At 26.9% G+C, this 72,089-nt stretch overlaps 3 protein-coding genes across 3 annotated transcripts; 1 reads left to right on the forward strand and 2 right to left on the reverse strand.

The window, feature by feature from the left end:
* The first annotated feature begins 4,446 nt into the window (after positions 1 to 4,446).
* Positions 4,447 to 15,840, forward strand: LOC114126833 (homeobox protein zampogna-like). The gene is made up of 3 exons (XM_027990862.2): positions 4,447 to 5,734; positions 13,863 to 14,050; positions 14,254 to 15,840. Exons 1-3 carry the CDS (start codon positions 5,557 to 5,559, stop codon positions 14,956 to 14,958), a joined length of 1,071 nt encoding a protein of 356 aa, XP_027846663.2. The 5' UTR covers positions 4,447 to 5,556; the 3' UTR covers positions 14,959 to 15,840.
* Positions 15,841 to 23,365: 7,525 nt separating this feature from the next.
* LOC114126803 (eukaryotic translation initiation factor 3 subunit A) lies at positions 23,366 to 33,309 on the reverse strand. The gene is made up of 15 exons (XM_027990820.2): positions 33,135 to 33,309; positions 32,827 to 33,023; positions 32,604 to 32,752; positions 32,350 to 32,500; positions 32,072 to 32,272; positions 31,798 to 32,006; positions 30,834 to 31,005; positions 30,453 to 30,764; positions 29,868 to 30,053; positions 27,321 to 27,458; positions 26,990 to 27,199; positions 26,048 to 26,389; positions 25,767 to 25,981; positions 23,920 to 24,367; positions 23,366 to 23,830 (listed from the first exon to the last, which is right to left on the reverse strand). Exons 1-15 carry the CDS (start codon positions 33,181 to 33,183, stop codon positions 23,765 to 23,767), a joined length of 3,045 nt encoding a protein of 1,014 aa, XP_027846621.1. The 5' UTR covers positions 33,184 to 33,309; the 3' UTR covers positions 23,366 to 23,764.
* A 5,583-nt stretch (positions 33,310 to 38,892) lies between these two features.
* LOC114126826 (septin-2A) lies at positions 38,893 to 43,832 on the reverse strand. Its single transcript, XM_027990853.2, has 10 exons — positions 43,448 to 43,832; positions 42,856 to 43,004; positions 42,435 to 42,602; positions 42,285 to 42,374; positions 42,062 to 42,227; positions 41,822 to 41,972; positions 41,577 to 41,742; positions 41,259 to 41,415; positions 41,110 to 41,191; positions 38,893 to 39,449 (listed from the first exon to the last, which is right to left on the reverse strand). The coding sequence occupies exons 2-10, from the start codon at positions 42,860 to 42,862 to the stop codon at positions 39,306 to 39,308; spliced, it is 1,131 nt and encodes a 376-aa protein (XP_027846654.1). The 5' UTR covers positions 42,863 to 43,004; positions 43,448 to 43,832; the 3' UTR covers positions 38,893 to 39,305.
* Positions 43,833 to 72,089: the final 28,257 nt, after the last annotated feature.

Consider the following 72,089-nt stretch of genomic DNA (forward strand, 5'->3'; position numbering starts at 1 on the left):
CATCCTTGATTTTTTTCCATTTCATTTGAAAAACAGTTTGTATTTCCAAAGAACACTCTTTAAGTAGTACAAAAAAAAAGTCGTTCAGTGTTCACACATATTAAATAATAATTTATAGAGTATATAATTTTAAAAATATCGATCTCTCGAACACAAATTTATCGTTGTCATTTATAGTATAAAAAATAATATTTGCTTGTGTGGTCTTTGATTATATTAAAAGAACAAATGTAGTTATTTATTCTTTGGGTAGGGGAGGGTATGAGCTCTTGGAAAACGTATACGCGTTAAATAAACTATGAGTCATTCGATGGTTAATGAAATACTATAAATGAGTGCATTATGTACGCCCATTAATATTTTATATATTTTATTTTTCACTTACACCTCTCTGCATAGTATAAACAGAAATACTTTATTACAGGTTACAGGGGGTTTTCTCCCTTTGGACTATAAAATAATACTTTTAACGAGGATAAATTTGAGAATGTCACACGTGGCTCTCCCTGTACATGTTATTTTCTGAATAACAGATCGTATATTATGTTATACTGAAGCAGCGATGAAATATATAAATATATATTGGATATGTGTGGTCGGAAGAAGTCATCTCGCGCGTACAACGTATAACAATCAGTCGAACTCTCGGTGCGTTTGTACAATACAGTTCGATGGCAAATTAACTGTGAAACGCTGCGTGGTTTATTATTATTATTATTTTTTTTTCTTATTTCAACCTCAACCAATTAGTGATGATCGAGTAAATCGTTGTCGTTAAAATGGAAGGGTAGTTGAAAAAAAAAAGAGAAATATAAAGATATATTATTGAGAGGGAAGAAGAGGGGAGGCGAACGTGTTCGCGTCGTCATCAGAGGGCCGGGCCCGAAGAGGCGGTTGAGACGGAAATAAATGAAAAATTAGCCGATGAAAAGTTTGTCGAATCATTGAACGTCGGCGGACGAAAGCGGTGACGACGTGGAGAGGGCAAAACCGATTCTTCAGGTCGTCGAATTAATTACGTCATTAGACATGATTGTCACGTTTCCATGAGCGGGCGTTCAAAGGGAATACGATTTCTCGGATTTATATTATCATGTGTGTGTGTGTGTGTGTGCGAGGACGATTACTAGTCGAAGATGGTAGTAACGAGTGGTGGCGAAGGGTTCGGGTGCGAAAGAAACTCGACGATCGAGAAAAATGTTTTTGCCCTCTTCTCCGCGTTTAACTACATTTTTTGCTTTTTTTTTTTTTTTATTTCTATTTTCTCGTTCGTTCCGCTAAACTTTCTTCGATCAAAAGGACTTTAATTAAACGAAATCGAAAAGTTGCCGTTTCTTTTCTCGTGTACCGCCAAATTCGGCCAATAAATTTTCCGCATAATTGCACGTCACCTTGTAATCACGCGCTAGAGCCCAGTTCGCCTGAAACATATATAAAAATATTATGTATATTATATTATTATGCTCTATACTTTTTATTTCCCCCATTCAATTTTATTGATGACTTGAACTACATAATGTTATTACAATGTTCACGAGAGGATCTCAAAAGAAAAATATATATATAATGCCAATTTACCAATTACGCCTACTGCTTCTTGTTAAATACATCGTATGGTCCACTGATAATATATTATATTGTACCATATATATATATTAACACTCGAGTGTTTATTTTTATTTAAGAAGGAATGTCCTAACCCCCCACAAGTGCGTCCGGTTAAAAATGTACAGCTGGCGATTTTTTAGTGTGTTCAAAACACTTTGACTGTTGATCATTGTTGTTTTTTTTTCTTAACCACTGCAATTAGGCACCATCATAAGAGATGTTTAATATATCGATATGTATGTACATCAATTTATTCTCTTAAACACATCTCTAAGAATCCTATAAAGTTTTCAAGTACTTTTTAAGAAATGTATACGTATATATATATTATTATGTATAAATCACATATGGAACATAGCAATTTATCTCATCATTTTTAACTATACTTATTCCATTACCATACACTAAATACTAATAATAATATAGTTAATTAACCATGTACACTATATTTCTATAATATAGTACTAAAATCAATGATCTTCGGAATATTTACAACCGCTTATTCTTATAAGTTATACTTAAATATTACTTATACGTATAATTATTAATTATATCGGTAGCAATAAAAAAATATGTAAATCAATGAATTTGATTGCTTGTATATAGTTCTAATTTTAACAAATTTCAAAAGAAATATTGAATACTTAAGTAGTGATATAGATATTTTTATAGACAAAAAAATCGTTGTAGTAAAAGTACATGGTTTATGTAACTTCAGTGCCTCTATATTATATGTTATGTTTATGCGGGAAATAGTATACTGTTTACGTAAACATATATTCATCGAAACCGTAGAACATAGAAAGTACCCTTCGACTAAATCGTTCTCCTTAATATCAAACGATAAACACACGGTAGTCAAGCAAATGATTTTTATACTATAAATAATATACAAAATGTATTTTATTTATTTATTATTTTAATTGTATGCAACTAAAAAAGTAAAGTATAATACTATAACAGTATAACCATATTATTTTTTGTTAACATTATTGAGTATGAGATTAGGTCTTCATCAACATATTATGTAATTAATGTGAAGTATTAAATGTTATAAGTAATTGTTATAGTTACTTTCAGGTATAACTAATAAAATATTGCTACCTATACCTTCAGTGTTTGTGTTTAGAGTTTTTTCAATCATCAGTGGTAAATAATTTTATTTTTGGTAAAAATTAACATCAATAGTGTAGGTATTTGAATAGGTATTGATTAACATTAGTGATTAAAAAGTTAGTTGGAGGACACAAAATATGATTAATATAAGTAGTATAAAATTCGAAACATTTTATCATTATGACAATATGAATATGTTTTGATTATAAAATGGTGTCAGTATTTATTAACCATTGAGCATAATATTAACAATGATTATTATGAATATTATGTACTTTTAATGACACTTGTAAAATGATTCATTCATTTATCATTTAACCTTAAAAATTTAGTAATAGCTGTAAATGTTATTAATTTGTCTATTTTCGTTAACGGAACATTTTGATATTGCACCTACAAGTATGACGTATAAAATATAAATACCTTTAATATATTTGTGTGTTGAATTAAATCTATACACTGATAAAAAAAAAATCCGGAGTTTAAATAATATACAATTTTATATTTATTAATTAAAAAAAAAATTAAACATAATATTGAATAAATTTGAATTTAATTATTTTATTGAGTACCTATATTAATGTTTATTTTTAATAGGTACGTTATATCTTTATGATCATTATAAAATTATATTTAATATGTACAATCTTTATTGTCTATATTTTATTATTGTAAATTAATAAATTAATATAAAAAAACCGGATTAGTTAATCAGTGTCTTGATAACATTTCAATGATTTTCTTACTATGTGTTTTGTTTTATTTTATTGATATAATTAATATTTGAACACTTATTGTGTGAAGCACGGACTAAGATATACTAAGTAGTCCGTTGTGTGAAGTTTACATAGCATGATATATTATCATTATATACATATATCTATGGATAAAAACGTGATCACTTATTTTTATAATTCGATAATTTCGAGTTGATATTATGAAGCTTACGATTTAATGAAACAATGAATGAAATCTACACGCAATTTGTTTATATTTTAGTGTTATATTGTACTCCTTGTGTGTACAGTACATTGAATTTCTTGCCCTCTAGAGTATAGATAATGTACAATTGTTTTTTGGGAAACGACAATTTTTTTTTTTACATTTTATAATACACTATTTATATTATATCGTTTTTTAGTTACGCATCAGTTGTGTATGAGTAAGTATATTATTAGTTGTATTAGTGCGTATTATGTTATATATAAAAATTAATACATACAATTTATGGTTGGATATTTTTTGAATAATAAGTAATAGCTGACGATATGTATTGGAACTTTACGGTGCATGAGTATATGAAAGAATTCAAAATGCATCAATACTCTATACCTAAAAGTTTTTTAGATTGGAAAAGTAATAATTCGATAATAGAATAGAATAAAATAAAGGTATTATAATATCATAAAATAAATTAATATAATTTATTAAAACAATCTAATAAACTAAACTGTAGCCATTTTGTTAGTCTAAATATTTTTTGTTATAACTTTAAATAATTTTATATCTTGTAATTTTTTGTTAAGTAGATTTAGTGTTCAAATAACATTTAGCACAACACATATATTACAATAATAATATATAATTATAAGATTTTGATTTTTATAAGTTTTATAAGATTGTTAAATTTAAAACACAAAAATATATTCCTATAAACTAATAAACTAATTCAAATCAAGGTTAGGTTATACCTAATTTATTTTTTATGAATATATATACTCTATATATTATAATATATCAGTTTATTAATAATGCAACAAAAACACATACCGTCTAAGATAAATCGTGAAGTTTTGTCGTCATTTATCGTTACATCTCAAACCTTAAAAATCTATAACTACTTTCTATTCATAATATATGGTTTAATCGGTTTATATATTATAATAATAATATAGTCATAGACGTACATGGTACATTTCACAACGTTAAAAAAATAACAACCCTACATAATCTACAAGATCTACATAATTCATATCATAACGAAAAAACACGATATTAGACAGATCAAAAGTATATATTTTATATGTATATAATACTGTTTTATTAATAGTTTACATAAAAACGGTAGCTTTAACGCGGACAGAGCGATTTAATATAAGGCGTACCTAAGTATAACATGATATGTTATACCATAATAATATAACATCGTCTCGTATATCAGCTTGAGACGACGGATTTCGGGTCTGCGACCGATTCGCGTAGTCCACCACTTATACACACATGCACCGTAAGTCGAAACTTTGGGCGGGCGGTTTCGCGGTCGAAGGGCGTCTAGAGCGCGCGTCCCTCGAACGCGTTCGTCATTGGCCCGTTGGCTGGCGGCCGGTCCCTTTCTCGACCCCTCCGCGACAGACAGACCCTTTGCCGGCACACTCTCACGTCGCATTTAAGTACGATATACACACGCGCATATGTACGACACGATATTGTGTTGGATAGTCATCCGTTCATCGCACACCGTTCGCACGACACAACTGTCGAACACGCGGTCGCCGGCACTCCGAACGACATTGCAGCTGTGTACATAATATAAGTTATAAGTCTTACTCCTGCGAACGAATTTTCGACCTAAATTGTAGATTAAGACGACGACCGCGAGAGACTTCACAGATATCGTGCACGAAACAAATTAAGTCGTACTAGTCGTAATCCGTTGGACTCGACGTGATTTTTCGACGGTCGTTTGTTACACGTGCGTTGTTTATATAACACCGAAACCGAGAAACTTTGACGACGGACAGTGCACGCAAATACGATAGTAATATTGCGAATCACTGCAGCAGCATAACAACATCGGTGTACTGCACACAGATACGCGCCTGCTCCGCACGAATGATCGAGGACAAGAATCTCACTCCGTTTTCCATAGCGGACATTCTCAAAAGCGATGACCGAGTGGGCCACGATGGAGATGGAGACGCGGCTGCGGTGGCACCTGCTGCACGTCGAGCCAAAAACTGCGCTGACGGAGCGCTGGACATGACCAACAATAAATGCGCTGTCAAAAAAGGCAAGTCTATATTATAATATAATGATAAGTAGCTATATAGTACCTCTATAATATATGTGTAATATTATCATAATATCTATCGTACTATTATTAATAATTATAATATTATATTTGATTGTTGTGTATAAAATATGTGACCGCTATCGGTGGCACTGAACCTATAACCCAAGAGGGACGATCGCCTCCCCCTCTTTTAGGTGGACGGGAGTCCGTGTGTACATAAAAAACTGTTATTTACGAAAGTTATAATTGTATAATTATGTAGTCATATATGGTGTAAATGGTGGTGGTAACTAGAAATAATATTTTACCCCACTACCCAATTACATTTTCGTTCGGCCTCACTGACCTCTGTTATCAAATGATCTGCGAGACGAGCGAGGGGTTATCTGTAGAAATACGTGACTTAAATTATTTTTATGTAGGTACACATATAATATTTATTTACTTATTCAATTATTCTGAAGAGAATGATAATGTTCTACCCCCCACTACTGAATAAGTCGTGTTGTGGTATTTATAAATATCTTTTAAATTTAGTTGGGATTTATAAAAATCTACTCTAAGATAATATTATTAATAACATAACAATATTATTATTAAAATCAATTCAAATTCATTATTTTTTTTAAATTAATTACATAGGCAGTAGGCACATATCAAGAAATTATTGTTACGTTTTATCTAGCCTATTAATAATAAATTACCATAGTATTTTTAAATGTAGATCAACCTCAATATAAATAATGTCTATGTTTTTAAAGAATCTATAATTAAAAGTTATACATTTTTTTAAGTTAATTTAAATCCACTTATTTTATTTTTATTATGAGTGTACATATCGGCTAGTTTTTAAGATGGGTAAATTACCTATTCACAAAATAAAAATAAAAAAATTAATATTTTTTAACTCAAATAAAAAATTCAAAACTCTTAAATATATTATTCTCTATAATCTTTATAATAAGTGACTATAATAGGATAACTAAAAAACTATACAAAACTAGTCAACATAAATGTGTTTTGTCTATGTACATGTCGGTTTGAGAGAGGAATAATATATTGCACTGACATCCTCATAACTTATAAACTAGACCCGAGTAAATAACTCAGAAAATATTCATTTGAATTTCAATTTAGATGTATCTAACTCTAAAAAAAAAAAATGATCAACAATTTAGTAAAAAAAAATACATCACAAATCTAGGAATTTTAAAATATCTTCTAAGTATATACTTCAAAATTCAATTAATCAAAATTTAAATTAATTCTCAAAAGAAGAAAAATAGGGGTATCTGAGCACGCTCGGTGAATCATTCTACATTATCTTTTATAATATAAAGTATATTATAAAGTTTATGTGATAGGTTAACGTTTTTGATAATTTAAAGTTTAAACATATAGAATAATGTTGAATCACTATAGCTTAACCTGTATAATACTTAGGGTTAATTCTTTTACTGATTAATCATTACTATACTAACACAAAACGATTAGGTTTGATTTATTTATATAGTTGCATGTTGTTCCAGTAACGTATAACTAACTGAATTGTGATCAAATAATATTATAATTTTTTAAGAAATATATTAAAGTATATTTTAATATTTAGATTCAAACAAGTTATTTTTGTTTGCTTCATAAAATCTCATACCTGCAGGATTATTTTAAGATGTCAATTGTATTTGTTCTATTGATTACGATACTGAAAACTTTTCAGTTTCATCGAGTTTGTCATCTCGTAACGAGATACGTAACGTAAACGAGATGGGCTATACAAATCATTTAACAGCCTTTTTCAATAATTATTTCTCGACCTCAGTTAATTTTATTTTTAAATTTTCGGATAATAGTAAAATACTTTTTGAGATAACATTGAATCTAGAACGATAAAATAAGCAAGGATATTTCTAATTTGGCTATTATTTAATAGCTTTAGAAATCGACACTCGACAGTATATTTAAAATATGTAAATTATAGTTTATTATTTTATACTATATTGGTGAGTAATGAGCACATAATTCTACATTAGAAATCTACCCTTTGTCTACCCTTTGTCACAAAAAAAGATGAAAGAAAAACAATTTGTGTCATGTAGGAAGTAATGGGTAATTACGATTTATATAAAAAAAAAAAAAATTATTTAAAAATCCGCATTAATCCAAACAGCAATAAAACATGATATAGAATATTATAGATTTACTTAAATTATTTATTATACTGAAGATCATGATTAATTCCTGATGTTTATTGACACTAAATAATGAAAAATTGATAATACTTGACAAATGGCAAATATAATTAAAATAGAATAATAAAATATATTTTTTTTGCACTAATACAGTAAACAATGTTACACTTGACTTTTCAATTTAACCGAATATATAATCCTATTTTATTTAAAATATTAGTGTATCTATGTGACTATAATTTTAAATCAGGTTACATAAATAAAGTATATAAACATGTCTTTGATAAATTATTAAAAATTCTTAAAGACACTTTTAAGTTATTATTTATTTAATAAGTGATACATTTTTACCTCTTAATTAATTATTTATTCTATATTCTGTTTATATGAAGTCATCATTCGATGACTGATTTTTTATAAAATACATTTTAAATAACAAACACGCATCTTACTTATTTTCTTTTCTATAGTTATGATAGCTCATAATTTAAAATCTCTCTGAATGTAGTCAACTTGTCCTGAATACATTGAAATTTAATTAATGTATTAGAACTCTCATCTCCACACAGCCACTAGCTTGGAGGTGACCAACTCTTTTTAATCGTAAAGAAATACTATGTTATGTAATATTGTTGTAGTTGGATTGAATGAAAATAAATAAATAAATTCTATCTATTCTTAAATAACTATAATTTGATAGGTATGACGTATAATTAGAATAATTTTTTTTAAAGAAAATATAAATTATACTACACATAAGATCAACATTTTTAATTAAACGTATACGTTTAGTATAAATGTGAAATATTGTATACCTAATGATTTCATTGCTATTATACTCACCCTTGTTTAACGTTAACCACGTGATTTTAGTTTAATAGCCCTATTTGGCGTATTTTATTTAATACCCATAATGTTGTTGATTGATTTATTATATTTAATGTATATATTAGAGAATGTATAGTATAACTAATTTATCAGATTATGCGCATTCTTACGGTAGAATTTTAACGTTTTACTAAAGGAGAGGGAAAATTAAAACGTTCGTGCTTTAATATAAACATAATTCTTAATTTAAGAATAAATAAACAGAATTAAAACGTTTGTTAATTTAGTGGTATTCGTAAACATATAGATAAATATGCACCATTAATAATGTGTTTGGTATAAGACATAAGTGTATAAATAGTTTATTTTAATAATAAATCAACACTTTAAAATAAAAGTTCTATGGCCACACTTAACATACGATACTTGAAAATGTTTAGAACAATTATTCACAAAAATATTTTGTACTAACTTCAAATACTTTAGATTATTCATGTTATATGGCAGGTATAGTATGTAGAGTAGATACTTATTAGGTAATTATCAAAAATCATTATGGCAAATCTCTATTGCACTTTCATAAAATGCTACCTATATTATGCAGTAATAATGAATTACAAATAGTGAATTTTTTTTTGATGAAAAAACGCAAATAATGCACGCATATTATACCTTTATATAATGAATTTATATTCTATTTTAGGATTATTTGATAACATATTTATATTTTTTTATTTTTTATTTATATTTATTTAGTAGTATAGAGATGCTAGTCACTAATACGCAAGTGGGTATATTTTAAATTTAGTGTTTATAGTCATTGTATAAACATTTAAACTTAAATTAACACTCATCATTTGATATATTTTAATGACGTATTTTACACTTGAATAAAATATGTTTTTTTTCTAATCGATATGAAATAGGTTTTACAAATTAAAATTGAGACATTTTTTCATTACATTATTATATAAATAAAATATTATATTTTACTTAATAAAAGTTGATTCTGCCTGTTACATATTATAATCGGGAAGAAACATTGTTTTATTTAATTTTTTTTCCTATGATTAATATTATAAAAATTTTAATTTTCCTATATTAGTTATAAATATTACAAAACATCATTCATTCTAATGTATTAAAATATATCCATAATAATATAATATAATTACCATGGATAAATTAGATAAATTATTTCTCGATTTGTATTTAATGTCTTTATATCAGTGGTTTCCAACCTCTTCTATTACATCCCCTTTGTAAGTTTTTAAAAATCTCCCGCCGTCCCCCTCCTATAATCATTTTTCATTTTTTTTCTACATTGTAAAATATAAAATAAATAATTTAATAAAAAAAAATGTACTTCGTAATGACTGCTTGCGCCTCTCCAGCAATGTTTACACGCCCGCCAGATTGGGAAACACTGCTTTATATATCTACTGGATATAACTCATTTGCATTTAGACATTTTATAGGTAGATTGGGTGATCGACTCTGTGTGTGTGTAGATATAATACAACAATATTATATAGTATTCTAAAATATTACATAACATAATACAATTTAATACAATGTGTTATGTATATTTTTATGTACTCGAGATAATATAACGTTTTATTTTAATTACTTCATTGCTTTTAAGCTTCTACGTTACGCGGGGCTGTCAAAAACCATATTAACGGACCCGAGGGGCTTTATAAAGTATACGCATTTTAAAACGATAATAACATAAATATAGAGACGACGGAGCAGCAGCAGCAGCAGCACAAAACAGTAACAGCAGATGATTTAATAATAATATCATACACGGACATGATATATTATAATATATATATATGTATATTAAACAATCTAGAAACGAAAATTAATCATGAGAATGCCACGTAAATCACGATCACTGTTGCTGCTCAGCGGGGGTTGAAGCATCACTCATTACGACACCGTAAACGATTATTTTACACTACGTAATAGTGTGATAATGCGTGTACAATACCGTTCGTTGTGTCCGACCGGATGACCGATGTTCCTGTGTACGATATTATTATAATATAGTAGACAAATAGGTAATATGCTATTATAGTTTATAGTATTCTCTCCCTATCTCTCGTCTACGTCGTATTTCTCTTTTACTATTCGTCCTGCAGATCTGTGGAAACTCTTTCGATCGAATCCGTCCGTCCGCGCGAGAACTCGCGCCCGTGATTATCCACTTGAACGCACGCTCTCACCCCTCGAAGGACGGTCGCAGTGGTTTAGTCAGTATATAATATAATACAGTGATGGCGGTGGCGTGCGGGGTCAATTGATAATATAATATATTATTATTTTATGTCCCGTACGATATAGGTAAACAAACGGTGACGGCTGCGGGAGAGCCCGTTCACAAGACGAGCAAACAAACGGATCACGTATTACGTATTATTATTATATTTATACATACGAACCAGACTGTATATATACGCGCATTTTGTTTGGAAGTCAAGTGCGATGCATTAACAGGAGTCTCTCGGTGAGTGCTCTTCCGACACCCCGCACACTCCAGCCACACCGCCTCCTTAGCACCGCCACCACTGAATAGTATTATATACACGCTTCGGATAATATATATCTGATTACCGTTCACAGTGACAGCTCAAATCAATTAAAAAGAATATTATGTACATATAAATAAGTGATTACGCGCGAGGAAGCACGAGGAATAAGTGACCTCTATGTCGATATATTATAATCACACGCGTTACGTGTTAATTATTATTATTTAACAATTTATTTATATATATTTTTTTTTTGTTTTTGTCAAATCGTCATTAATAAAATAGTTGTTCATAAAATATTAACGGTAGCATTTGACATAGAATTGAGAAATAATTCAAAACGCTATAGGTATTCTATAGGTTTCTGTACAATTAAATTAATTAACAATATACCTTTATTGAATGAATATCTGAACGATTTGGCATAACGCAATATCGGATAATTTTAAATTGCCTATAAATTGCGCCTTCTAAACAGTACAATGTTCATCCGAGCTATTTAGAATACATCACTATCTCGTTCTAATATTATGCTGTTGAGTGGTTCGATAAATAATATTTATAACGTTTTATTTTATAATTTTGTATCGCTATAGATAAATATTAACTAAAATATTAGTGTGTATATTTCTCTTAAACATCTATACGTGTATCGATGTACGACCGCTATATGCAGCAGTGGAAAATATAGTAAGTGAAAAGCGTCGAACACGACGAGAAAACCGATTCCCTTCTGAATGTGTTTATTGTTATTACAGCTACAATTTCACACACATTGTAGGCACTATAACTATTACAATAAAATTACTTACATCGAAACAATTATTAATGAAAAAGAAAAACATTACGCGTAGCATACATAATATATATTTTAAATGTAACTTAATGGTCGTATTATTATTTGGTCTAGTGCGTTAAAAAAAAAAACCCGACTAATATAATAATAGTATTGTAATAGTTTTTGGAGGTGTATGTATTAGGCACCCATACCGTCCATTAGCCGAGCTACATGACACAATGGCGTATTATAACAGAGAAAGAAAAAGAAAAACGGCGCGTGCTGTGCGCGTGTCAAGGTAAAAGCACGGGTTCTGTACAAGTGGTACAAGTGTCACGTCACGTCGTTTACATTACCCATATTATATTATTATTGTCATTTCTTATTTCATACCGGGGAAGCGGCGGCAAAAAAAAAATAGTAAAAACCTTTTAACGCTATTAGCCGACGCTGGGCACGGGCTTGTACGACCGCCGCCGTCGTCGCGACCTTTACCGCAGTTATGATACCTATTATACGTGCATAAGTTGGGTACACAAATCGTTATACTATCATTGTTGTCAAATTGCTGTGTGTAAAGCCAACTCCCGACGAGAGGCCGACGACACTTTTTCGACGTGCCACCCAACAGCCCTCGTCGCAAAAGTTTATACCTAACTATTACAATAGGTACTATAATTTGTAAGAATACGTGCCCAAATACATTATTTACTTGTGACGATATCACATTATGCGTACAGAGTGTTTTGCATCTCAAACGATTACATTTTTTTTACAGCCTATTCATATTCTATAGGTATATAATACCTATTAGATAAAACTATACCCGTTTTATTATATAGGCTCTCCTATAATTACACATAGTGTTGTATTTAATTAACTAATTATTATTTATTATAATATACATTGTCTGACTAGAATTGAAAAAATCATTCTCACTAATACGAGCATACATAATCACATATTACATATTGTATATAATGCGAGTTCTAAAATTATGCTAATAACGAAGAAAAATCATTTATAAAATATCATCATAACACTCGGATACTACTACTATTTTTTTTAAGTCGATCACTGTATTTTCATTGTTTATACTTTATGATGTACAACTAGATGAGTGAATTAATTTTTAATTAACAAAGAATATACTCAACAATAATAATAATTAAGTTTTAATTTAAAAAAAATACTAGATGCTTAAATACTATCCAAAGAAAAAGAAATATATATTTTTTGATTTATTAATTCTGTGATAGTATATTTTATGTATAACTGATCTCTGGTAAACTATTCGAATCAATGAAGTTAGTATTTTTTTTCTATTGAATACGTTTAATACTTTTGTCGTCCTGTTTAGGTTAGATTTTGATGTCAGTATGTTTTAAATAACATTTCCATATTTGGTTTTTGAACTTAAAAAAATGTACAGTTTTGGTTTAAATACGTATTATATTATTTCAAAAGACCATAATGTTATGTCATTTGGATTTGGTCATAAGTTCTAAGTAGCAACAAGACATAAAAATAAATTATATTAATTTATTATTATTTGTAAAGAGTTTAAGCAGATATTTACTCTTTTTAGCAATGTTAGGTATGAGTTAAATATAGTTTAAGTACTTAGGTTTTTGTTAGGTTAAATTATAAGTTTACCTAAATCAATTCCTCCCCCTCTCCTTACCATGAACTACAAATCTTAAGATATGTTAGTTAAGATTAGGAACCATCTATACATTTGATAGTGATTTTTTGAACATAATATATTAATATAAAGTTTATATGTGTTTCAGATGATTTTAAATTCCATGATACTGAATACAGAAGGAGAATCGAACTTTTAGGTAACGGTGATTTTATATTTAATCGGACAGGGGACCATCGAAGCGCACTGTCACGATTTCTACGGACTCACAGCGAGAGGCCACTGCACATACAACAACGTAAAAAACGGTCTAGAGCCGCTTTCTCGCACACCCAGGTCAGTACTACCTACTAAAGTTTCAAACTCCTAAACTTGCTGCTAACTAAATTTTAAATCAATTAAAATTTTTCTTATTATTCTTTTCTTTCGCCCTCTCTACAAACTATTTAATTTTTTTTTGTAAATAGACATTTCAAGTAAAGACAAATTTAGTACAATTATGACCAAATTACTCTAAAAAAGTCTTGTCTCTGTCTAAGGTGTTTGAGTTGGAACGGCGGTTTAACCAGCAGCGTTATCTATCGGGACCGGAACGTGCCGACCTAGCACACTCGTTAAAACTGACCGAGACTCAGGTGAAAATATGGTTCCAGAACAGACGGTACAAGACCAAGCGTAAGCAGCTGCAAATACCGTCCGGCGGCGGTGGTAGTGGTGGTGGTAGTCCACCTGCCAAAAGAGTGGCGGTCAAAGTCTTGGTCCGTGACGACGAGTGTCCCAAAGAGGCCGTACACCAGACGTCGTCCGAGGCCTATCACCGTCAATCGTCCAGACACACGTCTCAGGGTGCAGTGGCAGTGGCTGCTGCAGCGGCGGCGGCGGCAGCGGCGGCGGCCAGTGGCGATTATCGGATGCAGCAACTGTTGCAACAGCAACTGCACCAACATCGAAGCCAAGTACACCAGCAACGCCTCCACCGTGACGATCACGCTTCCGTCACTTACCTACACCCCCAATCGACTTTCGGCAATGGGCTACATCACTTTCCTCCCGGCTCCGTCGCTGCTCCTTACTACTGTTACGAGTACGGCCCGGTGGTGGCAGCATACCTTCAACACGAACCCGGAAGTCGGGTGTCGTCCACTACCACGACTGACGAGCTGCAGGACACATCCGACGCCGGCAGCGAGTGTTCCATAAACGTCATCGACGAGTGTCCCACGTCGACGACGGTCTCCGAATGACGCGCGCCCGTATGGTTATCGACGAACGATTCGCTATAATCATTGTGTCGCGTTTTGGAAGCGAAAACAACCGCCGGAGATGCATTTAGGTTTTCGGCTGCAGGCCAACCAAAATGTTCAATAAAATGGAGATGATTGATTCGATCGCACCCCTAAAAAACAATAACTATCTTCTGCGTGACATATTATAAAAAAAGGTGGAATGTGTTACGTTCGTAACTTTTCACAAACCCGATTTTTTTACGTTTTTTATCCAGTTATCGTCTTATGTCGATCGTTGGTCGATATTGGCTGTAATGTTATTTTTTATATGATATGGTATTGCGAAACATAGAATCAGACTTTTTTCGATATCAATTTGTCTATGATCTTTATTCTTTCAAATACTACACTAGGAAATACATTTTTTTTTGTTAAACAATCTTTCCTATTTTTAACCCTCTTTAATATCTTTAATATACCTTTTACTATAGAACATAATATTATATAATATTCTTTATTCATTTTGAAACTCGTCAATATCTAATTCATTTTTAGTAAATAAACTCTTTTTAAACAATTGTATTGAAATGTTCAATTATGCATACATATAAGACATAATATTATTAATATAATAAAAGACACAGTTGTATGTACCTACATAATGCATACTATGTATTTATCATATTTATTATTATTATTAATTATATATTTGGTCATAGTTACTATAACTATTTACTACAGTGAAAATTCAAAATGCCAGTACCTAATAAAAATATGGAAATTCGATTAAGTATAGCTTTTATTTTGAATATTTATTTAATACAGTTTTTTCTTCAATTTCGATCGTTTTGATAGACATATATAAGCTCCAACAATAGTACCTATTTTTTGTATAAACACCACAAAATAAAAAAAAAATTAGAAAAATAAAATATGTTCTATAATAAAAATAAATGTAATATCATAACGGTATGTGTAATAATAATGAAATATATAGGTTTCTAGTTGCTACATAATATGTTTATATTTCTAGTTTATTATTTTAAACAATAAACTAAAATTTGCAAATATTTCAAATCTATAAACTTATAATAATTATGTACTATAATTAATTATATTTATAACGTTTTCTAACATAAAATATTAAATTTATACAAATTTGTCTTTGAAATTCGATAAGAACTTAAGTAACCATAGATACATTTAGATAATTTATTATTTACATAAATAATTTTAGAAGACAATAGAAAAATTTTCAATAATAAGCTTAGTTCATAGTCTATTGGTGAAATCATATTTTGTTGCTCCGCTCCAATAATTTTATAAACTAATTTCAATTTTGATTATTACACCTTCATTTTATTTGAACATAAACCAATTGCACTCGAAACTTAAAGTTTAGAGTTAGTTCACCTATTCGCTCTTGCATTTAAATTTTTGTACCTTAAGATATGAAAATATTGTTGTTCAATCTTATTGAATTAACATTGAATATACATATTAATCGGTCTGTATACTTACTAAAATGTTTGAAAATTAAAAACTTCTTTATTGATCAATTGGTTACTGGTTACATTGACTGGTTGTATATTTAATAACAGTATCTGGAAATTTATGAAATGTTGTTATAAGTTATAACGCATATTTAAGCATATCGTGAATTTGATCAATAAACGGAAATAAATTTTCGTAATTGATAAGATATTTATTAGCCTAATTATTATTTCGTCAATATTCTTAGGTAATAAAAAGAATAAGCCATTTTTACTTTCTAACGATGTATTATTGCGTATATAAACTAAAATAATTTACAACAATTAATAATTAATTAAAAGTGAAAAAGTATATTTATTATACTGTTTAGATAACTAATAAATTATCATTATTCTATTCCTTACAGTTATTTAAGTTACCAATGTATGGTACTTAGCCAATTGATCTAATTTAAAAAAGCGCAATTGGTTTATTGAGTTTAAATCAAAACGAGTGCAATTGTTACATAAAAGGTAATTTTTACATAATTACATTTTCTTTCCGATGTAAGGAATAAATTAATTGCATGACATTTTAAATGTTTCATAATAATAATTATTATTAATATTATTGTCATACCGATCGCTATAAATACTCAATTTGATTAATAATTCCTATTTAGTATTTTCAATAACTTTTTGTAACCAATTATGGGTTTAAATCTTAATTAACTATAAAACGTTGCAATATTATAAAAAAGCTGTATACTTATGATTTAATTATTGGTGATATAATACAGAATAATCTCGAATATAGATTATATTATTACTTAAGCGATACGTACCTATGTAAATTATTATTGTTCGAATAGTTGTAGTAGATTTACAATAGGCTATTTTAACGAAGTCACTATTTTAATATGGAATCGATTATTACTTACGTAAGTATGCATTACACTAACAATGTGATGAATTTACATAAATATTTATGAACAATATTAATATTAGTTATAACTTACCACCTATAGTAGTCAGTGCGTGTTTGTCCTCTCCAGTCTATTAAACTCGTACATTCGTCATCGGTGAAAATAGATAATCAATTAGGTAATTAAAGTATACGTATTTATCATTCCGTTTAATTTAATTTTTAGATTTAAATATATTAAAATCATAAAATAGAAAAATAAAATTATCAAATATTATCATTATAATACATCACTATAAAAAAATGTCTCGAAATAATATTCTATTTGTATTTGTAAACATTATATTGCACAACATCTAATTCAATTAATAATATTAATTGTTATTTAAGTTCATTTACCAATATTAAAATAAATTGAATATTATTTACTAATATTCGTGTTATTTAGGTACTTAAATAAAACATTTTAATATTTTTAATAGATACTAATATTTTGAAATTTGTTATAATTAGATTACAAAACTATCGTAATTTAGTGGAAAAAAATTAATTATAATAATAAATAAGTCATAAAAAAAATTGAAAATTTATAACATACTCGTATTATAGGTTTTGATTTTTGATGATCTCATTAAACATTTTTCAAATTTTCCTAACGCTTTTCGTGTATAAAAATCGATATTATTCTTTCTAAATGATTCATGAAGAAAATGTTGACTAAAATATAAGAACTACGTGTACGTATGTATAATAATATACTTGTATGTAATTATTTATACTTTATTTCGTGTGACGTTAAAAAGTTTGTTGTTAATATATTCTATGTTTTATTTGTTACACAATATTAGCTCATAGATTTTTATTGTAAAAAATTTGCGTTCCTCGAGAGTACCTATATTTTTATTATAGTTTTTAAGATTTATCTATTACTTCATATTATAATATCATCTTTATCTATAATATAAAAAATGCAATATTCGTATAGCTTATATAGCAGTAATTTGTTAAAAAGATGATTATTATTATAATTATTTGTTTACTTAGTTAAAATATTACCTATACATTTTGTATAAGAATAAATTAACATTTTAGTTTTGTTTATCCTTGTTATATTATAGATTGGCAGTAAATGCATAACTAAAATTGTATAATTGTAGGATTAGATTTATTTAATTAATTTTTATATACATTATGTATTACAATAAATGTATAATATGTCAACTTACATCGAGTATTTTTAAATTATATTAATATAACCTTAGATATAATAGTACATACCTACTATTTAGTTAGATTCTTAGTTTTATTACGAGAGATATTATTCGACATTAAAGTATGCAACATTGAATAAGGTTCAATATAATTTGATAACGTTTCAATACATATACTATTTGTGGTTTACTGAAGATTAACAAACGAATTAGTTCTAATAAAGTTATTACTGTATTTCAAACTGTAAATAGTTTTACAGATCAAATCGTTACCGTATGCTGATTAGTGATTAGCAATCAACCACTCATATAATATAAATGTGATGTGATATACAATAATCATAACACACAATAAATTTATGTGTAATGTAAATTCAAAATGTTGGTAGGTAGTCATAATTTTTTTTATTTATTTTGTCTAACAGCAAACATTTTCTTTACAACTCTAGTTTGTCTTGATGTTGAGTATGTTTTATTGTTTTAGATTTGTTTCACATTGGATCTTTAAATTTTTCTTACTGTGACAGAAGGTGTTCATCAATTTCGAGTCTAATAAGACGTGACTAAACCAACCTTATATTCGTGAATCTTATAAGCAACATAATATTATACTGTAAATTATTATAATAATTAAATGCTAATAATATAATATATTTTTGGAAAAAATTAAATAAACCTATTGTAATACTAAAAGTCAATTAGTAAACGGACACTTTGTGTGGTAAAAATAACGGAGTTGATAAATTGCGTTCCCTAAAAAAGGTCATAGTAATATACCATGTAAATTGCAACTCGTGTACTTTTAAATCATACGTAAATTGTGTCCCATGTGTATTTGAAATGTAGGTAAGTAAATAGTGGCCTGTACGAACCGTAAGAGAACTACGAATAATTACGTATACGTATGTATGATATAAATTCAAGAATACGGTTTTTTAATATACTACTTAAAAATGGCGGTTTACGTACGCTTTGGTCGTTCACTTTTCTTACATTACATTCGAGAATAGACCCCCTGGAATATTTCGATTTCCGATCGACTATACAATTTAAAGATAAGTAATAATATTACCTATAATATTGATTGATGCGATGTGTTGCACAGTAAAAACGTGAAAGTTTTTTTTTGAAATTAAATGATAATAATATTTGTATTGATAGTTTTAAATATCACAAGCATATTATACAGATTTCGTAACCCATAATAAGTCAGCAGAAACTTAACAACAATTTAAAAAAAAAGCCTTAGATGTAATTTACGTATGAATTAAAAATATACACAGACCGTAATTTGCGTATGTATAAAATAATCCCAGGTCACAATTTACGTAAAAAATTTAAAATGGGACGTAATTTACAACGAACCAAAAAATACGTTTTATTAAATGAGATCAGATTATATTGTTCAAAATTGTATCCTAAAAAAATGTGTTAAGCCTGTAGATAAGACGAAAATAAAATTTATTGAATTTCTAAGTTTAAATCTATCCCATAATTCTTCACAGAATCACATCATTTCCAAAAACCAATAATTTCAAGTATTTATAATATGATTTACAAGTATATTATAATGTATATTATAACATTATAACAACTCTTTATTTATTTCTGTTCAAATTTATAAAAAAAAAAACTATAGGATTACCTCTACCTACCTATTTAAATGTGTAATAATAAATTATACAAAATGTATACCTATACATATTACACCTGAAATAGTATAAACTGTCCACTATATTGACAATTGTTTATTATCAAAATAATAATACAAATTATTCGTGGTTTTTATTTTTACCGTATAAAGTAGGTATCCTAGTATATAATAACCAAGTAAAAAAATTTTTTTAATAGGTATACCTATAAAAAGACAAATCATAAAATATATTTAATTTTATACAGTCGTATAACTTAACAAACCATCTCCGCTCAGATCTGTTTTTTTTTTTTTTTTGATACAACGATATATCATTAAATTAAAAACACAACCTATTACTGCAGTGACCTACTCGGCATAATATACTGTAAAGTCAAGCCGTACCCACTTGCCTACCTTTTTCTGAACTGATCAAGAAATAATTTTCAATGTTCAAATTTTAAAATCAATGTCATAACGTATAAAAAGGCAATAACGTACATTACGACCATGAATTCTGTAAGTATTAATACAAAAATTGTTGAAATGTACCTTACTATATCTATTGACGTTACTGATGGCCGGTGTTTTTCATACAATATTCACTGTGGACATTTTTTAATACAGTAATAATAATAATAATTTAATTTAAAAAAAATACATCACAATTATTCTATAATTAATGTGAACGTGGAAATAATATTATAATGTCACAGCTTTATATATTCGTTCCAGACCCGGTTCGAGTGCTCACGAACACACCTAGGCAAACTTAAATTTTGCATTATGTAAAATACTATATCAAATATTTTTTATTTTTATCTATATAATATACAAAATAAATGTTAAACGCCATCTCCCGGGCGTGGGCCCATGTAGTCTACTCCTTGAGCCGGATTCGTTCATAATACTTATGGTCTTATTCGTTTTATCCGTACGTGTAACTGTGGATAATTTTAAATCGTCCGTTGGTTGTTTGTTTGTCGGTTTAACATCGGCAGACGGAAAAAAAATTCAAAAGTTTATTTGCGAGGTGAAGTTGAGTCGTTCAGCACGATAGGTTTGTTTATGTATTACTTTGAAATTACAATTTAAATTTAAATTAGAAATTAGGTACAGTTGTGATCAATGCGCGATGGAACGCATATGAAGACGTATGTTTGTGTTCACCATACGGCGAAGCTGGTACGTAACGAGCTCGAGCACCTCTAACAGCGAGTCGTTCGATTCACTTTATATATAAAATGGTATGACGGTAAACGTAACAAGCGCGAGCGACCATCAGATTTTCTAAGTTTAACGCTGATTCATGGTGTGTACTAGATCGCGCTACTTGCCTAAGCTGTACCGCTTCATCGATCATGTCACATTTCAAAACACAAGTATCCATCCTCTCCCTTAAACACAATAATATATTACTATAACATGAACTTAGAGTTTAGGATCCTTTTAACAGACCGCCGTCAGTTGCGCAAGAGTTATCAATATTGCAAAAAGAGATGTGGCCAATAAACACGAGTATTACAGAACCTTAAGCTTCCTTCCTTTGAAACTTAATCACCACCATTCATGATCCAACCCCGTGCACAACGGCCTCACGGTTATAGCCCATAGACACATTACCGTATCTGTGATCATGAAACATTATACTTATGAATTTTATTTTATTTTACTAATTGTTTTACATATTATTAGTTAATAATATATCTATGGAGCAAAAAAGTATTGACCAAATAAACAATCTTGTCTGTGGCAATTTAAAAAGTTAACAGTTTTAGTTTGTAAGAATAACGTACAGTTTATTTGTTTTACAAAGTGATAATAAAATACACAAAACTAAGTGTTGGGGACTTCTTTTACAACTGAGTCAATGAATTCTATATAATACTGTATCACTGTATTATAGGTCTAAAAATTTAGAACACAATTTTATTATTTGGTGAAAAATAAAATAGTTATTATTTTTAAACCAACAAGCAACAATAATAACACTACAATAGTTATATAGTCGTGCTAGCTAGTGTATAAATTATTTTTAGATACACCTCAGTAATTTCAACTATATTGTAACATTTTCAAATATTATATTTTTTTGTTGACACAAATCAATGTCATAAAACATTTACATTACTTAATTTTGTTTAAAAAAAATACGAAAACTTTTATCAATTAATTCACAAAGAGTTACTTTCTTATAATTATGTTAAGAATAAAATTTTAGAAAAATAGGATATAATTAAATAAATAGTTCAATTATTAAAAAAATTGCTTTATACAAAAAAGTTAGTCATTACTCATCAGTTAGTAAATTTAATATTATATATTTTGAATTGTATTTATTTTATTTTAATTACCTACCTTCTTAAAAGATATATTGAGTACCTATTAACTATTTAAATACAAATCAGTAGTTATATTCATATATTTATTTAAACCATAGCACAGCAACTAACATTGGGTTAAAGGCAACTATGACAATAAGCTTCAATAACATTTAAAAGTTGCAATGAAATCACTAAGAAAAGAGAAAGCTAACAATAAATCCATGATAGCTTAAAATAAAACAATTTATACAGAATATTTGTTGAAAAAATTTTCATCAGAAAATATCAAATAAAATCAAAAATTACGGAAACTCAAATATAAAAGCTATAATATGTCTTTTGTATCCATAGTCATGTGCACGAGGCGAGCCAGCCAAGCTGAGACTTCACCAGAATATTTTAGACATAGTATAATTTCAAATTTGTGTATATAATATTTAATTATAACAATATATTCGCAAAGATCATGAAAATAGTATTTATCGTAATAGTGGAATAAAATTAAACATAATTGTGTACTACTACATACATTTTATTGGTTTATTTATCTAAAAAAACAGTGCAAAAAATATGTACTAAGACTATAGGCCATAGCCTAGGATTAAGCCTATAGAAATAGGAAAATTCATTTATAATCCTTCAGTTATAATTATTACATTATTATAGATTTATACATTACTAAGTTTATATTTAGAACGCGGATATATATAAATGAATCAATGTTAAAAAAAAAAAAAAAACGAGAGACACTGTCCAAATTTTGGGACACTAATTGTTCCAAGATCGACTGGAAATAGAAGTCTGTACACGCCTATGTTTGTATCCAAAATATTATAGTGGGTTGTTGGTTTTATTCTTCCAACACTTGGCTATATACAAAACAATACTGCCTACCATTTACAACAATCAGTAAATTTGATGTTACCAAATCATAAAATCAAACAGCAGAAGTTGTAAATTCTCAATGTAACAAACACAATATATTATACAATAATTGGTATTACCACACATAATTAAATCTAATATATTATGTTTATTTATGTAGCTATATGAATGTCATATATAAACAAATTTATCATTATTATATGCAATATATTATATTATATAATTTTTTGTAAATGTTAAGATAAAAAAAAAACATGACCATAGCTCAAAAGTTCTACTTGTAAATAATAAGAAAATAATAATAAATATGAATATATCAGATTTAGAAAAAAAAAAATTGAAGACAAATAATTTCATAAACAGTCATTTTAAAATCACTTGGCCTTTCGTTTATCCTCAGAGTCTTGAGCGCGACTGGTACGCCATGAGTTTCCTCCACCCTGTCAATGATAAAATATTTAATATTAATTTCACAAACATAAAATATTAAAAATGAATATTTATATTGAATTCAAAAATATTAGTTTACTTGATCATTGGACGAAGGTATTTCTCGCTTTCTAGGTGTGTCCCTGTCAAAAGCAGAACGGACTCCATCTCTCGGACCATCTTTGAAATTTTTATCAAATACACCACTGCTAGCACCTCCTCCACGATTCCAACCACCACGATCATTGTCTCTTGAACTATATACTCCTCCTTTGCGATCTTCATTTCCTCTACTAAACAGGGACCGACGTTCAGATGGTGGACCATCATCCCTATTACGCCCAAATCCTCCTTCTCTTCTTTCCTTATTATCTCGTGCAGGACCAAATAATTTTTGGTCATCTTTGTTCTTTTCAACATTTCTCCAAGAAGAGGATGCTGAATTTGATGACGAGAGACTCTTATTTTTCTCTTCCAATTTTCTTTGCACTTCTTCTTCTTTTTTACGTTGAATTTCAGCTTGTCTTTCAAGTTGTTCTTGGCGAGCCCTGATGAAAAAAAATATTAGCATACACAATACATTTTTTTGAAGCTTTATGCAATGTGCACACATTTATTTTATCTTTACATCATACACTAGATGTATTATTATTATAATTCAAAGTGCATTATTTTTTGGATACTTTAAGATAATACATTTTAAGTACATAATTAGTTTCATATAACAAATACTTTAAAGGTGAAACTTTGATTTTGCATTTTTTAACAATTTTAGAGCATTCATAATAAAACTTAACTTAAAATATTAGATATATTAAGAAAAATTGTCTTCATAACATAAGCTTTTTTTTTTATGTATTTTTTAACTGTACCTAATGTAATTTATTTTAGAAATTAAAGTTAAGGTGGGTTCTCATGATTTGTGGCTAGCTAAACTTCTGTTGTACTGGGCCTACATAAATACTATACAAAGCATAAGCCTATGGGAACAGTGTTTAAATGCTATAATTTCTCATAGCACAAACATAACGAATCAACAATTTTTGGATAGCCAGAGCTATACCACACCTAGACGAGAAAAATTGTTCCCATGATGCATGTACTAGTTGTGGTATACCGAGCCAGCATACTTGGCTCATTGCTTGGTCTCTTTAGTCTTTATCGATCTCTAATGATTTCAGACATGATATCTTTTTGGGACTGATAAGAAACAACTAAATGGTCAGTTGCATATACATAGAAATCACATTTCTTTCCAGCATAATGTTTGTTTATTATGTCTTTAAGTTTGGCATTACTTTTTTTTTTTTGTATTATCATTATTCATAAGGGTAGGTAGTTCATTACTCTATAGTATAGTTAAGAGATGTCATACCTGCATGCGTTGTTTCAGTCTTACATATTATGTACAACAAACAAATATGTGTTTACACAATCCGAGTAGAACTCACTCACTTTTAGTTCTAGTGTAAATATACTTCTTATTAAATTGAAATATGAAAATATTTCTAAGGGTAGGACATTGAATTTTTTTTTAAAAAAATTTTAATTTTGAAGTTTATAAATAATGTTAACATTTTTACTATTTCTAAATGATATAATTATAATTTATAATAAGAATAATGGAAAAAACAGTGTCTTGCCCTCTGAAATATTGTCACAATTCGATTTCATAATAAGTATATTAACTCTAAAACCAAATTTGAGCAAGTTCTACTCAGACTGTGTAAATAAGTTTTGTCTATGTCGTAAGTGTCTAAGACAGAAACAACACATGCGGATATAACGTTCTCTTAAGATAAAATGTATCAAAAATATAAACATTGTTTTCTTAACATTTCCTATTCTGAGACTAAAAAAAAAAAAATGTTCATTTTTAGTGTATTTTTGCATTATAAAAGCATTAATTGTTATTGTATAAAGACTTTGTTTATACTTTATACTTACAAATTAGCCAAACGCTCTTCTTCCTCTTTTTTCTTTCTTTCTTCTTCTTCTTTCTTTTTCCTCTCTTCTTCCTTACGCAACCATTCTTCTTCTTCTTTACGTCTCTTTTCCTCTTCACGTTGTTTGATCAATGCTATTCTCCTTTCTTCTTTCCTTATTGCCAATCTTTCTTTACGAATATGAATTAACTCTTCTTCAAACACAGCTAATTTAGCCTAACAAAAAACAAATATATATAAACATATAATTTATTAAAATACCAAAAATTCAATATTTCATACTTGGAACTCAGCTGTGCGACGTTCCTTCATTTCTCCTAGGAATATGTCCATATCAGGTTTCATTCTAGCCAACCTTTCTCTGTTTTGTTCTGCCAATTTTCGTTCCTGATTGGCTAACTGAATACGTTCTGCTTCTTGAAGTTCCCAGAACTTTTTATCATGAATTTGTTTTTCTTTCCATGCCTGTTCTAATAAGGGGATTTCTTCTATCCTTTTAGCTCTTTCATAATAATCCATTTGTTTTCTGCGATTTTTCAATTTTTGAACCAATTCAGCTCTTTCTTTAGCCAATTCTTCAGCTTCCTTAGCAGCAATTTCATCAGCATCCATGTTTTTTAAAGCCTAATTAAAAATATTTTATAACATTAGAAGTTTTACAATAACTTGGTACTTTGCAACAGATATTGATCAATCAAGTAGTATATTATCTACTTTCTAAAAAATTATTAAAAAAGTTTAATAATTTAAGTCCCATTTAAATTGAAAAGTATAAGACATTAAAACCAAAAATCAACAATTAAGTGTAATACTACTTAACTACATTAATCTAACTGAGGAATTGTAATGAAATAACCGGTTATCCTAAGTATTAAAAAACTTCTTAAATTGTATAACGTTATAATTTCAAGAATTGATCATCACCAAAAGATCAGAGAATAAAAAATGTGTTGATACAACTCTTTTGATCTACATACAGGGTAAGGTTCTCACTGGACAAGCAATAGCATTTAAAAATCCTTTAACAAAAAATCATAAGAAGCATTTATTCTGTTAAATTAGTGTAATTCTTTTACATAAATAAACCATTCTAAAACTTTACTAATATTTGAGAGCTGAACTTGAGTAGGCACATAACGACATAAACGATAATGATTTGTCAAAAAATGCCAGCTTCAATTTAAATCGATAAAAAATAAGTATTATTATATAAAATATACTAACATCTTCATTCAGTTTTTTTAAAACTTTTTGGCCATGAGCCGTTTGAGAAATTTGTTGCATTTTTTCTTTAAAATTTCTATCTTTAATAGCTTGTAGTTCAGATTCTTGTCGCCTTTTTTCTCTTTCTTCACGTTCAGCATCCAATCGTCTGGCTTCAGCTGCAGCAGCTGCCCTAGCAATTTCATCAGCTCGACGAGCCTCTTCTTCTTCCTACATTAAAAATGATAGATATACTTTATAATATAATATAATTCAACTATGAATAAAATATTGGATAACTCATTATACATACTGAATATCATTAGTAAATTAGTTAAAAATGTATACTTACTCTAACAGTATTTAATCTTTCTAAGTATTCTTTACGATCTTCAATTATTTTGTGGCGGGCCAATATCCTTTGATGTTCTTTATCTTTAGTTTCATGGTGATGTCTAATCAGAGATTGATGAATTTGTTTGCATTCATCCTAGAAGTAATTTCAACAACTAAGATCAATAACTATTTAAAATAGAAATTCACAATTTATTATAATACAGCAGTTTTCAATTTCTTTGGTTTTCAATTAATGTCATCAGAATTTCAGTATAATCATTGGTATCATTCCGATATCCGCAAAGATTTATTATTCATCATTAAGACAAAAATAAAAGTTTGTATTAATTCAGTATTACCTATTATAATCATGAAAATCATGTATCCGCAACAGTAATTTAATTCATCATAATTAATAGATTTAAGTTAGATAGTTTCTTATACAATAGTATTGGTACATAAATAATGTCATCAGAATTTTTGTATAATCAATGAAATCATTCCGATATCCGCAAAGATTTATTATTCATCATTAAGACAAAAATAAAAAAGTTTCTATTAAATCAGTATTACCTATTATAATCATGAAAATCATGTATCCGCAACAGTAATTTAATTCATCATAATCAATAAATTTAAGCTAAATAGTTTCTTATACAATAATATTAGTACATAAAAAATGTCATCAGAATTTTTTGTATAATCAATGAAATCATTCCGATATCCGCAAAGATTTATTATTCATCATTAAGACAAAAATAAAAAAGTTTCTATTAAATCAGTATTACCTATTATAATCATGAAAATCATGTATCCGCAACAGTAATTTAATTCATCATAATCAATAAATTTAAGCTAAATAGTTTCTTATACAATAATATTAGTACATAAAAAATGTCATCAGAATTTTTTGTATAATCAATGAAATCATTCCGATATCCGCAAAGATTTATTATTCATCATTAAGACAAAAATAAAAAAGTTTCTATTAAATCAGTATTACCTATTATAATCATGAAAATCATGTATCCGCAACAGTAATTTAATTCATCATAATTAATAGATTTAAGTTAGATAGTTTCTTATACAATAGTATTGGTACATAAATAATGTCATCAGAATTTTTGTATAATCAATGAAATCATTCCGATATCCGCAAAGATTTATTATTCATCATTAAGACAAAAATAAAAAAGTTTCTATTAAATCAGTATTACCTATTATAATCATGAAAATCATGTATCCGCAACAGTAATTTAATTCATCATAAATAATAGATTTAAGTTAGATAGTTCTTATACAATAGTATTGGTACATAAATATGTCATCAGAATTTTTGTATAATCAATGAAATCATTCGATATCCGCAAAGATTTATTATTCATCATTAAGACAAAAATAAAAAAGTTTCTATTAAATCAGTATTACCTATATAATCATGAAAATCATGTATCCGCAACAGTAATTTAATTCATCATAATCAATAAATTTAAGCTAAATAGTTTCTTATACAATAATATTAGTACATAAAAAATGTCATCAGAATTTTTTGTATAATCAATGAAATCATTCCGATATCCGCAAAGATTTATTATTCATCATTAAGACAAAAATAAAAAAGTTTCTATTAAATCAGTATTACCTATTATAATCATGAAAATCATGTATCCGCAACAGTAATTTAATTCATCATAATCAATAAATTTAAGCTAAATAGTTTCTTATACAATAATATTAGTACATAAAAAATGTCATCAGAATTTTTTGTATAATCAATGAAATCATTCCGATATCCGCAAAGATTTATTATTCATCATTAAGACAAAAATAAAAAAGTTTCTATTAAATCAGTATTACCTATTATAATCATGAAAATCATGTATCCGCAACAGTAATTAAATTCATCATAATCAATAAATTTAAGCTAAATAGTTTCTTATACAATAATATTCGTACATAAAAAATGTCATCAGAATTTTTGTATAATCAATAAAATCATTCCGATATCCGCAAAGATTTATTATTCATCATTAAGACAAAAATAAAAAAGTTTCTATTAAATCAGTATTACCTATTATAATCATGAAAATCATGTATCCGCAACAGTAATTAAATTCATCATAATCAATAAATTTAAGCTAAATAGTTTCTTATACAATAATATTCGTACATAAAAAATGTCATCAGAATTTTTGTATAATCAATAAAATCATTCCGATATCCGCAAAGATTTATTATTCATCATTAAGACATAATAAAAATAAAATAATATGAATGTTTTACTTTTTTCTACTCATTTTAAAAATTGCTTCACTTATAACATTACAATATCTATATAGGTAGAAAGTTATAGATGTACCTATTTGATGAAGTTTAATTTGTATAAGGAATTTGTGTTATTAAACAAGTTAATTTATATTTATTTATTCAATGGACATTTTTTTGTGACTTTAAAATTCATCTAATTTAAATGCTAATTATTGTTGAAATATAGTAAGTTTTAAAATTATATAATGTAAACTATAAATAAATATAACTGTTGTCATAGGATATTTTTATTTACCTTGTTAGCTTCTGGATTGATAATACTAGCAGATTTAGATAATACTTTAAAAGTATTAATTAGATATGTACGGATTTGTTCACTAGGCATTGTCTGTAGAGTTGGTCCTTCTGGTTTGTCTTCCCGTTGTGATTCTGACAAGTCCATTCCAAATTGAATGCACCCTTTTCCATGATCAATACGAATCTATGATTCAAAATACAAAAGTAATGTTGTATTGTTCATTTATTTACATTTAAGTCAGATTTTATTTGATGAATTATTTTAACAATGAATACTGTTTATATTTATTACTAATTTAAAGCTTAAGAGTCTAATAAAAAGGTAACATTTTGAAAAAATGTTAGCATAAGAACATTGTAATAAGATGTTTTAATTTACATTAGGTATAAAAATTTTTTATTAATAGCTAATAGTTATTTATAGTTAATTGTTGTCATTATTGGGTAATAATAAATAGGTAGATGTTAAATGTAAATGCTTAATAATTAATAAATTCATCCAAGTATTGAAAATATAGTAAATAAATATGAAAATATAAAATACTATAAAAATAAATAGATAAATGCATATTAAATTAGTTACCTGCATATCATTATGGCGAACCAAATCAACTAACACACGTTCCATATGGAATGGCTTGCAGTAGGAAGCTAATTCTAAAAGTCGTTTGTATTCAAGTGTTTCATAAATTTGAGAAAGTTGTCGAATTAATCGTGCTAATGTTACTTCACGTACAGGAGCAACATATCCTTCCAATTCACTACCACTACCAATAAGTGGATCAGTTACTGTCTCAACTCGTTTGCATAGTTCTAAAGGTTGAAAATCTACTTCTAACCACATGTAAAGATTACGCAAATCCTCTGACGCTAAAGCTACTACATTGTGGCGTACCTATAAAATAACCAAAAATTAAATAGAATAGTATATTTTATATTTATATTAAATTTAACTTTTTCTTACAACTTCTTTCATAAGAGAAATTCTTGTAGGTGGGGCAGGTAGACTTAAAAGTACTGCAAGTTTTTGTGCTTTTTCATAAGGACTTTTATCAGTTTCAATGAAGCGATCAAATTCAGGATGGGCAGATGGTAATGGTACAGCTAAAGTAGCTAACAAAACTCGAGAAGCCATTCTAGATAAAAAAAATAACAATATTTATTAATGAGTAATGACCAAAATAAATATTATTGGTTATATTGCAACCATAACATTTAAATGTTAGACTTAATTGCTTAATGAATAAAATTACACAAACTGACTTTAACTGTTATTATATATTTGTAAATCAACATTATGTCTATAATCTAATATATTCTTAAGTTTTTTGACATAATAAAATAATGCATAATTCACCATTAAGTATAACATTTTTATTTTATAATTAAGTTAAGGTACTTAATAATTATTATGTTAAAGAAAATCTAAAATAAAATTATAATACCTTAAGTCAATAGGGAAGCATTTTTTGTTTTTAATATTTATTCCTTTCAATAATTTCAGAAGATTAAGTCGAGGAAACTTCATAAATAATAACAACAATATAAAGCACTCCTATTTTTTAAGTAAAATAATAGGTAGTTCTGTCCATAATAATGTTAAAATATATAATGAATATAATAAAATCAATTGTTGATAAGTTAATAAAAAAACCAATTTGACTTAGCACAGTTAAAATCAATGTATAAGTTTATCATAAAAAAGACTCAAAGAAATACCTTATGAATTGAATTTATTCAAAGCACCAATTAAAATTGTTGGGATTTTTTTTTTTATTGAAATGCATGTAGGTATTAAAATTATATATATATATATATATATGTTATAAATAATATTTTATAATACTTTTGTGAATGAAAAAATTAAAGTATCAATCACTAATTTAAATTATAATATGGATTCCCTTATTGAAAAATATATAACTTACTTTTGAAGTTCTTCAGCAGTAATATTTTTCTTCATTTCTTTGCTAAGTTGGAAAAGCTTCAATAGAGCTGCAGCATGAAATAAATTATAACCAGCTTTCCAGAAAACCATAGCTAATTTTTGATAATAATTAGCCATAGTTTTTGGAACAGGAGATTTCTTAGCCAATGACATTAAATTATGAATATCTTCAGTTGCTTTGTATGCTTCCTATAATTTATGAATTGTTCATTTATTAATTACTAATAGACATTTAAAATTTATTTATATCTTACCTGCCATAATTCCATCTGAATAGCATAATCTAATTGACATAAGCGAGTTTCTAAATTATATTGTTGTGTTTCCGGGTTTGAAAGGCTAACATTAACAGTTTGTGGAGGCAACTTAGCAATATCTTCAAGATGTTTTCGTAATTTATCACATAGTTTTCTAAACTCTGTTTTACGATTGTATTTTAAACAAAATTGATAAGCCTGTAAAAAAAAAATAAAGAAGATAAGTACTATATATAACTAATATTTTGTAGGTATACAATACTAATATTTCATACCATTTTAGCTATATCATGATACAAAGTTTCCACATGAGCATTAGTTCTCAGAAGTTCCAAACATTGACAATAGGATTCCCATAAAAACTTAACCCATGGTGTTAATATTGTTCTGTCACTACGGTCTTGGGCATCTTCTCCGCTTACAGCACTACATTATACATGGACAAATATTAAAATACCATATACCAGTAGTGATACCATAGTGCATATACCTACATGTAGAAATATGTGAAATTGCAAAAAAAAGTTACCTTAAAAGTATACTTTCTGGAGTAGCCAAATTATCCAAGTCATCAATATCAACAACAGCCTGTTGCGACTGTTCTCGCGCAGCTTCTGTTCGCTCTTCGGCACTTCTCAAGTAGCCGCGTATGACATTCTCCAAAGATCCAACATTGACCTGAACATTAACATTACATTTACAACCAATTAAGTTAGATATCTATTTACAATCAAAGTGATACCGTTACTTACAGACTGGAACATGTTTCTGTACTGGAACAATCCCTCTTTAGCGATATGCGACTTCTTAAGGTCGACGCACAGCTCCAGATACTTGAACATGATCGGTTCCAGGACGCTCTCGCTCCAGTTATATGCCCATTTCTTGTTCCTAAACACCTCATACAGGGTGTCGAGGGCCCTGCCGGGCCTTCCGACCTCCAAGAATTCTGAAAATTCACATAATACCGGTACATTAGTCGCTGGGCGGTTTCAAGCAGTAGCATTCAACTTGGAGATTGTCTTTGTCGTCTTTACTAATATGATTGTCGTTTACTTACCATTGGCGCGTTTTAACGCGTTCTCGGGTCTCTGACTGTATCTGGACATGATTTCGGCACGTCGATTGACACAGGCGCGTAGAACCTGAAAGAGAAATTCGCCTAAATAAACAGGCGACGAGACGAAAAAACGTGGCGTGACCGTTCGTCGCGCATAAAAAGTCGAATACCGCAAATCACATTCAGTGGTTACCAAACCCAATGACGCACGCCACCATCGCCTGCTTACCAATCCGATCGTCCGACCGGCCCGCCACTATCGTCTATCGTATCTTCCACGGACTACAGAGGTACCAACGCAGTTAGTAATTTCAGTTAGCGGACAAGCAAACATGAAATGGCGGGAAATTCGAAAATTTGTAGAATATTTGTATGCACAATGCACACACCTAAAAATACATTTCATGTTTTTCACCTTCACTGGCTTCACTATTTATCTGTATAAAATATAACAAAAATAAACTTTACAAGTTAAAAATTATATAATAAGCTTACACAAAATATTATTAAAAAAAAAAAAAAAAACATTTTAAATTAAATAAAATATTAAAAAATAAATCGTATTATACCTAATCGTAACAAAATTGTGTTTGATTTTAGTACCTATACTTTATAATATATGAGTAAAAATAATAAAATGCATTTACAGAATTCATAGTTGTAATTTTAAAAGTATGTTGATATTGTAAGAGTTATTAAAAAAATATATAAAAAATTATATTATATTTTTAATAAAAAATAGTAGGTCACTATAATAATTGATGTATTAAACTTGAATCCAATGAGAGGTATCATTGTATACGAAAAACGATTCTGAACGGAGATGATTTGTCAGCCTAGGATATAATTTCCAGTGGTTGGTGAATAAGGTGGTTTATGTTTTTATGGTCTGAATACACCAACATTTAAGTTCTTTTAAAATTATTGTAAGTCAAACTCATTGACAATATTGTATTCAATTTTCAACTCTTAGCTACTTACACAAACATTTTTATGATTTATACCCACAAAATAATTTACAAATATTCATTATTTTGAAGATTTTCGTCAACATTTGAACTTCAAACGCTAATAAAAAAAAAAAATTGTGCCTATGTATTCTTAAAATGTTTGAACCAATATAAGACTAACTTATGAGGAACTTAGTATTAAATTTTCAAGTATTTTGACTTGGCCAAAAAAATTTTATCAATATTTATAAAAAAAAAAACTAAACAAAAACGAATATTTTAAACGCCTAAAAATAGCATTAAAATAAGCGAAATATTTTGAAAATTAAATTGTGTAAAGAAAATGCTCATCTAAATAACTGGTGAAATTTTCAAACATCTACGACTTATACTTTTTAAATAATAAATATTTAAAATCGTTTGTAGATAAATCATTATGGTTTCGCAATTTCGAAAAAATTTTAAATTAAAATAGATAAGATAAGATATATAATATATATATGATAAGAAATTTTAAATTTACCTGATAATATTTATTTCGGTATTCAGTCATCAAACTTAAATATTTAGTGGTACCTTTTACAGCAGTGATGCCCAATCCTTTTTCTTAGACAGGTCACTTTGGTAAACAGGTATATATTCTCATAGGCGCAATTAGGTGGGGGCTAGGAGGGCTTAGCCCCCAAATATTATTATTATTTTAGTTATTGTTTATTATCAATGTTAGTTCTGTGTAACTTATAAAATTCTACCTTCACCCCCCCCCTAAAAAAAATGACCCTATAGATGAGCCTATAGCCACGGTAATCTTGTCGTATGTGGTCTACCGCACACTTGTCGTCTACCACTCATGTTTCTAGTGTGTTTACACGTCATATGCGGTCTATCACATATCTGCCATCTGTCACTTATCTAAATATACATATTATTGTATTAAATGGTCCCAATGACTGGACAGCGATTAGGTTTTATATTTTAACTATGAAACTTCTATAATAACAATAATATAATACTATAAAATTACCTAGGTCTAACGTTTAAGTTAATCAGTTACAGCTAAATTTGTTCTCTAATACATGATACCTTTTCTGTATTCGACTACAGCCTGCTTGTTGTATATATAAATAAAACCGTCAATCATTCCCAATTTTTTATCAATCGCACCAGTTGTGCAGCGGGTTGAGCACCACTGTTTTAGAGTGAACTGTGAACATATTATAATATGTAATATTGTTGTTGTATATTTAGGTAGGTACATTAAAATAAAAAATAATTCGCCGTAAACGAAAAATTAAAAATTAAATTACCTGATAATCAATGATATATTAATATGTAACTATTTATGTTTAGGTATATTTTTAAGACTTCCCCATCACTGGACAACACAATAAAAATGGGAGAATTTCCAGAGAAACATTATTATGTTGTTCTACTTGTTCTAACTTCTAATATAACAATATGGTCTATGGATTTATAATATTATATAAATAAAACATTTTAATAATTTATAATTAATATCATATAATAATATGAACGAGTGAATATTTTTAAAAATATTTAACCAATAATACAATGCAGACATAATATTCTAAGATAAGTAAATCAACGGTATTAATTTTTATTTTATTATTTTATATTGTAATGTAGAAAAAAAATGAAGTTGACTTACTCCTATACTTGAAATATAATATAAGACATGTAGTTTAATAATAATTTAAATTATTTTAGAACACTATTTTAATTGTACACATCTATCAATGGTTGGCGTAATGGCGTATGCGTCTTAAATTGTGTTTTATGTATTTCAATAAAAGCGATTTGAAAATGGTTTTGAATATAAATATATACCTAAAACCATATTATTATATGCTCAGACGAAAGCAATGTTTATTTCAAAAGAAATAAAAGTGATGGCAAAATGGGTGGTCTGTATATTATGTTAAATTTAAAAGTTTATGAGAACTGAGGAGGACAATATGAATAATACGAGTATGAGCCGTGAACTCGTATCATATGATTTTTATTACTTGCTGCAACCATGATTGATGACGAATCGTCTTATTGTTTACCATTTATATTGAACGCGTTCAAAACTAGTGTATGGTGTTTACTTTATCATGTCTACAAAATGTTAATAACACTTTTAAGAACCATTAGGTACAGATGGTTAAATTTTATCTTTTTATTGTCGCTTTTGATATACTTACGCAGACTTGAATATCGTAGATTGTTCAATAATTAATTAATATACTAATAATCATTTTTAGTTCAGTTTTACAATACAAAATACAATAGGTATCATGTATTATGCCATGTAAGTATCTTGCTTATTATTTTGTCAATATATATATAATAATAATGTATATATATTGTTTTATCTATTACAATCTTTAAGGTATTGATATTATATTATATTTAAACAATATTGAAATATATATTTTTTTTATTTCATGTTTAAAAAAAATTGTACATGAAGTAGCAAATTACATACATTTTAGGAATTGTGACATAGAACGGAACAATTAAAAATTAGTAATACAATTAAATATTAACAATTAGTTTTATGCATAATTTATGTTGATGTTAGAATGTTATCTATGTTTAAATATTTCACGTGAGCACCACTACAAATTTTATTTTGTTTTCGAACAATCTTAATAATCAACTCGCGCTTACGGGATCGATAGTATAATCATAACATATTACCTACAATTGGCTGCAATAATTACTTTACTCTTCCATTTTTATATTTTCTCTATATTTTTTGTCAATAAATTTTATATTTTTTCCAAGGCTTAAAATCTCGGTTTCAAAACCGATTTCAGAAACCGCTATAAACCGTTTTAAAACCAAACCCGAAAAAAATGAATACCGGTATTAAATTCAAAATCGAAATCAGAAAAAGTTGGAAACTATTATTTTAATTCAATTTTTTAAATTTTCAAATTTTAAATAACGGTATTTTTTTTTTTTTTTTGAATTAAGATGTTTTTAAATACCTACATATATTAATTTATATGCCCATGAGATCAATTATATAAAACATTTTCTAGGTTCCTTAGACTTAAAGCTTGTAATTTGAAAAATAAAATTACAAAATCACTTCTATAAAAACATTTCTCTTATTTATATCAAAAATTAAAAAATCTTATTAAGTTATTAACATTAAGTATAATAAAACCACTCAATTATAATTTCAAGTCTTTGCTAGGAAATCCGTTTTTAAAAATTTAGAAACTGTTGTAAAAATAATTTAAATCGAAATCGAAATTTTCTGATAGCGGTATTGAAAAATTGAGACTGAACAATTTTAAAACCGGTATAAAAAATCGAAACCGAAACTGGAATTATTTCAATCAGTTTCAAGCCCTGATTTTTCCTAAATAGTTACAAGATTAAAATCATGATTTCTGTGCATTACATAACGAGTATAATATACCCATTACTCATATATATTATAGGTATATACTAATACTATATAGGTAATATGAAGAGAAATAACTATTACGATGGTATTAATAAGGAGTAAATAGAAACACTGCAGGATATCCTTTATACCGCATACAAAAGAAACAAAAAAATCAATCGTTGCATCATTACATTTCTCAGTGAAAACATCTGCCGTTTCATGAATTTTTTTCCATAAACATTGCAGATGATAAAAAGGTTAGTCATAGACGCAAATAGTAGGGGGGGCTGGGGGGCTAAACCCCTCCTAAACTTTGTTTAGCTCCCCCAAAAAAACTAATGTCATACACATACATCACCGATGTTTTACATATTTTGTGTTAATAAAGTCCAATATAAACCTGAGCTTCAGCCCCCCCCCCCAAATCTCAAACACTATTTACGCTTATGAGGTTAGTTTCACCTTAAAACCCGTCGTTTCTATACTATCATAATGTAACGGTGTATACTATTTAGTTTATAACATTAAACTATAATATTATATTAGTCGTTTATATTATATGACACGATTGTATACGAGTGTTTATGACGTGTCTGTACCTACTGTTTTTTTTTCCACTCCACGATAATGAATTATTGTCAACTATTAAAATTTATCATTATTCGTAATAATTATTAAAATTAATATTGTACATGTGATACACATATTATTATAATAATAGCGTGTGGCGTTGTGACAGTTTAAAGGCCACCATATTTATATATGCATAAAAATATAAGATTGTATACCTGTATATTATAATGTGTTTAATAATATACATTTACAAGTACACCTGTGTTTATACGTTCATCTCATTTATCGTACATTGTGTTTAATGGACAATGTACATCTCTATAAAAATATACATATTGACATATATAATATTAGTATTGTAAAATTGTATTTATCTAAAAGTTTGTCGGGAGAAAATAAATGACAGAAACCTGTGCCCGATTTTTTTCATGTAATATTTGTTAATAAATATGTTTACAGCTATAACATATTAGTCGAGTCATGTTTCGCTCAGAATATTAAATTACGTTAAATTTTATGAAACGGAGGAATATAAAAAATATTATTATATCTACCCAAGTACTAAAATACAATTAAAAAAAATATATCTGACACATTTATTTATAGAGTTTAATTTAGATCAAAATTGTTTGATTTGATAATATAGTATAGTAAATACTATATGTATGAATATTTAACTTTGTTATTAGTTAAAAAAAAAAAAAAAATGACATGTTTATAAAATACTAGAAACTGTTAAATTCGGATTCGTAATTTACTAATTTATTTTGTTTATATGACTGATGTTCACATTGTGTAAACATTGAAATCAACAATAACTCAATCATAACCGATAAAGAGTTTATTTTATGATAATACTATATACATATCTAAACAATCTTAAATATTAAACCATGAAGTACCTACTGTTTTAGTCCCTATGTTAATTTTTTACCATGTCTACTAAAATGTATAGTATATAAGTTTTGAACGAAAATAATATAATGTTATAATACAATAATAACTGTGTATTCCTTTACACGGTTTTATATAAAACGACAACGAATTCAAAGTCATTAAATAAAATAGTACCTAGGTATTATGATATTATAAAAAATGTAAAATAGATATAGAAATACTTTTTCAAGTTGAACACCAAATTAATACAATATATCCTATATATAATACATAAGACTTCACTATATAATTATAAACAATATTAAAATGTTACTATGGGTAATATTTTTTTTTTTTTATAGACTAAACGTTGATAACGTTTTCAATTTTTTTGTTTTCATTTTCCAGTGATTTTTGAGCTGCTAAATATAAGTTATGATTGCTTTTTTCGTTGTTGGTCTTTAGTTTATCTTGCATTTGAACGAGGATGTCTTGCATTCGGCGAATCTAAATTGTGAATTAATTATAACACATTTTAACAATAGGCCAAATCATATTTAACTGTCAGCAGTATATAATAATTGATAATATTTTAAATAATTACAAAGTACATTTTTATAAAATCAAACTAATAAAATACTATCATTGGTTAAATACATTATATAATTGGAGGCTATACCGGATATAACAATTTTTACATTATATATAATTCATTTTGAAATGTAACAGCTATTCTCCAAATTCTAAGAAATTACATAAAAAAATATTTAATAGATACTTAATTTTAAACGAATTTTATGAAATTGTTCACGAAGTATTCAAATTGTATTGATAAACAACTGTTTAAAATTTAGAAAAAAAATTTCAAAAGTTTCAATTTGGACGAAATTACATAATATTTAAACTATCATTATATTATATTATATATATTGGTTATAGCTAAAAAACACTGTTCAACACAGTAGGACATGAAACTTTTATGTATATTATTATATGTATTTTACATACATAGTATTTTCAAATGCAATGTTTTCATGTAAAACCTTTATTACTCAAAGAAAATTAATTATTTGCAAATACCAGTATCAAAAACCATAATATGAATAATACTTAGACTAATAGACCGTCTCTGCTTAGAATCGTTTTTGTGTGCAATGGTATAATATCATTGAATTCAAATTTAACATAATATATCACAGTGACTTAATTTACATACACTGCGTATAGTAGAGTAGTATCTACTTGCCCACCTAACCTATTTTAGTTTTAATTTTCAATAAAATGTTGTCCAAATAAATCACCTATTATATTTTCGCCTACACGCAAATGACGTCCTGAAATATATGTAAAATAAAATTGATAAATGTAAGTACATATATGAATTGCGTCCGGTTTTATTGGATTTGGTCAAATTTGAGTAAGATTTTGAAAAAAAAAATTCAAATCATTTAGGTCAAAATTGATGGAAGAAAATTCAAACTGTTGATTTAAGTCAAGAATTCAAATAAATTTAGGTATGATAATAGTATTTTCTTAAAATATTTTTTGGTTTCCAATTTTTAAAATCAGATGAAGCAGAGGTTTGTTTTACATATTTTAATTTTACTTACTTCTAATTGTATAACAAATGTAATAAAAATCAATATTTTTAACCTAGCGATAGTTATAATTTGCTATAGACAATCCTAAGTCTGTATGAAATGAGAAATGGAAGGAATATCATGTTTTTACGATGGGACGCAATTCGTGTAATTTTTAAATACTTTCGAAACGCAATTCATGTAGAAAAGGGATTTTGGGACGCAATTCGTGTGTAGCGATATTTTTGTTCGTTCGTGTTACGCAAAATTACGTATTTCCTTTCGGAGTGGTGAGTATAATTTTATTAAAATAATATTATCATTATGTTTTACACATAATTGTGGTTTATGATGATTGTTCTTTTTAGGTATACATACGTATTATTAGATACTTAGTATTAAATACCTATTTATATACACGATATTTATTAACAATTATAATGTGCATAAACAATAAATATAGTAAATTGATAAGGTAAAGCAATTTTGTCGTAAACATAGTACCTACCTATCTATCTATTTTATATTTTTATATAAATTTATATTATTTATACCCGGTTAAAAATTTAATTATAGATTCTACTTACTTCTTCTTCTTTTTGAATCAATAAAATATCCGTTTCATCGAGTGCTGGTAGCAATTTTGGTATTGAATCTCTTTTTAGTTTCCTACACAAAATCGACAATAGGTATTCATTTATCCTGTTACTAATATTATATTTTTAATAATATTTACCCCCTATCTTTAAATGCTTGCTGCGATATTTTTGAAATCAATTGTGTGCGGAAATTTTCATAATGAACATCCTCAGTAACTTCTTTTAAATCAGGCATATGTGTGGATATTAGCATATTCCGAAGTTTTGTGAAATCGCTATGGGCTGGGTTATCCACTGAAAATATAATATAATATTATGAACACTCATTATTTTTAATGAACATTATAATACATACACACTCGCGTTAAGTATATTTATTTACTTTCTCTGTGTAAACTATTCTAAAAATTAATGTAAATATTCAAACAATTTATTAAGTATTCAAATTGTTCTACCTTCTACTATACCCCAGTCATATTGTCTTCCTCGTACTTTTTTTCCGTTAACTTCTAAAACCGTGTTACTTCCGACTACGGCAAACGGTAAACATGCTTTCAACTCTTTGTCCTGCTGTTTAAAGTCTTCATCTTCGTCACTATCACAATCTGGTAGTTGATAAATCTAATCCATCGAATATAGGTACACTTAATAAATATTTTTGATAAATAATCTTTTTTAATTAAATTAATAATTAATTTACTTTTATTTCGTGGGACTTGATAGAATCATTAATTCGTTGTTTGATTTGTATTTTTTCTTTTTCAGTCAACATATCTGCTTTGCTTATAATTGGTATGACGTTGACTTTTTCGTGAATATTGAGCATGAATTCTACGTCTATTGGTCTCAGGCTTAAAGATAAATTTGAATAATAATGATTTAGTATGTCACATTATCACATACTAAATATCAAAAAACAACTTCAAATTAAAATATATACCTGTGACAATGACTAGGTATGAAATAAAGACAGCAGTGTACACGATTATCGACTATGTTCTTCCTGATAATACCACTTTCTTCAGCGAAATATGCACGAAATTGTTCGTCCACATACTCGCAACATGACCGAATGCAGTCAGCACTACTTAAAGACGAACCAAAACCTGAAATAAAAATATAGTTATTGTTTTCCCTTCTCAAAGTTGAAACAAATCAGTTACCAGGTGTGTCGACAACGGTTAGTCTCAACTTTACTCCTTGTTCCTCGATGCATAACGTTTTCTTTTCAATTTGTGCAGTCTGGGGAGGTTCTAAAATCGTTAAAATATGAGTTATATCTTAATAAGTGCAGACATTTGCAATTGCTATACCATAACTAGATTCATTTCGTTCCTTGTATAAATCGCTTAGGAATAGCGTATTTATCAGTGTTGATTTTCCTAAACCAGATTCACCGACTACCATCAGAGTAAACTCAAATCCCTTTTTGACAGTTTTTCGATGTACTATGTCCGGTAAACTACCAAACCCTATGTACTCTAAGACAATAAAAAGTTAATAATAAGAATACAAGTATACTATTTTTATATTATGTGTTTATAATTATATTTTAACATATTATGTAAATAACCACCTATACATCACGAAAAATTTAAGAATTTTATCGGTTAGAAGATGGCTACGTGGATACATAACCAAGTTGTTACAATTAAGATTTACGCTGTTAATTGCGTAATGAACTGTACAGAATCTTAACTAATATACAATAATACTGTAAATGGTAAAACTAACCTGACATGATTGTAGTGCTTAGGATAATCTTACATCATGTAAAACACAAATCAAAACTGCGTTTAGAAAGCTAATCAAATGTTTGATTAAACATGATTGAATGTAGTAACACGATTTTCAAGTTGTCCCGCCATTTATTACCAAACATTCTATAAAAAAAAAATCATAGTTCAGTTGTAGTTCAGTACCAGCCTTTTATGTACCTATGCTGTTAATATTTGCAAATACATAATATTTATAGTGGAATTATCGATTGTTTGGTAATTTGAAAGTAGGTATTTAGGATTTTTTCGAATCGATAACAGTTGTGTTGAATGCTATATCATGCTTAAGTGGCTATGGAAAAAAACAAATTCAAACGTCTTTTATGAATTTATACCTAATAACTACAGATATGAAATATACACACGAGACACTAAAATGTATTGTTAGTACTATAGCAGTATATAAATACCACATACAATAACCAACAAGACTCGTCACGAGTGAAACAATAACGACGAAACGATACGGTACATTGTTATGGCACCTATATAGCATCAACACAATATACTTAGGTTTTATCGAAACACAAGATAAAGTAGGTACGAACGTGTAATATTATGACGGGTGTCGATGGGTTTGGAGCAATAACGATTCCGTGCAAAACGACGTCTGATTTACTGCAAGATCAACGGCCGTGCTTGTAAAAAAACTCCACCACTCCGATGTCGGTATGATTTGAATATTATTATTAGGACAATAACAAACAAAAAAACACAATAAGACCGTTGTTGATGTCGTTACACTTATCGTAGTTTTTGAACTGGGAGCGCGCCCGGCAGCCTCGGCTCTCGATGCGTATGCGTCCGCGTTGTCACTGAACTCGCAAATCGATAATCTGGCGCGACCGTCCCGGGAGCTGACACGCACTCGCGCGCCGTACACACACTGGTGGGGACAGAATAATACGATATTATTCATATATTACGCACACGCGCACTCGCGGACTTACGTATACTAAACACACACGAATGACGTACTGAATGAAAATGGGGTGGCGGTGCTGTCGATGACTGAGGGTTCTACACTACGATATACAATAGCAATGATGTGTACGCACTATAAATATAATATTATTATTTTATATCGTAGCGCCAATGTACCGTACGTACATTTATACGCACAGTATACGGACAACGGTTTTTTTTTTTTTTTTTTTTTTTAATCGCCACGACAGTCAGGACGAGGGTGGTACGTGTGTGTGTGTACGCGCTTTTGCGTTCTCCGCGATCGTAAGCCCCCCCGGTACGGATGCGATGACGTCATTACAAGTGGGTTAAATAAATGACCTTGATCCAATGCCGGCGATATAATAACATTTAATAACAATAATAATACATAATAATAGCGATGTAGTACAATAATAGGTACTATTATAATAACTAACGTACAATACGTATAATACCTAGGTATGTTTTTAGACTAACGTCACGATAAAAGAAAACGTCAAAAGTAAAAACAGTACCCCGAGCAACCTAACAGTAACTACTGTAGTTAATAACTGTAGTTGTTGTGGTATACTTTCTCGTGAGATACACTAATTTTCACGTAAACGTAAACAAGAGTTCAATTTGGAATACTTAGCACCCGACGGTGATAACTGACTTACGTACATATTAAATATTTAAATGTATACCATTTCAGTCTTTTATAATTAATAAAAAATAAAAATAATTAATTGAAAAACATCAAATACATTATACTACCTACACACCTACCCAACGAAAAAATAAAATCATTAAAAAAAAACTCTAATTAATATAACATTAGGCAATATTTAAAATAACAGTTTGTAAAACATAGTTAAAATATCATGAAACTATGATGTTAAAATATATGTATAATATAATATACCAACAATATAAAATGATTCATAACATAAAAATTAATAATATTATGTTTTTGTTTATTTTTAACGTTATCACCGATTTATTTCTCATATTCAAATAACAAGAATAACTACGTACAATGCCTACTTTATTTGCTCCTGTATCGGTTATCTCCTTTTAACTTAATTGTTTAGAATGGTTACAATCCTTTGTAAACAGTGTTAACCGACACTTTGAAAGTTGTTTGCTTATTTAATGTTTCAAATACTAGTAAAAACAAATGAGAATGAAAATAATATTTTTCACTTAGAAAAGTCAGTATATATACAATATATGAATGAAAAAACATTTGTATAATCACAGTTATAAAAAAAAGAGTGATTATCTATAAGAATTAAATAGGTGTTAAATTCAATAAAGTTTGATCAAAATAATTTTTTTTGCTTTTTAATGTTCATTACCTATATTGAATACATAAGTATACGAATTTTAGTTTGTTAATTTAATTGCACCTAGCGGATATTATGCATTAATTGTCACTCTGGTTGTTAGTATAATTTCAATATGTAATTAATCCAATTATTTTATAAAATAATTACCATTATACGTATATATACAATATACATCTTTGTTAAATGTCAATCGTTAAATTATTTTTAATATGACATTTTATTAATATATTTTAATAACTTTAATATTTGTTTTCAATCCTTTATTTGTTAAAACTGTACCAGTATATTATTTTTAAATGACAATATACAATTTTCATTTTATAATTATTTAGAACATACATAATATAGCGGTACAATCTAGCATTAAAATATTATCATAGCCGAGTAATTAATAATTAAAAAATTATTATGATTTGATAAATAATTTTGATATTGTGATTTTTACTGCAATTATTTAAATAGTATTGTAAAATTGTTATTATTTTTCACTGTAATTTGTATACATAGTATTATTACTATTATTAATTAAGTATTATATATATTAAATTTAAAAGTACCAACACATACTTTCTATAGCAATTTAATATGAAAATAAGACATATATATAGCAAACAGTGGAGTAATTTGGTTATGTTTGTAAGGAAGATGAAATGTTTTTACATTTTACCTATAATCTTCCCCCCTCAAAAAAAAATTATGCTTATCATAAGCAGCTCCTTTCAGTGTAATAAATGTATTTACACATGTGACACGGAAATAAATAATTACAAAATATTCAATAATATATAATAATATAACTAAATGAATGTAGGTAGTTAACCAATTTTTTTTTCAAAAAAAAAAAAAGGTCTAGAGGGGATAAGATTCCCAAATCTCTCTTGTAATCACGCCACTGTATGTACGTACACATAAAAATAATAGGTACTCACCAATGAAAAATGAATTTTTACCTAATTCCTATCAAATTTTATTTGCTATGAATTAATTGTAAACCTAAGTCTGTTCAAATTTTTCCATTTTATATTTTTTCTAAATTATTGACGAACGATACATAGAATTATTAAGATTTACAAATATCTGAAATATCCATAACTGTGAATTAATGTAAATAGTATTTTAGTATATTTATTGTAGTGTTATAGGTAATACGTTATTTATTATGCTAGTTTAGGTAAGTGTATAATGTGTTGTCATATAATTTGTTAAAAAGTTCTTTCTTGTTTATAATTATTTGTTTGGTTATAAATCTATACTCAAAAGACTTAATAATTTTATATTTTTATACATTGAAACATTTACATTACGATTAAGTATCATAAGCAACAATTAAAAGTTCTTATTATCTATAGAAAAATTTGATAAATAGAATGTCATATAATTTGTTTATGGTTCTCAAATATAATTCGTTAAATTAACGTTAGTTGTATAGTCTCACTGTATAATATTTTATGTACAATAAATATATATATACAATATACATATATATAATATTATATATAGGTACAGGTATTATAACAAAATAATAAAATAATTGTAATTATCAATTACCTATTATCTGTAGTGTTTGATAATCAATTTACCAGTTTACCACATGTAATTTTACAACTATAACATAATAATATATTAAAATATACAGTGGAATGAAAATGATATAAAATATTATACATTTATTTATTAAATCTCATTATTATCTTTATGATTAGGTATGATTCGATATTATTGAATCGGTTACATTCCAAAATATAATAGCGACTGCTTATAAACTTATAACAATAGTGATTTATATGCGTAATCCCATAAATATTTAAAATATCTAATTTTATTTATGATAACTATAGCAATTTTAAACAATCAATTAATAGCTAATAATAATATTTACTTTATTACTCACATATTACGCGTATATTAATAATGATTACTTATCAAATAAATTTAATATTTTCCGTAAACTGTATGAGAATTTGAAGAGAATAAAATTAAAACACTTATTAATAACAACTAATATTATTCATAATGCGTAAATGAAGAAGATAGGTATATTTAATATTAAGAGTGTATCTGTCACGTTTCCTCTAAAAGTGGCCTGCTCTTTTTCACAAAATGATAATAATATGTTAACTAATAACCCACTCCATGTTTCCATCAAAACAATTTCTATACTATTAAAAACCATAATACACTTATACAGAACATTTATTTAAAATACATTAAATGTTAATAAATTGTAAAATATTTTATTAATACATAAAATCCTGACAATATTAATTATTTTATCCATTTAAATTTGTATTTTTTTTTTAAGTATATCTAAATTAAACTATTGATGTATTACATATTATCCATTTAACGTTTTCAGTTAGAAAAGCTAAAGCGCCATCTGTTTGTACGAACAATTATTTATATTGTGCTGTAGTAGAAATAATATTCCGAGATCTCGCTAGTAATTTCAAAACTCATAACCAATAATGGTGTATTATCAGAGGAGGACGAAAATAGATAAAAAAAAAAATCATTAGACTCTAGTGTCACATAAATGTGTCTAATCAATCATTGACTACAATGAGATTTCCGCAGCTTGGTGGCTTGGTATGTAAACAAAAACTTATCATTTTATGTGAGACCTCTTCCCTTCCATAAACACTTTGAGCATTAATATTTTTTTGTTTTGTGGTGCTATGAAATAACAGTTAATTGATGAACAATGTCAATTTTTTTAAAGGAAATTAGGCATCTATTGTATTCGATCATAAATCATTATTATCTAAGTTAATTAATTTTAGATTAAATTTTTAATTATTGAAATGCTTGGCTGCTTAGTATAATATTATTTATATGATAAAATACAATTTTATCTATTGGTTAACATGAACAATAATCTTTCTGCTCCTATTATAGTTATTTCTGGATTCCTACTAAAAGGTCATTTATCGTCTATTTTGTTTAAATTTTTATTAATGACTATACTAGTTCTATTTTCCTTCATCATTGTAGATACTTGATATTAGCAGATAGCCTAAAATAATTTATGGTCAAAAGACTAAATACATCGATTTAATAGGTAGGTACCTACTTCAATCGAATTAGGATATCCTTGACAATTTATATGTATAGATAGGTATAGTCGTATAGACAAATTCAAACATATTTTTGTTATCTTAATCCACTGATAGTTGAATTTTGTAATTAATATAACGAGAAATACATAAGAATTGGCACCTATAAAACATTAGGAACTTGTATATTTTGTTAACATTGTGGATTTCATTGCTTCCAATGCTCATATAAATGCCATTTGTGAAAAAGCATAACTTTAGAAATTTAGATTTTATCAATAGACATTGTTTAGAATTGAATGACTTTTATTGCTTAAAAATTTTATTTTATTCATTCGTATCAATATCAAATTCTGATCAATTGTGTGGAACCCTAAACAACTATAGGTAGATATGAATTGGAAAAATTGCAACAGTGTTTCCTCCTCATGGTTGATAAAATTGATTTAGCCGGTCGTCCGATATTCGAGGTTGATTTTATTGAAATATAAACTCAACTTTACTAATGTATTTTTGTGTATAAACTTTTTATTGTCTACATTGCCAGTCCACATTTTTTTTAAATATATTTTTTTATGCGTACTACAAATCGCAATACTCGTAATTTTTGTTGTTTTCACACCAAATCATAAGTAAAAAAATGTTGTTTAAGTAACTCCATGTATCAAATCTGAAACTTGTGTAACGATTTAAATAATGTTAATCATTCTGTCCTAAATTTTAAATAATGTAGATATTAATATGTAAGTAAAGTTTTTATTTATATACGTAATATTATATTATATTTACGTATTTATTTATTTACAGGTTAAAATTCATTTATAAGGAATTTTAAAATAGTGTATACAGAAATATATGAATATAAAAATAAATAACATTAGTATAATAAACTGTTATAGTTAAAATCGTACTTTGATCTTTCTACAGGTTTTAAATTACTTAATAAATGAATAAAATAATAACAATGTGTTAAGCTTTTAAATTACAATATTTTAAAAATAAATTACAATTTTAGTTTTTCAGCTAAGATTATTGCCAGTAAACATATTTTATCATCAAGTCTTCATGTTAAGCCTAATTTATTGTTATGTTATTATGTAAAAATTGTAAACAATAAAAAGAAAAAAAAACACTTTTTCATATTATTAGTGCCTAATATTATTGATTAGTTATACATTAAACAATATACATAATATATTTTATTTTGGAATATTACAGCATATAACAATGTAACAGGTATTCAAAGGTAAAATACAATTATTTCATCAGTTTTTGCATGGGAAATTCCTAAACAAGTATCTGATGGTGTAAACTTGATAATAATTATCAAATTCCTGACGAATATTTAGATCACATTTTATACGTCATTATGTTATTATACTTATTAAACACCATCTGTTAGCTGCATAACTAACTTTTAGATTTATTATTCATCACTTATATTTTAAAATTTACAACACAAACATTTCCTATACAAACCCTTGTTTTAAAAACTTAGTAAATATTAAAAATACTTTTATATCTCACAAGAACATTTTAAAATAAGTAATATACATTTATATAATTATATAATACAAACGCCAAACATATACTACCATTACAAATAGTTATGGGTTTTTGAGATATTTAATATCTTCGATTTTATTAGGCTATAATATTTAACCAATATCAATAAGTTCTATGTTATTCGTACAACTAGTCCTCCCTCCACTCTTTAATTCTTTATTTCCAAATGATATATCACCACTAATAATATTAATTAGTATTATTATAATTCTCGTCAAAATATAATATTTGATTAAAAATATATTATAATGATGTTACAGTCATATATACATATTATAGATACATATTTAATGTGTTTAAGTATTATGTTATGGTTTATCGTGTTGAAATAAAATAAGATATGATCAATTTTATTATTATACATTAATATTGTAATTATAACATTATAACTATTGTATAATATATGTATTATATATTAATTTATAGGTTTTGATGTGTTAAAGTAAACTATTAAGTTTGACCTCGATGCGTTTAGTTAAATTTATAATTTTTATAGAGGATCTTATTCATATTTTAATGTTTTATTGTTGTCTTAACGAAATCTACATCATATTGTTATAAATCAATGTTTATTATGATTTTCCGTATAATCACATAATGTATCGATATCCTATCAAGAAATTAATTTTAAATAGGTATATTACTTATGTGGTAGGTATACGTCTTCAAAGCCTAATTTAATTGACTGCAATATTAATGGATATTCTTAATTCTAGAGTTAGAGACTTAAAATTTGTATAGCTCACAACGATATTTTTAATAATAATAATAATAATAATAATAAAAAAAAAAATAAAAAAATAAAATGCTGTTTTTAAGTCGAAAGTCAAAATCACGTAAATAATTTTACAAAATAAACAATCGGCTTTTACATTGCAATAATTTATAACTATACGCGTATTTTGCACACAATTGTGGCTCCTCGATGATATTATAGTACCTATCGTATTATAATTATTTTTCACTGATTCACTGTGGATTTCAAAACAAAACATTACCTACCTATATTATATTTTAAACTCGTTGGTTATACAACTGTTGTCCAAATTATTGCCCAATTATAAAATAATAATAATATGCAACATGCCAACATGGTAATTTTGAATTATCAAAAACGCTCTATATTTCGTAGGTAATAACTTTAATGTTGGTATTGTAAAATACACAATACTGAAATATTTTTAAAGTTACATGTCATAAAATACGTTTTATGGTCATCATATAGTTTATGAGAGTTATGACTTATGAGAAATGCTTAGTCAGCACACTGATTTAGGGTGGTCCGCGAATATAGAAATAATTATACCTGCGGCATTGTGCGAGGCTGTGCAAACAAGGCATGCGTCGGTAATTTTGGTAAATTATAATATATGCGTAACGAATAAAGTACGATGGCCAGTAAAAAAATATTAATTAACATTTCCGCATTTTATAATTATGTATTTTTGTATAGATACGATATTATGGCCATAACCGGAAAACCGCGATGTGTATGTTCACTAAAATATAACTTTAGGTATATAGTATATACTTAATGTGATATTGTCTCGTCATCTCGGTAGTAGAAATATCCAGCCTGTACCGTAAATCATAGTTATTAGAATATTTTATCAATTATTATTAATGGACAGGTTACAAATTAGTGCTCTATACCTACGAATTGCCGGCTTCACAAAATATAATATATTACAACATTACCTAAAAGTTATAACATATTTGTCATAACTGATGATATTGCATTGTGTGTGGTAGATATTAAAAATTGTAAGTTCATTAGAGACTGAAAGTTTTGATTTTAACCAATTTTAATATTCCAAGATTCAAGTGTAATAATTATAGATGTACCTATACAGTTAAAAAAAAAGATTAATAATTATATTAGTTATTAATAGTTATCCTCATATAGTGCCGTAAGTGATGGGTCGGTGGCCGGAGAGATATCAAGAATTAAATGATTAAGTGGGTCACGCTTTGCTTGACAGTAGGTGTCGAATGGTTCTTGAACATTAGATCTTTGTCAGTTGTCACTATAATGGACGTGTTAAATTTCAATGCAATGCTAGGTATACTTGTATACTAAAAACGGTTCTGAACGAAAATGATTTGTCAGCCCAAGATATATTTTTCATTGGGTGTTGAAAAAGGTGGTTTATGTTTTAATGACCTGAATATCTCAAAATTAAATCATGTACAGAAAATGCCAATTTAAACAACTGATGTATGTTTCAAGCTTCTATTACTAGTCATTTTTGACTATAACAAAAATCTAAAATTATTTGATTGTACACCGTTATTTTACACGTGAATTTTTGATTTCGTAAACAATTTAAACTTAAGATAAAATCCAATGCTTAACGTCTTTTATAATTATTGTAAGCCAAACTTATAGAAAACCTTGTATTAAATTTTCAATTCTTAGCAACTTATACAATTTTTTTTTATACGTTTTAACTACAAAATAATTAGTAAATATTCATCATTTTGACGAATTTTCGTCAATATTTGAGCTTCAAATGCCAATAAAAAAAAATTGTGAACCCGTGACATATATGCGCCCGCGGAGTATCAGCCTCGTACAATGAACCACCGCGAACTTATCACTGAACTTTATATTCTCATATCTGGGATATCTAGTGACAATGTGTACGGATAAGAAAAGAACACAGGCGCTGGCGTCGTTTAGTCAAGGAACCTCAGGAATAATAGTTTGTATTAATTTTTACGAATATGGTAAAAGTATACCAAGTTTTAGATCATTAAATATAGGAATATAGGACAAAACATTGGGTGGAAAATTTGTAGTGAAATTTCGAAAAAATTATTTTCTAATCGCATAAAAGTAATCAAAAAATTGTATACTCGTATAGATCGTGCAGGATGTCAGTGCAATTATTATTTTACAAGTGGTTAAAAGTTTGGTTTGTGCTCTTATAAAATTTAAATAAAATCCTTCGCATTCGCATTTAAGTGGCAACAATTTTTTTCTAAAAATTCAATTTTTGCAGTATTTCATCTGTTGTATATACTAAAAAAACATATGAATAGTATTAATACAAGATCGTATAGTTTACATTTTCATTATTTTTATTTTTATGTGAAAAGAAAACATTCAAAGGAAAATATTATGCACTATAATAAATATTGTGTTGGATTGAACAAAGGTTATATATATTCATCTTGTTGTTTTTAGCATTCAAGTAAGCATGCAGAAAATGTCATAATATACATTAATATTTGATCACACACATTTTAAGTTTACTAAGTTTAGTATGCTGTGAATTATAAGACATTCTTTCAGATATATACAATTTTAGTTCAAACTTTAAATCCGTATTTTATGTTTCATTTCAATGAAAATTGGTGATATTAGATTAATGTATCTAATAGTTATTTGGAATTTCAATAAAACACTCTATTCTATCTTTTACATGTCAAATATTCTCCGTTCTCGAATATTTTCTGCTCTTCAAACAATTATGGAAATGTCTTACACTTTTACTACTGTACTACATCGTTGTTTTTACTTTAATGTATTGACGAAAACATTAATCGTTGCTGTTGATAACTAGTTTGGTGTTAAATCGTTGTTACATCTTGCCATTGTAGCTACTAATTTTCTATTTAATTGTTGTAATAGTAACCTCATATTATGTAGATGACAGTTGTCTGAGAAAAACAAAAGTTAACTCCAGGTAGAAAGATAATAGGTACGTACCTGCATATATTTGAACATTTTTAATTTAAAACTGAAATTTTATTGTTATAGACAAATATGTACGATTTAAATATATTATATTGTAATAATTAAATTTAAAATACCCTCCCATAGGCTTAATAATTTTGATCTCGATTAATGCGGTCATATTAATATTATTTTTTTTTAATATACATTTTAATAAAAAAAGTACAATACATTACGTATTGAATTAGATGATTATTTTACAAAATTACTATGGTTTATATTTTGCTAGGTGGCATTGCCTAGTATTTAACTTAGCACATACAAACCACATATGGTGACAGGTTGTTAAAAAATTGTCAGGAATATAATTTCGACATAATCTATACATAATATAATATAAAATTATTATTTATAGTTGTTTAAAAGAGTTAGGTTTAACCATAGATGGTAAAAATATTGTTAAAAATATAATGTAATTTAAATTTTACAACTTGTGTAATGATGAGGAATATTTAAATGATTGAAAATTTTTTCAAACGTTTTTCTTTGTAAATCATTGCAATAGATGAAAAAATTTTACAGTTTAAAATTAATCAAAACAAAATAAATATAGTTTTGAAAAATAATGAATTCTAATGTTCGAAATTTCCATTTATTTTATACATGATTATAAATTTAATTCAATAGTTTTTTTTATGCTGATCAAACTGTGAATTATAATTTCAAATGCGTAATAATGTTCCTAGTTATTATCTATGCAGAATATTACATCTTAATCGACAGCTTGTGTTTGCATAGTGTAATAAGATAGGGTACAATGGTGCAGAACAAGGAATATATAACGTGTATAATTAAATTCAATATATTAAGCAACTAATATGTATATTATTCGACATATCTATATCACCGCAGGACATGATTGTTATGAACGAGAGATTTCAATCGTATTAATACGATACATACGATATAGTGACGATAAAAGATGGTTGATTTTGATTTGAAATTATATATTACATTCATATATTAAAATAATACAACGACCGTGGTCGTGACTTGGGACTACATGTTTTTGTGCGGGAAACTATGCAGCGAGTCCATTCTAAAATGATGTGTGTGTGGGATAAGTGCCAAAGTTCCAGGGTTGTAAGTAAAAAATGTACCGGAGTACCAAATAGTCCAAGTGTGTCCAAATTTGTTTGCTACCATGATTTATTGGGTAATCATAGCCATTCGATATAATATGCTATTCCATTATTATATATTGTTATCATGTACTTGCTCAAATTTTTTTGTTTTATCTATTGTGTATACGTCTATAAACGGAATGTGGGTTAATTATAATGGAAATTCGATGGGTGTTTTTTATTTGTGTATTTGTGTTCAAAATATAAATTATAATTTTTATATGTATTACTATAAAACTTTGATTTAAAAACATAATATATAAATACATATTATTAATTTATATTTATAAATATATTATATTTTATAATATAACGTAATAATTACTGTAAAATTTGACACGCTTTTAAAAATCGTGTACCTGGAGCAAGCAGATTACCTTTTAACATACATTTAACCTGGTCGTTCACACAGGCTTGTTGCAATGTTTGGGACGACAACGGTAAACCTAACTAGGATGGTTACCCTGAGTCAACAAAACCGATGAAGCCGACAGAAACAAAAGCCCGGGGTTGCTTCCAGTTCCGGTTTTGAGATTTCATACAATTATAGACCTAATAGAAATTCAAAACAGAAATACACCTCTGAAGAAACTATCACGTGAAATGCTCCCATGTCATAAATTCAGAAATCATTAAGCAACTCATAAGACTCGAAATGCTTATTTTTCAGAATTATAATAAGTTTTAGTTGAATTTTTACCAAGTTTCATATTAGATTATATGCACCTATGTTGTTAATTTATTTCAGACATGATAAAAACTTCAAATGGAAAGAAATCACTCAACTTAATAATGTACAATATTACAATATTTGCATTAGGTGTCATTTAAAACATTAAATGTTCATTGGTACCATAGACTATAAATGTATTTTAATTGTGTATTAGTACTTTATATTTATATCAGAAAATTAATTATATAAAAGTCGTACTCCTTGTAATACACTTTAGTTGTCGTCATATACGATTTTTTAATATTGTAGAATCAAGTAAGTTTAATTTATTCAGTTAAACAATTTAAATATTTCATTATATTTCGGATGAATATATTTAGGTTAATTAAATTTATCATATCGATTATAAGTATTCAGGGGTGCAATTATCATCATTTTTTCTAAAATATCAAAAACACAATTTATAATGAAAATCAGAAGTCACTCAGTTGTATATAGTAGGTTTTGAGTGTATCTCGTCATAAATTAGATTACTATACTTCCAATGCATAATATGTATAATTCCAACTTCTTAATGCATATGTAATTTTAATTCAAAATAATTCCCATATTCATAAAACAACTGTATAAAAAATTAGTACCTACCTTACAAAAATAAAAATTATGAGAAATGAACACGTTAAATTAAAAACAAATTGCCTATATTTTACGCCGTACCATTTGAAGTGTTGAATATCAAATATCAAATAATATTATCATTATTACTATAGATTTTTGGAACTAATATTTGCATTCAACTGCATAAAAGCGTGATAGTAATCTATTATTATTATAAATTTGAAAGCAATAACATTGTATTCTAAAATTATCTGATTTAACAAAATGTTCATCTAACTCAACTAGTACTAATCAAGATATGTCAATATTTTTTCACGTCAATTTAATTTAATGATATTATTAAATTTAATCTAGTAAAATATGATGGCACGGGTATGTTTTAAATAACACATTCGTGAATCTTAAATATTAAAGATCTCGGGAATTACTTATCCGATCATTATTTTTAAATAAAAGAGCACATTACGAAACAGATTTTAAGCATAATCTTAGATTTATTTATAGTTTCTGATAACGTCACAAATAATTATTATAAATATTTAAATCTATTAAACATTTTAATTAAGTTTTTATATGGTACATCTAATGTCAAGATACCTACGTAAATAATTTTGTACCATTCAGATTTTTAAATCATTGTGCTATTATAGTTTATGGTAGTAATTATCGTTATTTTTGTTAACACACCGTAATTAAAATTCATAATAATTTCACTCCTAATTTTGTAAATAATTGGAGGAATGAGCAATAACTATTCTACCGAGATTAATTGTTGCACGTATGACTGAAGCGATTTTGTTAACACTTCGTAAGCGAGTCATTTAATATCAACCCCTAGTTTAAAACAATTAAAAAAAAAAAAAAAATTAACGCACGAATTCACAAACGACACAGTGAAACGTGCTTAAATTATTTTAAATTATTATAATATTGTTAATTATACTATACTATTAAAAAAACAATAATAACAAATTAAAATGTTATATCATCATTTTCGTGTGTCATGAAATGTCATGACGATTTGTGATTTATGATTCACAATTTGTAACCAGCAAATTACTTTTGAAAACAGAAGCAACATGTTCACAAGGTTACCTATGTTAGTATGTTACGGTGATTAAATTGACAATATTTTTTCCCCACAAAAAATGTATTAATAATTCAAACATTCAATATGGACGAGAAAAATTTGCAACAAACTAAATTATTGATTCGTTTCCGGTATTGATGTTTTATTGTTATTATAAATGCTGTGTGTAAAATTATTTTATTTAGTTATTTTTTTTTCCATTTAAATATGTTTCTTCCCTCAGAATCGTTTTTAGTATAATATTATACTTATCATTGTAGCGGTACCCACTTAACCAAACTTTTTTTATGTTTAAAATAATAATAAAATGATTGCAAAAACGTATAATATTTTATTAACTTTGATATTGATGTAATACAGAAAAAAGATTGGAAATTATTTCGGAATTGTAAATTTATCTTACTATGACGTGTTGTCATGAATCTATCAGTTTTTAAGTCATAGACCAATGATAATGTACAGTTAATTCATAATGTTTTATATTATATTAAAAAATCAAAATGTATGTAGAAGTAAATAATTTTATTTATATGATGGATAGACGATTAATTTACAAGTTACCGTTTTTGTGATAAAACGATTAACTATACTTTGAAATACACCGAAAAATATCTTACACTTTTGACATAATTCTTTAAAGTAATTTAAACAACGATCGCAGTCTATACAGCTGTAATTATAATAACTTAATGGTCACGTAACATCGTAACTGGTGCCATTAAAATGTTATGCAAAGACCGTGTCTATTATCAGAAATTATGAATCGCGAATGCGTCACCGAGATCATACTTTGAGTATTTTTGGTTTACGAAATATGCATTTAATTAAAGTTTTCAGTAAATCCACAATATTAACTGTTTCTTATTAAAAACGATATTGTTCTTCTTAGCCAGATAGGTTATCGTTTTATTCCTTTAATTCTCAATCATTGCACAAGGTTTAAGTGAAATAATATACATTTAAAAATTAATTTTAAGTTTTAACAATGGTTGACTTTAAAAATATATGTCTTGTATAAACTAAAAAACCCATATACATATTTTATTTAAAAACAACTATTATGTACATACGCTGAAGAGATATTGTAACGTTAAATGAAAACGTAGAAATTACAAAAATAGGTCCATTTGATTATAAGCCATTATACAGTTTTATTAAATTATAATATATTATAATAGTTAAAAATAATATGTTTTGTCAACAATTTAACTATTCATCTACCAATTTGACGTATTTTACTAATTTTTAAACAGTTTTGGTGATTGTATTGTTTTTTTATAGTTGACTTATTGAGTATTTGTATATAATTTTAATATTAATATTGTGTCCTATAGTATCGTACTATCGTTTACTATTGATTTTTTCCTGGTATATTTTCTGTCAGTTGAAGCAATTTTTAAATCAGAGTTATTAGTTTATCATTACTCTATAGTGTAAATGAAGAAATATATTATTGATCAGGTGTTTCAATTAAATAATTATTGACTTTTTCAATATTGGTAAAAGTAATCATCCTTGAATATTTTTATTGTTATTGAAATTTTATAATGTATTGATTACATGGATCTAATTGCATTTTGATTAGAAACGTAAAAAAAAAAATAGAGAATTTATTTTAATTATTTTAGAATTCCATGTGCTGTGCATGTGCAATTCATGAAACCTTAAAAAATATTTTAAAAATGCAGTAAAAGAGAGAATGAGAACTTTCATTATATACGTCGTATTATATTATACTTAAAATAACTAATAAGATAAAAATATTAAAAACAATTAAGTTTGTAGATGTTCTAAGAATCTCACCTATAATTTAATTATGATTTTTTTTTTTAAATTATCAAAATGTTTTGCACGAAAAGTCAGAGGAAACGTGTATTTCAGTGAACTTCTAATGTATAATCCTGTTAAAAAAGTTTTTTGGTCGTCAAAAATATAAAACTAATAAAGTAGTCGCGGCGATAAAATATCTGTCTGCAAATTACGTGTCATGAAATTATATGGAGTAAATGCAACACTACGTGTTGAAACTTAACTCTTTATGTATAATTAAGCTACCAGTTCGCATAGTCTTCATTATATGAATGGATAATTAATAATATGGTCATTTCAGTGGGATAGTTAATTGTGTTTTACAAACGATGACAGTATACCGATGGGGATTAAATTTAGACTGATAGCATAATGAACCTTTGTAATTTTGTTCACGGGCCGTTAAAAGATTACGGTTCATAATATTTTTTTTTGTAGGCTAAACTTTTAAAAACTTTCTATTACATTTAGAGGTATTGTAAATTATCATCTCACATTAGGTATATCAAAACATTCTCTCCGTAGTATAATTTACTTATTATTAAAAAAAAATAACCGATCCGTTGTTCACCAAATAAGCATATCAAATTGATTTTTGTATTATTATTAGTTTTATAAATACCTAATGAAAGTTGTTAATCAAGAAAAACAAGATCATGCATAATTGAGTTTGTCTCAAACCCTATTAATTTATGATACTATTTCATAATATGATTATTTGTGATAATATTGCATATTCCTGTCAGCTCCTTAATATTTTAAATCGACGAAGTGAGTTTAATACTATTATACTTCATATGTTTTACTAAAATTGGATTAAGTATTGGGTGACCGGTAAAAATTATAAATTCGGCAAGATAATTTTGTTATGTTATTGATTTTATAAATAATATAAAATAATATACAATAATTATAGTATTAATTTATGATGTAAAAATTTACTCTTATTTTAACTGCACATTTTTTAATACAAAATTTAATATTATAACTTAATTTATTCAAAGAATAGTAACTAGCTGATTGTTTAAATGATAGTATTATTTTTTTTAAACATTTGCAGCTTTATTAAGAATAACAAAAGTATATCTATTTTCATCAGGAGGTAAATCAAAATTTTCCGATCTATGGGATAACGTAAAACGTATTCACATAACTACTGTAAAATAAGATAATATTCATTATCGTTAGGTATATTTTTATTTAAATGCTATTTAGAATGAATTTTAAATTTTATAAATCCATCATGTTTATATTAATATAATAACAAACTTTTAGTTTGATAATCAATTTTAATGGTTATGGTTATATACGTATTAAATGTACACATTTAATCGTTTTAAAAAATATTCAACATGGTTCTACTTATGTACTCCATTTATACCTAACGGCACTAAAAGTCATGAATCATGATATTTAGATTTTCGACACATGGTTTATCCGAGCTACAAACCCACGCACGATAGTATTATATAATATTGATAATCTAAATATTACTCACCTTCACCTACCTGCCCATTATACATATATGCATAGTCAAACAGTATGAAACTTATTAGAATTAAACTGAACAGTAATTAGATGTTTTGTCAAAATGTAAAGCTTAACAGTATTATATTTTATGTACCTATTTCAGAACGTATAAAAAGCTTTTTTTATTTCTTTAAAAAACCTATACATCGACCGGAAATACGAGCATGACGAGTTGTATGGATCACCCTGTAATATAAAACAGTTATAGCTACAAAAATATAACACCGATCGATTGAGAAAGAAAATAAATTCCATAAACACACAAACACTCTCGCGCGCATCATTAGACAATAACACGATATTTGACACGATATCAGAAACTACGTTAAAAAAGTTATTGTTTGGCGCCCAGTACGGTTCCCTCTGCCTATGTTTCGGGGATGACGAAGATTGGTGGAAATTCAAGGTTATGATGGAAACGCTGTAAAGGCTGTTCTCCGGCGGTGAGGTGCAGGGTGCAGGTGCGGTAACTGGGGAGGTTTATTGCGAGAAAATGGATGCGGAAATAGAAATCGCGCTGAGTGGTTTTATCGCAACCAGAACAAGAGAGACTGACTCTTATTTTATTTTATCTTATTCTTATTCTTATTTTTTTTTTATTTATTTATTTTTTTTTTTATTGCTATTCTTTAGCTCCGCGCACTTTGGTCTTTGTAAAACAAAAGTTAAAAACTATATCTGCTCCCAAACTATAGTGCTACCGAAAGATGTTAGGTACCTTGAATATATTTTACTGCCATCAGATATTTTAGTATTACATATATGATATACACAGGATGTAGGTATATCAGAAATGCATATCTCAAATTTTTCTTACATAATTTATTTGTTCAAATTCTTATTTTTAAAATTTTTTAAGTATATTTAAGATCAATGAGTTAAGGACCATATTTACAAATATACGTTTACAATATGGTGATATAAACTTATTTTTTCTCAAAAGAGAACAAACCTTTTTACTGTATATTTAAAGTAGATATTTTTTATAGTCTTTATTTCTTTAAAAGTGTTTACAAAACTATAAAAAGTTTGTCATATTTAATCTTCAATACATATTTTACTTATATAATTTTTAAAAACTAAAATTAATTCCTATTATAATATATTGTTATATTATCATTGGCTCATAGCTCTCATATTTTCTAAACATATTAATATTATGAATAAATATTGCCCTTAAAACATTTAAGTTTAATATCTAACTCAAAAACTAATCGTTCGAGTTTTAATTCAGATACATCGACATATTTATATTTAAAAAAAGTATTATACAAAAACACTAAACTAGTAGATTACGGAAAAAGTAAGCCTGTGACAGGTATTTTATAATAAATGTGTAATATTGAGTTTATATACTGGGTGTTCGTGAGGTACTTACTACTTATTACACAAAATTATATACTGTATCTGCAAAATAAAATATATACAGTCACTTTATACTTTTTAAGATTATTATTAAGTGATGAATACGCTCATGAGTTAACTGCTATAATGGGGTTAATAATTCATTTAACGTTAAGTAACTCAAACATTTATTTTATTAGATTTTAGATTTTTTAGGTATAATACACTCATATTAAGATATTGCTTAATTATAATAAATAATTATATTTAATTAAAATTTATCATTATTTATTTATATTAATTGTATACATTTACTATCAGTACACGAACAGAAATTCATTATTTATATTACTAATATTGTGATTAATTCAAAGGCCAAGCATGTTTTTAGTGAGTTTTCTTAACAAGATTACTTATGTGGAAAGATTTTATAATTTTAAACAAAATATATTTCATCATCAGTGTATTGTTATATTATTACATACACATATATCTATAAAAAAAATAAGCTATAAATCAAAATTACCATTGATGATTTTGAGCAACTAACAAGTAAACGTGTTTTTATGCAATATAGGTTAATTAATAAATATATAAATTAATATAATCACAACATTTACATACAGAGTAGTTAATAGTTGTTTATTTTACTATTTTAATTATTCAACTAACCATTTACTCTATATTAGTTATGTTATCGTGTTAAAATGCATGATTATTAAAGATTAACTATTTTTATGATAATAAACGGTTAATAAATATTTACGTTATATACCGACATAATATTATAATTCCCTTGGTTTTAAAATCATTAAATATAATGTTACTAATCACTATGCTGTAGTATAAACTATTTTATATAAATAATAATAGCTAACAATAAATATAAGCTTTATTTGTAATTAATAATTTCTATGTGAAAGTTTTAGCTAGGTTGAAATTGAGGCAAGGTTGAAAAAAAATATTAACTCAATTGTTAATTAAATATTAGTAATATTTCACTCGTAATCGATCACACGAGTATTGTAACCGTAAAAGTTTTGATTTTAACGTTTAAAAATTATAAAAAAATATATTCATAATTGTATTTGAAAAATCGTTTGTTGGTTTTTTTTGTTTATCTCGCCCCCAAAGACTGCAAAGTTTTTTATCCAAACTTTATTTCCCTTTATTTTTAACGATTAATGTTTTTTTTTTTTTTTGCAATTTATTGTACTATGTAGTTTTGATTTTTATTATTAGAATTACTGTTCATTGTTTAAAAATATTAATCCCATTCTTGTAAATAATAGTATACACTTATTTCAGACTGTTTAGTATAGTTAAACTGTCTAAGGTATAGTTATCTCAATTATTATAAAGATAACACATAATTATTAAGAGTGTGATATCATAATTCAAAATACTGGTGTGGTTTAAAATAATGGTGTTGTGATAGTATTTGTCATTTTATAAATATATGATTTTATGATAATGTTTACCCGCTATAATAAATGGATATAAAGTTCCTGAAAACATTTGAATAAAACTATATTATAAACAGTTGTTACTTGGATATTTGCATTACAAGATTACCATTTAAAAATGGTTATCAGAAAATACCTAATAATTAACTAATAATAATTCTTTTTAGAATAGGTGTATTATTAATAAATCCTATGTATTATTGTTTCTATTAAATAAAAATGTGACATAAAATGTTACAGTTTGATATTTTTCTAAATAAAAATATAAAATCCACTGTTTTTACAATAGGTACCGTGTTTTTTTATTATTAGAATAATGTGTAAGTTGTTGTTTATTTGTTATTATTCCAATGACCTATAACAGAAATACTATGTACCTACTAGGTGATATTATGTGATTTTTTTAAATCGTAGTTTTTTCTACACCTATCTTGAGTAAATGCCCTTGTTCAGCTCAAGTTCAAATGTAATCTGTACCTATGGTAAACATCAGATGGTAATTCTAATACGTTCCATTTTAGATTTTGCACTTTCATACACACGCACACACACACACACACACACACACCACACACACACACACACACACAATCATACACAATATTATCCACACACGTATAATACACAACTTGAAATAACTAAATATGTTGATACGAACATTAAAGCGATCACACCCTTTTCCTTGGAGTTAATTTATTCTATGGCCGCACAAGAGGATGTGTATTATTTATAACTATTGATCGCATATTTTCGTCTAATTTCTATCTACCATAAGCAATTAACCATATAATATGTATATACATGCATTAATATAATATTATTATGTTATATGCATGTCTATACTCTATACGCATATCCCTATAAAAACCAGCTAACTCGAAATACATACAGTATAATATGATATTATTATAATTATACTTACGCTAATCCCACACGTCCGTCCATTTTCATAAACATATCGGAATAACAATGCTATCGTCGATGCTTGTTATACCTATCTACAATATTTGATAAAGAGTAGTTTTCAGCGTTTATATATTTTGTGTGACATTGACAAAAAAAAAATGCATGCTGTTTGGCATAATATACAATTTGTGGACAATAATATGATTTTTATTCTCTCATTATATTTGGTCGTTATCAATATCACGGAAGACTGCTGTTATAAGGAGCAGTTTTCAAGTACGAGATTTAATGGCTGCGAAATAAATAAAGTTCCTTTATATATATATATATATATTATTGAGGAATCTAAAAATATTTCCCGTTTCTACTTTTGGTGGATTCAAGTACAAACCTAGAAGATAAAGTACAAAATACATATTTTACATAACCTTCATTTATGTATTATATAATATACATGTTATCGATCATCACATCGGTTAAATAAAAATCGTAAAAATTCTGTTCTGTTTGCAGTCTACTGAGATTCTAACTGCCGGCGATCAATTTGCATGTCCACCGCATACATTATTATATTTTTATTATGACTTCCAAATAATATTGTTGTAGACCAAAAAAAAAAAAAAGAATAATAATATTAAAGAAAAATAAGTCCATAAATTATTGGGTCTTAATGTAAACTATAAAATTTGATTAAAAAATTGAATTTGACTGCTTTATTGCGCTAAAAAAAAAAAATCATAGTAATAATTAGCTTTATCGTATAGTGTTATACTCACATATCATTGTATAACAGCTTAAAAATAAAAAAATAATGTCAGGTTGTAATACGCAGACAGTGGTTACTCCCAATATAAATCTTCATCACTGATGAAAGGGATGATCTACATTGTAAGGTCACATAGAAACTGATATGTATTTGTAACGATGAAGTGTAAGACGTGCGCCTTTTTTATGTGACATCAGAAATACAGTGGCGTATTCATGGGGAGGGGGTGTCCAGGGGCACCGAACCCTCCAAGAATCGAAAAAAGAGAAAAAGAAGGATAACTGAAATACTGAATAATTGAAATATTAATTTAATATTAAACTATTATAGTATAATAGTATATCTAATGTAGATAATGGTTGTACAAAACTACAAAAGACTATACACGTTATAAGTGTATAAAATAATTTAGATATAATTTACTTTATAGATAGTTATAAATACTTGCTATAGATACAAATCCATAATTCTTGAAAAAATGTACGACCATCGCACACCGTTATTCAATTATTACTTTACAATTATTACTATACAGCTATTCTTAATTTACTCAAATTTTAGTTTAATTTAAATTGTCTATAAAATATCAACTATCGTTAGTCATTTATTTTGTTCTCGTGGCCAAACGGTGAACATTCTTACAGCAGAGGACTGCTCTACAGCTCACTTATTATATTCTTTCATCTCATAAAATTTTGGATGAACTTATCAAAAATTAAGATGATTAGATTTTGTACTTTAAAATTTCAAAAAATTATTTAAAATTAAAATATATATTATTTGTTTTAAACCACAACGCAGTTTTTTTCATTACAATATTCTATTTATAATATAATCTATTAATCTATTAAATATAATTTATTTATCTCTATTAAATCTTAATATATACGTGATATAATATTAATCACCTATAATATAGGTTTTTTTTTGATAAAAAAAAATGTAAGACCACCCCAAAAAAAAAAATAAAATACACCACTGTAGACATGAGATGGTATCTATAATAAAGGTCTTTGCCACTAAAGAGAAAGCTAGTTTCTTGGAAACGTAGAAACTTTTGATAAAATATTGATAATAATAAAAATATAAAATAATATAAATATCAAAATAAGTGTATAAAAAAAAAAAGAAAATAAAAACAGAAAAATCTAACCCATACAACGAAGTGCACGAGAATAGCTAATTATATAATATAAACTGAATGTTTTGTACAAATCACATTTGGATTCATGTGTTCTGGTTTATTGTATTTATACTAAAATTATAATGATATATTTTTCTGCTGTTACCATGGCAATTACAAGTTTTCTGAAAATTGAATTTATATGTCATTATGCTCTGAAATTGCCTACTTGAATTCATAAAACGAACTTGCTCAAACTTTAAATTTTTGGTTCGCAAAAACTGTTTTATTGTTTTCTAGTTCGGAGCGTTTTAGAATATGAAAGTATCTTACGAGATCCCTTATATGTAAATTTACTGAACACCACGTCACCACCTGAGCGTGTCAGACTCTTTTTTATTATTTTTTTTTGTTTTCAGACTAGGTTTAATTTGTTTACTTTACTATTATACGATAGTTTGAACCTCGCTAAAGAGTCCATATATTATCGTCCATAAAATACATATTACTCATCCTTTTCATAATACTTGGTTTACTAAATGGCCATGTCAATTTACCCGAAATTCTTTTCGATTTAATTTGTTCTTCTGAATATCTTTATATATACATATATTATTGTAAGTTTTTAAGAAATCGGTTACCAATTTATGTATAATATTACTTTATATATTCATAAACTATTTTATAATTTATTTTTATTACTCTGTAATATTGTTTTTTAGTTTTATTAAACTCTATAAAATCCATACATCATAGTGTTGTAGTAAATTAATACATATTAATACAAACGAAAATACTAAAATTTTATCATCAAAATAAAACTCTTTTATTTATTGTTTTTATTTTATTTACATAACTCAGAATTAGGTCGTTCTAGAAGATCACTTGGTTACTTTTATTCGGTTCGTAACATTCTAATAATCATATTATATGATATTATGATGTGATGCGTATATGAAAGCCAAGAGGGGTAAATGAGCAACAATAATGACTAAAGGTGATATGCAAGGTGTGTGTATTTGTGCGAGGAAAAACTTTGCCTTAGGGTAAATAATGGACTTCGCTTGGAGAAAGTTACAATTTGCATTAGCAAGAGAGAAGGCCTTTTTATGAAATAAATGTAACGAATTACACTCGGATGATACACCATCATCGCCGCTGGTATTGTTTCCAACGAAACACTCACAGCTTTGATATCTTGCAATCAGAGCTCTGCACCTAACTGGACTGATAGATTTAAAAAAAAAAAACTAGGACTGAACCGGGTCGGACAAATAAAAAGGAAGTCGGACCGGACCGGACCGAACCGAACCACATAAAATTTTAAACCACAAAGACGAAACGTGACGAACTATTTTGGTGTTCCAAAACATTTTAATCTAAATTAAAATAATATAACTAATATTATTATTATGTTATTTATTTTATCATTTAATGTAAAAAATGTATTCAATTAATACCACTAGACCGGACCATATAGATCGAATTTAAATTGAAGACGGATTGGACCGAACCACATTAAATTTTAAACCACTAAGACCGAAAAAGACCGGACCGCAGTCTGATCTAGTCCAGACAGTTCTAGACCGGACCATGCAGAGCTCTAATTGCAATAACAGACTAAGGCATAGTTCCACCTTCCACAATAAATCAGTATTTAAACGACGCCATTAATATATTTTCGATTTATATAATGTATTATTGTTATTAATTTATTTATATTAGACAACAATTGATATATTATTTCTTAAATATCGTTATTTAACCTATGCTTCTTCAACAGTCAGTGCACCATAATATAAAACCGTAAGTAATGGTGAACAATTTTAATTATGTACCTACGGTCGTGGCGCGAGCTTAAAAAAATATAGCGGCGGCATGACAGTGTATACTATCTCGAAGCAGGAGTTACCAATTTGAATAGCGTAAATTTTGCTGTTTTTTTTTTTTTAACCGGACTTAAATAATTATCTACTGAATCAATTAATACATTAGAAATTGGAAACAATTAGAAAAAATGTCCAGATGATCCTTTTGTAAAAACATTGAAATCTTACTCTTAAAAATTAAGCGATTGAAGGAAACATGTAAACTTTTTAATGAGAAATTATAATGGAACCTGAAATTACGGCGACTAGTTCCCCCACTTTATCACAATGTATTTCATTATTGCTATTTAATATTCGCGGAATTATTATTTGTTTCATTTCGTTATCGACTGTCGCTTTGTTACGTCACGCGTATAAAGCGTTTAGTAAAAAAATCAAATATTTGGTTTAGATGTAATAATCTCAGTATTAATAAAGACAGAGGTCTTCGTGGTAATGAAGACAATTATATAATAATTCTATAGAAGAAAAATTAATACAAAAATAAATTATCGATGCGAAAAATTGGCGATATCACAACAAAAATACTTTGTCAAACTACGTGTAAACAACTGCTAAGTAAAAAAAAAAAATACAGATCTTTAAACACTAAGATGTGATATCATAAACAAATGCTAAGTTAATTGATTTAAAGTAGGATTTGGTTTAATAATTTATTTAATTGGCCATAAATTATTTTAAATATTTATGTATGAATATATGAATATTTTAAATTATTATTAACTTCTATGCTTTTTGTTTATTTTGTTTGCGTGATTTCGTCTGTGTTATTTCATTTAAAGTATAGCATTTCTTGCCAAGTAGATAGATTATTGAAACAAAATATGTGTACTTTAAATCAATTTACTTGGTATTTATTTATGATATTATATCTTTATAGTGCTTAAATATTTGTTTTTTTTTTTACTTAGCCGTTTTTTATACGAAATTAGACGGAGTCTTTTTGTTTTTATATTGATGTAAACGAATAGTATGTAATATTAAAAAGTTCTTAATTTCAAGAACTGCCTTTAATATAGGGTTAGAGAAGACTTGAAGAATTCGTAACATAATACCAAATAATTTTTTTTTTTAGATTTTTAAAACAGAAAACGGCAATCCCATTATAGAATGTAATCATAGTTTCAACGTTCTGTGATTTATTTTAATTCATCAATACAATTGTAATTTTAATATCTTGAATAATTTATTTCTAAAAGCTTGAAAAGAAAAAAAATATTTATATTATAAAACTTATATATATATACATCTTTTTCTGCTCTAAATAATACTTTAATAAATATTTGTTAGGTCTTTTGACTTCGTTTTCAGAAATTAATTTTAATAATTTACTTATGTTGTATATTTGTTATGCTGATCAATGCCAGAGAAATTTTGTTTATGATAATTTGCTGTTGTCCTGTAAAATTAATTATACTTCTTAGTGTTTTTAAACAAAAATAATTATGGTTGTTGTTCAGATAAAAGATTTTTTTTAAAGAAAATTGTGTTGACAACTGTTGCATACATGTTTGTTGAACGGTGTATCTATACCAATATGATTATTAATTGTAATATGACGATACAATTCATATAATAATTTAAATTAAAAAAATTATAAAAATACTATAAATCTCAAAAGAGAATTTAAAAATGTCTTTAAATATAAATGTTGTTGATGTGTCTAAGTACCAACTCAAAATATAAATGTATTACATTAAAATAATTAGTATTACCATTAACATATATTCCACTTAAACAGCGAAATTGTACTTAACCAGAAAAGTATATTATAGCATAAAATACCTAGCTGCACTTGTTAAGTTATTTAATGTTATAAGTTGGGTCCGGATTTTTATGCATTTATATATTATTTTTGAACAGTTCAATAAATTGTTAGGTAAGTTTATAAGTTTAAATTAAAGCAGTAGATCCGAAATATAAAGTTTTATTTTGCATATTTTGTCATTTTTTGACATGTACTACATATTTCTATATTTTACCATTTTTTATTGCATATATACGGTTTTTAAATGAAAATATACAGTTTTTAATACATAATATGTAATATTTTGTTTATTTTAATTAAAATAACCCAGGTATTTATAGTTATATTTTAAGTCTATGTAATTTGATGAAGTCGTTAAGTCGTTATCTTATCTGAGACTTACTGAGATAAGTAGTATTGTAGTAATGTGTTAACGAGTAGGTGTATGTAAATCATAAATAAAAAACTTTTTTTTAATCTATTTTTTCTGAATATTTTTTTATTTTATAGGGTAGGTATATTCCTACAATAAGACCATAAATGCATATTGTTTAGTGCATATTTTTGAAGTTTTTAGAGCATATGAATCCGGGCCCTACTTATAACTTATAAATAATAGTGAAAAACTTTACTCTGCAGGATTAAAAAAAAACAAAAAAAAATTATGAACTTTTAATAGCTATATAGATGATTCTAGTTTTAACTTACTATTATCATCACCATCAAATACTGCTAAGTACTAAGAACAATAATTATGTAATATTAGATGAAGGGTTGATTTATTTTAATGTTTTAATACACTTACTACTGACGTAACGTACGTACGACTAACGTACTGAGACTAATATTTTTGTACTAAAATAATAATATAAAAACGAGATGGATAATTATTTATTTGAAACATTCAATTTATAATGTTTTATGAGAAATTTTAATATATTTTAGCATATAATTATTTTATATATTATTATGTTTAGACTGGCTTTATAGAAAGAATTTGCAGAGATCGTTCATTTTATCTACATTTTTTTTTCATCTTATGTCCGAAATCCTTGAGCTGATTGACGCGTGATGGCATTTGTGTTGTAAAACCGATAATATTTCAATGATTAAAATTGTACATAGTGAAATGTCGAAACTTGTCTTTTTGTTCCGTGGCTTGAACACAAAAGACGATTAGTGCATTCGAACACAAAATACGATTAGTGAATCTCCTAACACCTGCCAGTAAGTTTTTATATGACATAAGTGTATTAGACAGACCACAATTACTGGCTAAATGTCGAATCGTATTTGCAGTGAATAGAAAACTTATCTGCTGCCAAGTATGTATGTGTCTAGAAAATTCAATATTATAAGTAGATTAGCTATGCTTACTGTAAACCTCAAGGATATAAAATATAATTTTATACGGATAAGATAATAAGTATAATACCGATTTGTAAGCAAAACTGTTCATTAAATTAGTTATTATTAATAACTGCATTTAAAAAAAATAAGCAGAAAATAGAGTTATAATATATTCTTCATCTTAAAAGTAAATGATTGTGTGATATCCAATTTAAAAGTAACCATAAATAATTACATTGAAAAATGCTTTTAAAAGGAGCTGGAATAGTTCAAACCATGTCGTCTTAAAATATATTGGCTTATATTTATAGAGTTTTTTCAATCATAATATTATAGTAAAGAAATTACTATAATAACGAGAAAACTTAAAAATGAATAGTTCAAAGTATTTGAATTTGTTTTGTGTTGAAGTGATACGCATGGTTTCATAAAACTTTTAAAGCTCTTTTTCTTCCCAAAAGATTATATTATGTAATGTGCGCAGAGAAGAATAAAATCAAACATATTAATCATAATTTATAAAATAATAATATTGTAAAATTTCATGTAAATATACATTCATACCCAACTTATCTTATGAAAATATTATATACCTAATAGGTATAATATAATATACTATTTCGAGTCAAAAGTATTATTATTTATAATATATCGAATGATAAAAGTTTAAAAAAAAATTATTTTTTATGTTAATAATATGATAAAAACATTATGACAATAATACAATTAAACAAAAATTGACGGTGGTACCATGGATTATAATGATGATTCGTGATTAATATACATTTATAATATATGTTTATTTTAAGTTTGATACTCAAAGGAAAATCATTGAATCTACGTATTTGCTTTACGAAGATTTATATTTAATTTTCCGTTGTCTATACAAGTTGTCCAGTTAATGATTATATTACCTACATAAAACATAGTAATATTCTATCTCTACATTGTGACGCAATATTTGCTGTATTAATAAATTAATATGCAATTTTGAACATAATATGTTATTATAATATACGTACACACATTACGTGCTGAGGTATAATATAAATCTTCAATTTGCAATTATTGGCAAAATATATATCAATATATTAATAATATAAACTTATGTATAT

Source organism: Aphis gossypii, chromosome 1, assembly GCF_020184175.1.
Source record: "Aphis gossypii isolate Hap1 chromosome 1, ASM2018417v2, whole genome shotgun sequence".
Classification (NCBI taxonomy): domain Eukaryota; kingdom Metazoa; phylum Arthropoda; class Insecta; order Hemiptera; family Aphididae; genus Aphis; species Aphis gossypii.

Bases quoted from the DNA above. Each gene is read 5' to 3' on its own strand.
- LOC114126803 (XM_027990820.2), bottom strand. From the start codon at position 33,183: ATGTCCAGATACAGTCAGAGACCCGAGAACGCGTTAAAACGCGCCAAT. The intron at 33,024-33,134 runs GTAAGTAAACGA...GTGAATTTTCAG, and splicing joins CGCGTTAAAACGCGCCAATG to AATTCTTGGAGGTCGGAAGG. The intron at 32,501-32,603 runs GTAACTTTTTTT...TGTATAATGTAG, and splicing joins CCAGAAAGTATACTTTTAAG to TGCTGTAAGCGGAGAAGATG.
- LOC114126833 (XM_027990862.2), top strand. From the start codon at position 5,557: ATGATCGAGGACAAGAATCTCACTCCGTTTTCCATAGCGGACATTCTC. The intron at 5,735-13,862 runs GCAAGTCTATAT...TATGTGTTTCAG, and splicing joins TAAATGCGCTGTCAAAAAAG to ATGATTTTAAATTCCATGAT. The intron at 14,051-14,253 runs GTCAGTACTACC...TCTCTGTCTAAG, and splicing joins CCGCTTTCTCGCACACCCAG to GTGTTTGAGTTGGAACGGCG.
- LOC114126826 (XM_027990853.2), bottom strand. The intron at 41,416-41,576 runs GTAGAACAATTT...TTATATTTTCAG, and splicing joins TGACTGGGGTATAGTAGAAG to TGGATAACCCAGCCCATAGC. The intron at 41,192-41,258 runs GTAAATATTATT...GATTTTGTGTAG, and splicing joins CAAGCATTTAAAGATAGGGG to GAAACTAAAAAGAGATTCAA.